The sequence below is a fragment of the Sodiomyces alcalophilus genome (genome assembly GCF_042370955.1).
Source record: "Sodiomyces alcalophilus JCM 7366 unplaced genomic scaffold ACRALscaffold_5, whole genome shotgun sequence".
Lineage (NCBI taxonomy): Eukaryota > Fungi > Ascomycota > Sordariomycetes > Glomerellales > Plectosphaerellaceae > Sodiomyces > Sodiomyces alcalophilus.
In genome coordinates, this window is record NW_027263536.1 from 1,512,653 (window position 1) to 1,584,719 (window position 72,067).

At 40.8% G+C, this 72,067-nt stretch overlaps 5 protein-coding genes across 5 annotated transcripts; 3 read left to right on the forward strand and 2 right to left on the reverse strand.

The window, feature by feature from the left end:
- Nucleotides 1–25,750: 25,750 nt before the first annotated feature.
- On the forward strand, nucleotides 25,751–26,745 carry ACRALDRAFT_2042957 (uncharacterized protein; the record flags this gene model as incomplete). The annotated part of the gene is made up of 3 exons (XM_071021300.1): nucleotides 25,751–25,780; nucleotides 25,994–26,261; nucleotides 26,414–26,745. The coding sequence occupies 3 exons, from the start codon at nucleotides 25,751–25,753 to the stop codon at nucleotides 26,743–26,745; spliced, it is 630 nt and encodes a 209-aa protein (XP_070874209.1).
- A 982-nt stretch (nucleotides 26,746–27,727) lies between these two features.
- Nucleotides 27,728–29,394, reverse strand: ACRALDRAFT_2042958 (uncharacterized protein; the record flags this gene model as incomplete). The annotated part of the gene is made up of 2 exons (XM_071021301.1): nucleotides 27,728–28,671; nucleotides 28,755–29,394. 2 exons carry the CDS (start codon nucleotides 29,392–29,394, stop codon nucleotides 27,728–27,730), a joined length of 1,584 nt encoding a protein of 527 aa, XP_070874210.1.
- Nucleotides 29,395–29,661: 267 nt separating this feature from the next.
- ACRALDRAFT_1064894 (uncharacterized protein) lies at nucleotides 29,662–32,407 on the forward strand. The gene is made up of 2 exons (XM_071017062.1): nucleotides 29,662–30,466; nucleotides 30,544–32,407. The coding sequence occupies exons 1-2, from the start codon at nucleotides 29,962–29,964 to the stop codon at nucleotides 32,349–32,351; spliced, it is 2,313 nt and encodes a 770-aa protein (XP_070874211.1). The 5' UTR covers nucleotides 29,662–29,961; the 3' UTR covers nucleotides 32,352–32,407.
- Nucleotides 32,408–33,906: 1,499 nt separating this feature from the next.
- ACRALDRAFT_211818 (uncharacterized protein) lies at nucleotides 33,907–34,470 on the reverse strand (the record flags this gene model as incomplete). The annotated part of the gene is made up of 2 exons (XM_071023788.1): nucleotides 33,907–34,126; nucleotides 34,463–34,470. 2 exons carry the CDS (start codon nucleotides 34,468–34,470, stop codon nucleotides 33,907–33,909), a joined length of 228 nt encoding a protein of 75 aa, XP_070874212.1.
- Nucleotides 34,471–43,755: 9,285 nt separating this feature from the next.
- Nucleotides 43,756–53,159, forward strand: ACRALDRAFT_211819 (uncharacterized protein; the record flags this gene model as incomplete). Its single annotated transcript, XM_071023789.1, has 4 exons — nucleotides 43,756–43,773; nucleotides 45,451–45,616; nucleotides 53,041–53,055; nucleotides 53,113–53,159. The coding sequence occupies 4 exons, from the start codon at nucleotides 43,756–43,758 to the stop codon at nucleotides 53,157–53,159; spliced, it is 246 nt and encodes an 81-aa protein (XP_070874213.1).
- Between the last annotated feature and the right edge of the window lie 18,908 nt (nucleotides 53,160–72,067).

A 72,067-nucleotide genomic window follows, 5' to 3' on the forward strand; every position in this document is an offset into this window, starting at 1 on the left:
TCGCCGTCCCTATTCACCTCCCCCTAACGCGGCCTTAGAAGCCGACGGATATCTATATAGATCTATACCCCCTAATAGCATATTCTATATCGTTGTATACCCTACTAACGTTTATAGATCTAAGGACCAGGAACTCCGCGAGGAGTTTATACGCTAGTTCCGGAATAGCCGGGACGGGTCCGGTCTAACCTTCGAGGGCTACTTTAGAGCTATTATATTATTTAGGGATAAGAACGGCGTAGTATATCACCTTACCACCGCCGGACCAGTATTTAAGTAGTAGGTTATATAGCACGAGGTTATTACTAAACGCTACCGCCGTTAATTAACTAAGCTAGGATATAACGCCCCGCAGAATAGGAAGTTAGAACGCACTATATTTACCCTAGAGTTAATTACTAAGAAGTCTATAAGCGCCGCTAGAGCTAGAGAGATCGCTTTAGAGTACCCGTAGCCATAATTCCTGCTAGATAATAATCAAACTATTACCTAGTAGCCCTAGTATAAGCAGACGTTTAAGTAGTACCTTATTATAGCATAGTATAATGCCCCGCGCGGACTAAACGGTTAATTTTTATATAGCTTAGCCCGTAGAGCTAGTAGGATTATAGTAACTAAAACGGGTTTACTAATACGCGTGGCCCGTATACTAACTAACTAGTAGAGCCCCGTCTTCCGTAATAGTAACGTTATAGCGGATATACTCGCTTATATAGATAAGGCTATTATTATTAGCCTGGCCCTCGCCGATATAGTAGATAAACTCGGTAACGGAGAAGTCGAGCCCGCTGACTTTATTATGGCTACCTAGGAGTATAGGGACTATATTAAGCAGCACGTAACCGTTATTAAAGCCTAATTATAGGGCCTAAGAGAGCGACCTATACCAGCTATTCGCTTAGTGACGGATATACTATCCTAAGGTAGCTTAGAACTATCCCCCTCGGTACTAGTCGCCACGCCTAATACTACTATACTCGGAAAACGGGCTTATAACGGTATAGGATCCGGCTAAGTCGCTAAGCGGCTGCTTTTTATTATATAAGGTAAAGATAAAATCTGGGTATAGGCCGCGAAGAGCTTCGTAAAGCGCCTTAAAGACTCTAGCGTAACACCAGCACGTATAATATTTACCGTTAACGGGTAGACGCTAGCTATCGTTACTTAGGGTCCGCACGGTATCGTCGTACCTATCCCCGTTACTAAATTCGCTATAGACTTTATTAATGCCTATATTATAGGTAACGATATATAGAACGCCGCTAACCTACTATTCCTTATCGCGATATAGCGATTAGAGAACCACGTCCAGGTCGCTAAGCTAGAAGATAACGGCTATTTAGACGAGTCGAAGCGTAATACTATAGCCGACCGATTAACTAATAACGTCTAACTCGCGATAGACGCTATTTAACACGTCGTAGCTATTAGCGACCACTATAAGGCTAACGGCTATAAAGGACTACTCTTCTTATATAACCTGGTCGGCATAGAGCTTAAAGACCGTAAGGACGGTATCTAGCTAGAGGACGTAGAGGCTATCCTAGGGATGCCCTTAGAGGAATAAGGACTGTCTAATATAGAGCCAGAGGCTCTAGCGATCGAGATCCTATAAGAGGATAACGCCGAAGGGAATCGGTTTATTTATTTTAGGATTTTTTATTTTTTATTTCTCCTTCCTCTTAGAGTGTTATCGTTTTCTTTTATCTATATTCAGCCCCGGGTTAGTAAATATATAACAGAGGGGCGGGCGGCCGGGCGTAATTGCTAGCGCTATAAACGGCGCCTAACGGAGTTAGGACTATACGCTATAAGGCGCTATTCTATACTATAGTTTTTTTATATTTATTTAGCCTTAGCTAAAAAATAAAGAATTATAACCACGTTTACCATTTATTACTAGTATAATAATCGGCTACGCCGAGTCTAAGTCGGACATCGTAGACCTTAAAAGACGGGGAAGCCCGCGGGACGCAGGGCTTTATCTCTCCCGGGGCATATACTACGCACCACTATCCGGTATTATACCGGGACCTAAAACCATATAGCTCTAGATTAGTGCTAGCACTATACAGGCACTAAACCCGTATAGCGCTGGATTAGTGCTAGCCCTATACTAGCACTAAACCAGTATAGCGCTAGATCGGTGCTAGCACCGTCCTAGCACTATACTCAGTATAGCGCCTAGCCTTAGATAGCCCGAAGTTCCCCTATAGATATATATAGCCGGAACCTCGCCCTCTCCTTTAGAGAATCTATCCTATTTATATATTATTTACTACACCCTAAGGTTACCTAACTTAAATCCTCTTATAGGTTCTATAGTACTAGCTGGCTAGAGATATATACGGTTAGTGTATATTAATACGGTCCTTCTTTAATACCTATAGGGAGGAAAACCGTAGTAAAAGACTTAGGGAACTAGTATAAGACTTAGATAAAAACCTTTATACCCTCCTCCTCTAGGATTACTGCCTTATACAGGTACCGCGGGGGCCCCGTTACTAACTTAATATATATCCGGAACTCGTGGCTTCTATTTTAGGAAGCCTATAACGTTTTTGCCCGTAGCGGCTTTAAAGCCGACTATATACTTAATTAACGGCCCGCGCGTAATTATCTCGGTTAGTTTTTATACGCCTCCTATATGCCCTAGGGCTAACCCTGCGGGCCTACTATAGGCGACTTATATATACGCTGCCTAGGGTTTAAAGCTTCTAAGCTTCCCTGTTTTATAGCCATAGGTGGAGCTAACACGGGCTACGTGCCCACGCAGAACGCTTACGTAATAGCGTAAGAGCCTGCCTCCGTATCCTGGAAGAGACGCCGCGTATTTTACTCACGCGCTTAGGGATAGCGCGATACCGTCTTTTTATTTTTCTATAGTAGGGCGACTAACTCCCCCGTGGCACCTATTAACGACTAGCAAAGCCGGGCGGAAGGTGGGTCTAATAGGCCCCCTATTTAACCCTGATTATACGTGCTAACGCAGATAAGGGCCCCCTAGAATAGGATCCGAGTAGCGTAAAAAGGAAAAGGGGTTCCTTTTTACGTTCGCCTTTAGCCGGATTCGAACCGACCCGGTTATTAACCGTGTGCCAGGTATACCACCACTACACTATAGAGGCGGTAGATCTCTTATAATCTAAGTAAGAGATCCTAAGACTTTTTAAGATAGGCAAAAGGTTTAAGAATCCTTATACCTAGGTAAAAACCCTATAATTTAGGTAAAAACCTTCTAGGTTAGAATATAAGAAAACAATATAGTGATAAACCCACTAAGCCTTTTTATAATAGGAAAAAAGGTTAAAAATCCATATAGTAGGAAAACCTAGGAAGGTTAAAAGCCCACTACCCCCCTGATTTACTAGCTTATATACCAGTTATGGTCTTATGTTATATAGTTAATAGCCCTGGTGATAATAATAATACCGTATTAAATATACGGTTATTATATTCTCATTGTAATATACACACTAACAGCGATTAAATTATCTGTTAATATCTTTATGATTTTAAGGCATTAAGCAAATCTGCTAGCCCCCTCGTAATCTTATAAGATAATAGAGGGTTAATTGGCTTTTTTATACCCGAATCTGAAATAAGATCCTCTTGAGTGTAGATATTAAGAACTCTTAGACAGTAACCGAATATATATATACGTCTTATACAGACTATATCAGGATAGGATTATGCCTTAGCCCTCTATTTAAAGCCATAAAATGGGCTTTTAAGGGGTTACTTTAATACCTAGTGTATAGATACCGCATAGACTTGATATTAGTCTATTTTGCAGTACTAGGTAAAGTAAGGCATCTATTTCCTGTTAATATAGCTTATATCGGGCTTATATACTTCTTTCTATAAATGAAGATAAAGTATTCTTTTGAGTAGTAATAGAGGTATATGCTGTTAAAGACTTAAGTTATATACTACTATAGCTTTTAGCTAGTATAGGCTTCTACTTTTCTTTCAGAATTAATAGTAGTTTAATAGCCTAACTGGTCTTTTGAAACTCCCTATAGATAGGGATAGAACCTTTAATAAGTATATAACTTACGATTTAAGTCTTTTTATAGCAGGACTTATAATGTTTTAGACAGCTTCACTTTAGGCAATATTGCATTCCCTAGAATATTAGGACTTCTATTAAGAATTTATGCCAGTGATACTGGCTTTTATTGCCAGAATAATGCCTTATTCTTTAGCCTATAATAACGGCTTTAAGCCTTATCATAGTCATGAAAACTAGGAGCCTAGACGGATTGATATCCGGGCTATAAAATGAGGCTGGTAGTGGATTCATGGCTGTACCGCCGAAAGCTCTAAGTACCATAACCAATTTATATATACTATTCGAGTCGCAACGTACGTCTTATTATAAGTACCTAGACACACTATATAAGTTTATTTATAAAATATACCTAGGTACCCTTATTATTATAAGCCCGTAGAGTTAAATAGAGTTAGGATAAAGGCGCTAAGATTGGCTAAATGGAGATATATGTATTTTAATGATAGGTGGAATTTGCTACTTAAGATATATATATAAATTGGCTGTGGTACTTGGGGATATAAGCGGTGGCGTTATTAACCCATATCCAGCCACATTCTATAGCCCGGATATTAATCCGTTTAGGCTCCTTAGTCAGGCCCGAAAACTAGTAGACTCTTTAGATACCTTAATACCTATTTTAGTATATATATACTATATAGCTATAAGCGGCTGGTTATAGGTTGGTCGTACTAAGTGAGGCCGAATAATTGTATTAGCTAGAATTAAGGAAAGGAAAGGGAAAAAGGTCTATAGAGAGCGTAGGATTTACTAGGTTTATACGAATCCGTGGTAAGGGCAGCGCGAGGTCCGAGCGTCGGTTTTACGTGCTAATTAGCGGTTCCGGTCTTATACCGGAACTATACTTTTAAGGGGTTAACCCGTAATATTACCCCCCTCCCCCTTCTCCGGGGCCGGGATAACTAAGCGCCGAACCTATTATTTCCTAAACGCGTCACGAGGGAGGCGTATATCCTCCTTTATATCGGATATATTCGTGTCGCGCGGCGTTCACGGCGAATTCGCTCCTAAGTCGCTAGTATTCCGCGTTACGCCGAGCGCTTACCCTTTATATCTAAAAACGCCCGGTTACTCCTTCTTCTTTATTTATAAACTATTATAATAAATAGCTTTATAGGCTTTTATTATATTCCGTACTTTAATATTATAGTATAAGCGTAGCTTTACCCGGTTTTTTATTCGTAGTTAATTCTTCTTTTATAAGCCTATAACCTTATTTTAATAGTAAGCTCCGTCGCTTATTCTATACCTAGGGCCGTGTTATTCTCCGCTAACTCGCGGCGTAGTCGTTTTATACTTATAGTTATTTCGTTAATCTCATAATCCGTATCTTCATTTATCTCTTTAACTATTATAAGTCCCTTAATATACCCTCGCGTTAAGCCGGCTAAATAGCAGCTAATAAAGTGCGTGTAGATATCCCCTCTCCGCTATAGCGCCCGCTATGCCCGTAAAGGTATTATTAAAGAGTAGCTAGCCGCCGGCGACATCGCGCCCCCCCCCCCGCCTCTAATAACAAAGAATATAGTTAATCGGTTAAGAGCGTGGCCGAGGAGGCCCTCGCTATTATAGCGAATACCGGTAAGCGTCCGGCTAAAAAGGAGGTTCGTGATACGGCTTAGTACTTCGCCGCGAGGGTCCTACTAACTCTTTAATAGTCCGCGACGCCTACTAAGCGTTAATATAGCCTAGCTTATTCCCCCGGTCGCCTCCGCGACGCCTTTTATTATCCTTATACTAACCGTATAGCTAATATTAATTAAAAATTTAACTAAATATACTATAATTAATCCGGGCTTAGCGTGGCCCGTAATAAGCCTAAATACTACGAATACGCTATAGGATCCTACCTATACCGCCCTATAAGCTTCCCGCGAGTTATAAGCGAGGTCGTTATAACTAACCTTTATAGCTCCCTACCACCGCTATACCTTTTATTAAGCCCCTAGCCGACACGGGTCATACTATACGCGATAACCCTAATAATAACGATATAAGTGTCTTCTTCTCTTCTTCTATATCCTCTTCTAGGTCGCTACTAACCCAGGCCTAGCTCCGCGAGGCCTATAAACTAGCTTATAACGACTATTACGCCTCTTTATCTAAGGTAGCCTCCGCCCCCGCCGCTAACCCCGCTCCTGCCTTTATTAACGACGGTAAGTGTCTCCGCCGCGAGGTAGCGGCCCTCTACCACGAGGTTCATTTATAGGGCATAGCGATAACGCGCCTCCTAGAGGGTATTCTTACCGCCCTCTAGGGAGGTAGCGGTCTTACTACCGGTAATAGTAATAATAATAGCTAAGAGGGTCTAGGCGGTAATACCGCTAATTAAAGTCCTTTATAAAGACACTATCTATCTCCTTAGAACCCGGTAAAAGGGCTAGTAAATTCCCCCCCTTTAATTAACTTACGACTATAGGTTATACTCCCCTTATATTAGGGTCTCCTTATCTTCGTGTATTCCTCGTAATATAGTCTTATAAAGGCCCGTTATTTATATCGGCTAGGCCGTATTTTACTTTAAAAACGTTTAACGCTATAATATCTTTTATAGCGTTTAACGGTTCCTAAATAGGTTCCGCGTATCCTACCTAGCATACTAATACTTTATAGCGTACGCCACGACCTCGCCGTTTATTCTATACGTATAAGATACTTTCTACTTCCTACTCTTCGTTACTATAAAGGGCGTCCCTAATCAGTTCGGGCTATAGATCGGTTACGACTTATCCAGGGAGGGGGTCGCGGCTAGCTCGCTTTAGGATATCGATATAGAAGCGGAGATATATCCCCGAAGGTATATTTAATTCGATAACGTAGGAGTTAATCACTTTTATTACTCTATACTTTTAATATAGCTAACTTAGCTTTTTCGAAGGTCTAGGTATAGAGTAGTTAGCTATAGAAAGCTAGGCAAGGTCTTTTACCTTAAAGTATTCGGCTAGGAGTCGCCGCTTATTCGCGGACTCCTTATCCTATAGCTGCTTTAAGGCTATAGCTGCTTATATAAACTCCACCGCTCTTTATAAGCGACTTAGTAGGTTATAAGCGACGGCTTCTTTTAGGTATACGGGCGTCGGGTTATAGATTTAGATAGGGTCGATATAAAACCCGTGTTCTAGGAAAAAGGGGCTTAGCTAAGTCGTAAAGCTTTTCCTACTATTAAGCGATAACTGCGCGGCGGGTAATAAGCGACCCTAGTCGTCTTAGGAATAGTATATAAAGGTATAGAGGTAGGCTTAGATATCTTAATTTAGCCTTTTAGGCCCTTTATCAGTTTAGGGGTAGTAGGCCGTGCTAAGTCGCTACTTAATCCTTACGAGTTTATAAAAGTGTTACTAGAACCTCCCGGTCTAGTTTAAGCCTCTATTATTAACGATTAAGAGGGGTATACCGTGGAACCTAAAATAGCAGGTTAGGAAGCGTTCCGTGTAGGCTTCTGCCTTTATTATTTCTATAGCTTCTAACGTTATTAATTTCGTTAACTAGTCCGTGATTACCTATAAGTAACGCGCTCTGCTTTTACCGGTAGGTGGTAGGTCCGTTATAAAGTCTATCGCGAGGTGGCTACGGATTCGCTCCGGTACGGGTAATGGTTTTAATAATCCGCGCTTTATATTCTGTTATTAGTTACCGCTATTATAAGGGTTATAGTTATAAACGAATTTCCGTATATCCTTATTTATACTAGGCTAGAAGAATTATCGGGCTATTATAGCGATTATATTCTCCTTACCCGGGTAACCGCTAATAGCGGAATTATGGATCGCCTATACTAAGCGTCCTTTTAGCGGCGAGTCTTCTCCCGAGCTTAGGACCTAGAGGCGATCCCGGAAGGTTATATAGCCCGTAGGGTTAAGAGAGTATTCCGCTATTTAAAGCCGTAGTCTAAGGGACGGGTCGAAGCTATAAGCTTTTATAATAATCGCGGCGAGGATACCTTAGTACTATAGGTTAGTCGCTATAGTTTTATCCTAAAGTCGTTAAAGGCCTTTATTTACTACGAATACACGCTTAACGGATATTATCCTCCGTATAATTGGCTTAGGGGTTATTTTAGGGATCGCGGAGTCGGGTATTAGTTAAATTACCCGCCCCTATTCCTAGTCGTCTAAGCTATCCTTTAGGGCGTCCTGCTTATAATAGGAGAGCGTATCCGCCGCGAAGTTCTTAGTACCTTACCGGTACTCTAGTATAAAGTTAAACTAGGCTAATTTACTAGCTTAGCGGCTTTATCTTTTAGTAAGGGACCGTTTAGTTATAAAATACTTAAGAGCCTTATAGTCCGATAATATCGTGAATTACTTATAGCTAGTTAGTTCTGCCTTTTAGGCGAGTATATAGCTTATAATTACTAATATCTCTTTATTATAAATAGGGTAGTTATACTTTACCGGGGTAAGCTTATACGAGTAATACGTGACTATATAGCGATATCCTAGTTTATCTACCTAGGATAGGATACCACCTAACGCGTAGCCCGAATAGTTAGTCTCTAATATAGTCTTATAGTCTGGGTTCTATAACTATAGGACGGGTTCTATCTAGAAAAGTCGTTTAAGCTCCTTAAAGGCGGCGTCTTCCTCGGCCCCCTACCTAAAGAGCCGATCCTTTTTTATTAGTGCCGAGAGGGGGGCCGTGATACCTATAAAGTCGTAGATAAATATCCGGTAATAGTTCGCGAATCCTAAGAAACTTCGTACTCCTTTTACTAAGGTAAGGGCCTCCTAGTCGCGGATAGCCTTTAACTTCTCGGGGTTATAAGATACTCCCTTATCCACTATAACGATAAAGCCTAGATATTTTATTATTATCACGCTAAACTCGTATTTAGCTAGGTCTAGGTTTAGGCCGATATTAGTAAGCCTATATAATACTAGCCGGACCTTCGTTTTATAGTCCTTATAAGATCCGCTAAAGTAGATTAGGACGTTATCGATATATACGGTAACGAAGTTATCGAGGAACTCCTATAGTGTTTAGTTAATATAATATTAGAAGGTAGCGGGTACGCCGCTTAGTCCGAAGGGGTATACTAGCTACTTAAAGAGACCGAAGCGCGTCCTAAAGGCAGTCTTACTCTTATATCCGGGAGCTATACGAATCTTATAGAAGGCGGCGACTATATTAAGCTTAGTAAACCACTTAGCACTAGCCAGGTTACGCAGGGTCTTAGTAATTAAAAGAAGGGGGTAGCGATCTTATTAGGTAATCGCGTTTAAGGCGTTATAGTCGTAATAAAAGCGTAATCCACCCCCTAGTTTCTTTACGAACAGGACCGGCATAGCCGTAGCCAAGCTACTAGCTTATATAAAGCCCTTATTTATTAGGTTAATAAGCGTCTTCCGGAGCACTAGTAGCTCTTCCCTTAATATACCGTAGAGGGGCCCCTATAGTAGGGTCGGCTCGAGTCTATTAGGACCTTACTTTAGGGTGATTTCGTGGTTAACGCCTAGTCGGTAAGGGGGTAAGTCGTTAGCCTTATCGGGCGTAAAGAGGTCGCCGAACTCTTATAGTATATTCGTAGGGATATAGTCCTAAGAGTCTACTGGTTCCTTTTTACGGAGGGCCTTATCGATATCCCGTATACTAACAGCATAGATCGAGGCGTCGAACTCGTCCCTTTCTTTTCCCTTTAATCCCCTTCTTATCCGTTATATTATAGCCGTAAACACTAACCCCGAGACTAGCCTTATTTCGTAGATAGCTTATATATTAGCTGGTTCTTCCTTGCTTACTAGTCGTAGGTTAATATCGGCGACTTTATAGTATAGCCTACGATTCTTCGCGTAATATATAATATTATTATACTTTAGCCACGGTTTTCCTAGGAACACGTCCTAGTCTAGTCCTTCTACTATATAGGCGAAGACTTATTATATATAGCCGCTAATCTTAAGCTTAAACGCGGCGATCCCGGCGCTAGTGGCCGGCTTAGACGTATCCGAGAATCCTTTTAGTAGTTATTTTCTTTTATCGATTAACGGTAACTAAAGTCTCTAGGTAAAGCGTTTATTCATAGTAGCGTAGTAGTTATAACCCGTATCTATAAGAGTATATATATATCTTTTATTTACTCGTGTTAATATTAGGGCTAAGTCGCCGCTAGCTATATATTTAAACGCCTCCTACTCCTGCTATAAGGCGGCTATCGGCTTTAACGCCCGTTTTCGCGTTAAAGCTATTCTTTTCCCGACTCTTTATTATCCGAACTATCTAAACTCATAGCGATATCGCTATCTTCGGCTTAGACCTTCGCTACGCGGGCGCCCTTAGCCTTTAAGCCTTTATCTCGGGACTTATAGTTTATACGGATATATCCCTTTTTCCTATAACCCTAGTATTCCCGGTTATCGCGAGGTCGGTCTATAGTCGTGTCGGGCCGGACCTAATTAATCCCGCTTATCGTAACGTCTTTATCGGCGTCGGTCTCTTAGTTCCGGGTTCGGTTTAGCATATAAATATTCCGGCTAGTTAGGCGTAGACCTTCTAGCTTCTAGGTAATACTCTGGACCTTAATAACCTAGCTCGTATAGTTATAGGGTAACTTCGCGGTAACTAAAGCGCTATATAGCTTTTAGCTTAGGGCTCCCTCTAGGAAGGTAATCTTTACCGAGTCTACCTACTCGCTACTACTTACTTAGGCGATTTATTTTTCGAATTTCGGTAGGAACTACGAAAAGGTTTACTCCTTATATTATCTAAGGGAATATAGCGCGAGGGCCGCGCGAGGCTATTCGTTTTAGTCCTTATATATATAGTCTAAGTAGGTAAGGAATAACTCTAGGTCGCGGGTACCTCCCGGCCCCCTAACGGTGTAGAAAGCTAATACCACTTACTAGGCACTCCCTTCTAAGTATAAGTTAATATAATACTATATTTCGGCTTAGTTATTAAATAAGTGCTTATTTAGTAGGAGCTTATCGCGTATCTATTATAACTAGGTGGCATACTCTATTCGTTTTTTACTAAACTTCGCGGGGTATAGCAGGGGCTTAGTGCGCGGCGGGTATAGTTCGCTTAGTTCCTATAGGACTATAATTTAGGGGGGAATAGAGGTCGCCGGGGTCGGAGGACCTGCTACTAACTCGGTAGGCGTGTTTATAGGGGCTCCCTCTAAGGGTGGCGCGAGGTTAAGGGTAGGTTATTATAGGGTCTGGATATTCGTGAGGCTATTTATAAGTCGTTAAAGTAGCTTTTATTATTAAGCTATCTATTCTTATAAGGGACCGAGCGTCGTATTAATAGCTTCGGTGATCCTTCTATCCGTCCACTTAGCTAGCTTAGCGGGGTTTATAGGACCACCGCCGCCTAACGGCGCGTTCGTATCTGGCTCTATACTAATATAGCGCGTAGGGTTCGCTAAATTCTAGCTATATAAGCGGCTGGTTATAGGTTAGTCGTACTAAGTAAGGCCGAATAATTATATTAGCTAGAATTAAGGAAAGGAAAGGGAAAAAGGTCTATAAAGAGCGCAGGATTTACTAGATTTATACGAATCCGCGGTAAGGGCAGCGCGAGGTCCAAGCGTCGGTTCTGCGTGCTGATTTGCGGTTCCGGTCTTATGCCGGAACTATACTTTCGAGGGGTCAACCCGTAATAATAGCTTATATTAGCTATCGGGCGTATACTTACTGTTTGGTTCTTCTTCGAATCTGAGTTTCTATAGCCTCTATCCTTTATAATTTATTCGGGCTTTTACAGGCTTTGCTTTAGATAGCTAGTTCGTATAGCTTATAGTTAAGAGTGGATACTCTATAATAAACTGCTAAAGACTTCCTTAAAGGGTATCTTCTGATTAATATAGCAAGGCCTTACTTTAAGATCGTAATCTGATCTTTAGGACTCAGAGATAAAGTCCTTATGGCTTCTCTTTTTAGAAAAAAGATAGAAGCACCACTCCTAGATTAACTAGAGGGTCTCTGGAATTTAGAAATGCCTTTTGTTTACCTTTTATATTCATAGATATATAAAGGAATTTTAACGATCCTATTAATACGGCGGGTCTTTTAATAGAAGACTAAGTCTTGGTTGGAGCCCTGATACCGCTATAGGTGGTAGCCCTTTGAATAACTTTTGGTATTATTATTATTCGTCCTCTTTGGATAGAGGGATTTTCTTTTGCAGGATCGCTTTTAAGGGAAAGTCATGGTCTATTATTCGTAAATCAGAATAATTAAATCAGACTCCTTGCGCTGCTTTGAAGACTTTCGGTTATCTATATAATAAAATATAAACCGATTATTATATATATATACGCCTTTAAGGCCGTTATTATTTCTTATAGAAACCGAACTCCGTATAGTTATATAAGGGGCTTGGCTGGAACGACCGTAAGTCCTACTATTCTGACCGTAATTAGTGGGTCTTAGTGGATCCACGCGATAACGCAAAGTACTGTATATACTAAGCGAGTACCACTATTTGCAGCCGCCCTGTCTAGTATTTGCAGCCCTCTCTATCCTATTTCGGAAGGTTACGGGAGCCCGCGTAGTAGTCTATATACGCCACGATCTTAGCTATAGATGTCGCGTACCGGTACGTATATATTAGGATAAGACTTTCTTACCTAATCTTATCTTTAATATCTATAACTATAAATTCAGTACTTATAATAACCTTCTGTATATAAACCTCTAGGCGATACGAAAATATCACGTCTACCTGGCTAGAGGTAGAAGAGAGTAATAGAAAAGGGTGGTGGAAAAGGGTGGTGGAAAAGGGTGGTGGAAAAGGGTGGTGGAAAAGGGTAGTAGAAAAGGGTGGTGGAAAAGGGTAGTGGAAAAGGGTGGTAGAAAAGGGTGGAAAAGAGTAGTGGAAAAGAGGGCGGAAATTTTTTCTTATAATTAGTCATATAATTAGTTATATAATTAGTTATATAACTAGTTATATAGCTAAAAGCCAAAAATATATACACATTAATATAACGTAATACGTTGTATAAGAAGTCACGTGATTCGTCCCGTGACTGATTACGTGACTGATTACGTGACTGATTACGTGGCCTTATAAGAAAAAAATTTCCGCCCTCTTTTCCACTACTCTTTTCTACCCTTTTCCACTACCCTTTTCCACTACCCTTTTCCACCACCCTTTTCCACCACCCTTTTCCACTACCCTTTTCCACCACCCTTTTCCACTACCCTTTTCCACCACCCTTTTCCACTACCCTTTTCCACCACCGTTTTCCACCACCCTTTTCCACTACCCTTTTCTACTACTCTTCTACCCTCTTTTTAGCCCTCGGATAGGTAAAGGATATCGGGTATTCTAAGATACTTAAAGATAATAAAAATAATCGAAAAATAGCAGTGATTTTATAGTATAGAGTATTCGAGATAAGTTATAGTGAATAGCGGGAGTCTTAACACTATGAAAATTTTGTCGTGATCCGGGGTATATTATATATACCGGTATACGATATCTGTAGCTACGATCGTGGCGTATACAGACTACTGCGCGGGCTCGCGTAACCTTCCGAAATAGGATAGAGAGGGCTATAAATACTAGACAGGGCGGCTGTAAATAGTGGTACTTATACTAAGCTGGGTCGCTACTTCCTACTTCGTATAGCTGCCTCTATTACTTCGTATAATCTATAGCGCCTAGCAAAAAGTATTTAAACACGACTATATACTATGCCCCTATACAATATATGGCTGGGTATATAGTCGTGTTTAAATACTTTTTACCCCCTACTATACTACCTACCTAGGTACCTTACCTAGTAGGCAAGGTACGTCTTCCACCTCCCTATCAACACATCCATTTCACCCCCTATACTCAGGTAACATAAGCTAATATAGCGAGGAATTCGTTGGTCTGTATATCTGGTTCCTCTACCTAGTACGTTATACCTATATACTTAGGAAAATTGTGATGGTTGATAAGATAAGGGAAGTAGCACGATAGACGGTACCTATGTACCTATAGTGATTGTATGTACCTACGCGACTTCTACATACAAATTAGGTGTGATACCTAGGGAGGTCGGGCGTCACGTCATTAGCCCACTAGTTACGGTCGTAGTAGTAGAACTTACGGTCGTTCCAGTCAAGCCCTATATAAGCCTGTTCTTAAACCATGTAAGGATCGTAGTTCTGATTTTTTAAAATTAAGGTCCGTATAATGCTATACGTTATAAACTAGTAAAATCCTTGTCTTTAAAATATCAGGCTTTTTAATTTGAAAGGCACTTTATAACCTTATAATTAAAGTACGAGAATAAGCTTAATAGCTTTTACTCTCAAGGTATTGTTGAAACTGCATACAAAGCTAGGTCTTAACCTTTATAACTATACTTACTATAGTTTATAACTTAAGCTATATGGTTTATACATAAAAGGGACTTTTATAGGTAGAACGTCTATGATAAGACGTCTTAGTAAAGAGGATACTTCGCTGTCCCTAATTGTTTTTTAAGCAATACAGTTCTTATATTCTTACTCTCTTCTATAGATATAATTAATCCTTTAGTAAAGTAGAGTACTTTTAAGTAAACTGCTAAGGCCTTAGGTTAAATAACCTGATCTTATATGCTTTAAGAACATAAAGTCCTTTAAATAGAAGTTTTTCTTTGCTTTCATATTACTGTTTTCTACCTGGTCTATTATTGGATATATAAGTTCTAGGAGGAACCGATCCTATAGTAATAGGTCTTAAGTAATAAGACCTTTATAGAAACTGATTACGCGGGATTCGTATTAGGAGGTGTATTAGTTTAAGAAGATAAATAGGGATATCGTTATATATCGCCGATTATTTAAGGTGATTTACGGGAGCCGAGTATAACTACCTTATTTATAATAAGGAGATATTAGCGATTATAAATTATATAATATATTAAAGAGTAGAGCTCTTAAGTTATAGTCGCTTTATAATCCTGTCTGACTATAAGGCCCTAGAATACTTTATAATAAAGAAAATACTTAATAAGAGATAAAGCCGATAGGCCGGCGAGCTAGCCTAGTTCGACTTTATACTAGAATACCGTAAGGGTGCTGATAACTATACTACTAACGCTTTCTCGCGAAAAGAATAAAATAAACTAAAGGACTTCTCCGATAAACGGGAATAGGTATAATATATATAGTCAATCCTAGAGACCTTAATCCCCTTAAAGATCCGCCTCCTTCGCGAATACCCACGAGTATTTAAAGCTAATAACGAATTATAATAGCTATAGGATACTATAACAGAAAAAGATAACTAGTATCGCTAAGCTATATAAGCCGTATCTAAGGGCGATTAATAGTTTCCTCCTTTATTAGGTCCCCGAGCCTAGATTACTAAATACGGGACTACCTTATAAGGACTACTAATATTCCGAGATTACCTATAAATACTAGGAGCTTAAGAAGGGAGTATATTACGAACACGAGTAATCTAATCTATACACGACTCTGTAATTAGAGGCTATCCAGGGCGAGATAATATAATTACTCTTATAGCGAGACGTTTCTTCTAGCCAGGAATAAACTAAGACGTGTATAGGTTTATACGTAACTATAATATCTATAACTAAAGCTATACGTAAAAGAACGCTTAATAAGGACTCTTAAAACCGCTCCTAATTCCTGTTACGGGTTGACCCCGTGGAGATAATCCGGTAGAGCACCGGATCTTCCGACTAATCACAGCGTGCTTCTAGAGGGTCGCCGCGATATTATATTTAGGTCGTAAGCACCTATAGAGTTTTCCCCTTTCCTTCTTTTCTCCTTAGCTTTAGATAATTTAATTATTCGGCCTTACTCTATAAATAACTTATGACTAGCCGCTTATATATCTAAAGCTTAGCGAAACCTATACGCTACGCTAATAGAGATAGACTATCTTTTTAATCTACCTCCCGGCGCTCCGTCACGCTTAGCGGGCGAGTCGCCTAAGGCTACGGAGTGGAGGAGGGAGATTATTAACCCTTTATAGACTTAGGTCGCGACCTTAACCACCCAGATCTAAGAATAATAGAATACTATTAACTAGCTACTATAGGCGATATAAAACTAATAATATATAGCCTTGCCTCGTCTTACTATACTATCAGAAAAGGCTATATAGGGCCCTTAGCCGCCCGTTACCACGCCTACGCCTAATATAACGCCCGTTTCGAACCTTAGAACTAAAGCACTTCTATTACCCTAGAAGTTTAACGGTAAACGCTCCGAGTACGCGAGCTAGTTATCTAAGATTCGCGAAAAGCTCCTACTCGATTAATATCTCTTCTAGAACCCTTATAAGAAATGGTATTTTATTAACGCCTACTTAGATAAAGCTCCCCGCCGTGTTATCGCCTCCTTTTAGGCTATAAGCGGAACCGATAGTTAATACGACCCTAAGGACTTCCTTAATTACCTTAACCGTATATATAAAGATATTAATAAATAACCTTACGCGGCTAACGCTCTAAGAACGTTACGTTAGCGTGAAGACTAAGCGTTCGGAAGCTTTATACCCGGTTTCGAATAATAGCTTGCTATCGCTAATAGAGGTTAATAGGATAATACTATAAAGATCACGTTCTTAGAGGGAGCTCTTAGTAATCGCCTCCGCGCCGCCCTTATTACCGCGAAACTACCGAATAACTACTATACCTAGGTAACCGAAATATAAAGTATCGCTTAGAGACTTAAAGCCCTCGCTATAAGGCTATAGTTCGGCTAAGCGCCACGTAATAATAATAATAATAGTTATGCTTATAATCACGATAGCGATATAGAGATAGGAGGAGTTAATCGAGTATAGACTAAGAAGAAAGAGATAAGAGAGTGCTATAACTACGGGAAGAAGGGATACCTAGCTAGAAGGTATCGCTTAAAGGAAAAAGACACCGAGGATTATAAAGAGAACCGTGTAACGAAGGTCTTAGTAGCCTCGGATAATAAGACGATCTATATAGGAGTCACGGATAACGATAAAGACTCGGAAAAAGAATAGCTCTAGTACGAAAACAGGCACTAGAGCCTACTATAAAGGAATAGAGGGATTAGAAAGAGTTTATATTATAATCGCGTAGTAGTTATTTAGCTTTTATATAAGCGTGGATTAATAAAAAGTTAATTACCGCTTTTATAGATACTAAATATAACTATTACGTAGCTATAAGTGAATATCTTATAAAGTCCCTCCGCCTCCTATTAGCCGATAAGACTAGAAGACCCCTCTCGGGGTTCTCCGATACTATAGGGTCCACGAAGAGTTCCGGTATCCCCGTATATAATCTTAAGATCGGTGGATATATATAACGACTATTCGCCTATATAATACCAGGATTAGATTATAATATATTCCTAGGGAAACCTTAGATAGAATATAACGATATTACTTATTACGTAAAGAGACGTTACCTTTACCACGGAGTGGCCCGGATAGATATCCGACTCTAAGGCGAAGAAGAACCCGATAATATTAAAGCTATCCGTGGAGCTTAAGTAGTGACCGGGTTAGTATTCGCTAGTATTATACGGCGATTATAAAGGAAATAACGGTTTAATAAAGAGGAACTCGCGCTTTATATAGTTAGTATTAAAGATATCGATAAGGCCCTCCGAGGTAAGTCCCTAGTCGACCCCCGAAAGTATATCCTAGAAGAGATACTATAATAATTCCCGGACTTATTCTCCGACTTATAAATAAACCGCCTTCCCCCTTATCGACCTAGGGTTAACCACGAAGTAAACCTTATATAAGGGCCCGACGGTAAGGAACCAGAACTACCCTAGGGCCCTCTTTATAATATATCCAGAGAGGAACTCTTAGTCCTATAAAAGACCTTTACCGACCTTATCGATAAGGGATTTATATAAGCTAGTAGCTCCGCCGCTAAAGCTTTAGTTCTATTTATAAAGAAGCTAGGAGGAGGGTTACGATTCTATTATAATTACCGTGCCCTAAATACGATCACCTAAAGAGACTGCTATCCTCTCCTACTAATTACGGAGACACTCCGAAACCTAGAGCGAGCTAAGTGGTTTATAAAGCTTAATATAGTTACTGCGTTTTATAAGATCCGAATAGCCGCTAGCTATAAAGCGAAGATAGCGTTCCGAACTCGATTCGGCTTATTTAAATAGTTAGTATACCCCTTTAGACTTAGTAGCGCCCCCGCGTCCTTTTAACGATATATTAATAAGACGCTATAGCGCTACCTTAACGACTTTATTACCGTATATATTAACGATATCCTGATTTACTTAAGCGGATCCCTACGCGACTATAAGAAGAAAGTTAACCTAGTATTATAATCGCTAAGCGATGCAGGATTAACGCTTAACCTAGTAAAGTACGAGTTTAGTATAAAGACCGTGAAGTACTTAGGGTTTATAGTCACCGCTAGCCAGGGTATTTCGTGTAACCCCGATAAACTAAAGGCGATCCGAGAATAGGAAGCCCTAACCTTAGTAAAAGGAGTCCGAAGCTTCCTAGGCTTTATAAACTATTACCGTATATTTATAAAGAACTTCGCCTATATTATAGCCGCCCTAATAAGACTAATAAAAAAGGATCGAGTATTCTCCTAGGGTCCTAACGAATAAGCGGCTTTCGAAGAGGTTAAGAAGAGGTTCTAGGAGGAACCGATCTTATAATAATAGGTCTTAAGTAATAAGACCTTTATAGAAACCGACTACTCGGGATTCGTACTAGGAGGAGTATTAGTTTAAGAAGATAAATAGGGACGTTATTATATAGTCCCCTACTACTTAAGGCGATTTATAGGAGCCGAATATAACTACCCTATCTATAATAAGGAGATATTAGCGATTATAAGTTATATAACGTATTAAAAAGCGGAGCTCCTAAGTTATAGTCGCTTTACGATCCTATCCGACTATAAGGCCCTAGAATACTTTATAATAAAGAAGATACTTAATAAGAGATAAAGTCGATAGGCCGGCGAGCTCGCCTAGTTCGACTTTATGCTAGAATACCGTAAAGGTGCTAATAACTATATTGCCGATACTCTCTCGCGAAGAGAATAAGACGAACCGAAGGACTTCTCCGATAAACGGGAATAGGCGCGGTATATATAGTTAATCCTAGAGACCTTAATCCCCTTAAAGATCCGCCTCCTTCGCGAATACCTACGAGTATTCGAAGCTAATAACGAATTATAACGGCTATAGGACGCTATAGCAGAAAAAAATAACTAGTATCGCTAAGCTATATAAGCCGTATCTAAAAGTAATTAATAGTTCTCCCCCTTATTAGGTCTTTAAGCCTAGATTACCGAATACGGGATTACCTCCTAAGTATAGGCGTACCTCCGAGCCTTTATCTGCTACGCCTAAGACGATTAGGATAGGTTACTGCCTACCACCTAACTAGCGTTAAATAACTAAAAGAGCTTTACTACTAAGATAAGCCCGTTCTTCCTTAAACACGGATACTATATCGACCCGATCTAGATCTATAAGGAACTAAGTAGCGACGCCCGGGAGTTTATAGCCTATAACCTGCTTCGCCGCCTCTAAGAAGCTATGGAGTTCGCCTAAGCCTTAATAGCGGCTATATAGCTATAACAGGAAGAGTGAGTAAATAAGCGTTATATCCCCGCCGAATACCTTCGTAAAAGCGACCTTATATAGCTCTTACTCGCTAACTACTCTACCCTAAGACCGTCGCGTAAGTTAAGCTAGCTATACTAAAAGTATAGGGTTACTAAGGTTATTAACCCGTATATTATAGAATTAAACGTGCCTTTAAACGTATACCCGAGGTTTTATATAAACCTCTTATAACGTGTAAACAAAGATCCGCTTCCTAGCTAAGTTTTATATAACCCCTAACCCGGACTAATTCGTAACGGTCTCGAAAAAGACGAATAAACGGTAAAGGAAATCTTATACGCTAAGAATCGGAAGGTAGGTAGAGGCGTAAAAAGAGAGGCGTTAGTAAAGTAGGAAGGATACGCCTAGATATCTTAGGAACTAACAGAGTCCCTATAAGAATTAACCGCCCTAGACCGCTATAAAGAGAAGTATAGGCCGATTAAAGTTAATAACGGACTATGCGAATAGTATAAGAAGAAGAAGAGTTATAAGAAAAGCGGTAAGGATTAAATAAAGGTTAGAATAACGGCTAAGCCGTCCACGTTAATTAAGTTAGGGCGGATAAGCCCCGCCCTAGCTACCGGGTTTAGGTATCGAGATTAACGTTATTATAAGCATCCTTATAACCGTTAACGCTTTTAGCGATAACAGGAGATAACGTAAACGCCGCGACCTTAGCCTACCTATCCGTCTTCTTCCCCTTAAAGGACTTAACGTCCTTTACCTTAAAATAAATAACCCCTATAATATTCTTAACCACCTATAGGAACCGGTTAAGCCGGCGTAGGCCTTTTACCCCCGTAAAGGTAATCGTTACGCTAGGAATAGGTATAATGATAGTAAGAGGCGCCGTGATAAGTATAGGTCCACCTACTATAATATAGGAGACCCCGCGGGGGGGGGAGGCGGTAGCTTATACTAATAAGCGAGGCTTACCGGTACCCGAGTTAACGGGTATTAAGATAGGCTTATCCTCCTATAAAGTACTAAAGGTCTTTTTCGAAACCCCGGACGCCTTCTAGAAGGCCGAATAAGCCGCTATAAGCGCCTTTATCGCCTTAGGGCTATAAAAGGGGTTATCGTTAACCACCTTCGCCGCCTCTAAGAGTGCTATTAACGGACTAGTTATCCTAGGTAGAGGAGGAACGCACCTATAACCGCCCTTTAAGTAATTATAGCACTTAGGATCGGGTATCGTCGCTCCGGGTCCCGATTAGTCGCGGTAGCACCGCCTATCCTAGCCGTTAGTAATAGCCTTTATATAAGTATAGCAGAAGGCCGAATAGGTCCCTTTAGGAGGATATTTTATTCTACGAGCGCGCTTCGCGGGGCTTTTAACCACCATAGAAGCTTTGCCCGCGGAACGCTTACCCTTAGCCCTAGCGGCTTAGGCTAGCTAGGCGCGGCGGTCTATAGCCGAGGCAGGAGTAGTAATCTCCTTACTAGCCGGGGCGGGAGTAGGTGCCTCCTCGCCGGTATTATTAGTGTTATTATTATTAGCCCCTTATATTATATATATAAGTTAGTAAATATCGCGCGAGGCTTATAGGAAGAATAGGAAACGTACCTTAGGGGCCGGAGATAATCCTAAAAACTTAAATATCTTCTAGAGAGAGAGATAAGGGGTTAAAACGATAAAACGGCGTACGAAAGGGTGATAGGCGATAAAAAACGTACTGCTAATAGTAAAGGATATAGTTAAAGAAGAGAAGAAAAAACAGAATAATAGAGGTAATGGTAAAGTTAGTATTATTAATAAGCGAGTTATACGGTCAGGGAAGGTATATATATCGGTTCCTTATATAAAAGGAATAATCCTATAACCCGTCTACGAATAATAATAATACCTATATATATCACGTTAATTAATCGTATAACTATAAAGGCCTACCTCGAGCGCTCTTTAATAAATAGAGACGTTATTTAAGATTAAAAAGCTACTAGGGGCCGTTATTTAATTAATAAAGAGGCGTCGTTTAATCGAATAATAACGCTTTACCGAAGGCTAACGGCTTACTAAGGGGGGAGGGGGGTAATATTACGGGTTAACCCCGTGGAGATAATCCGGTAAAGCACCGGATCTTCCGACTACTCATAGCGTGCTTCTAAAGGGTCGCCGCGATATCATATTTAGGTCGTAAGCACCTATAGAGTTTTCCCCTTTCCTTCTTTTCTCCTTAGCTTTAGATAATTTAATTATTCGGCCTTACTCTATAAACAACTTATAACCAGCCGCTCACAATTCCTAAACCAATAAGGAGTAACCTATAAATAGACTTTATAATAGATCTGCCCCCCGCTAAAAAGAAGAAGTATAGGTACCTATAGGTTATAGCCGATCGACTTATAAAGGCTATTACCCTTAAAGCGATAGACTTTATAAAAGCGAAAGCGTGCGCTAAACGGTTCTTATATTATTACTTTTAGGTCTATAGTATACCTTATTAAATCGTAAGAGATAAAGGTTCTAATTAGATAAGTCGCTTTTAGCTATACTTTTATAAATTAGCTAGAATTGAATACCGATTAAGCACGGCTTACCACCCCTAGACTAATAAAGCTACCGAATAAGCGAATTAAGAGGTATAGGCGTACCTCTAAGCCTTTATTTACTATACCTAGGATGATTAGGATAAGTTACTACCCGCCGCCTAACTAGTATTAAATAACCGGGAGAGCTCCACTACTAAGCTAAATCCGTTTTTCCTTAAACACGGATACTATATCGACCCGATCTAGATTTATAAGGAATTAAGTAGTAATGCTTAGGAGTTTATAGCCTATAACCTGCTCCGCAGCCTCTAAAAAGCTATAAAGTTCGCCTAAGCCTTAATAATAGCTATATAGCTATAATATTAAGAGTTAGCGAATAAGCGTTATATCTCTGCTAAATAGCTCCGTAAAGGCAACCTTATATAGCTCTTACTCCCGAACTATTCTACCCTATAACCGTCGCGTAAGTTAAGCTAGCTATACTAGAAGTATAAGGTTACTAAGGTTATTAACCTGTATATTATAGAACTAGATATACCTTCGAATATATACCCGAGGTTCTATATAGACATCCTATAATATATAAGCAAAGACCCGCTTCCTAGTTAAATCCTATATAGCCCCTAACCTGGACCGATTCGTGATAGTCTAGAGGAAGACGAATAAATAATAAAGGAAATCCTATACGCTAGGAATAAGAAGGTAGGTAGAGGCGTAGTAAGGGAGGTGTTAGTAAAGTAGGAAGCATATGCCTAGATACCTTAGGAACTCACGGAGTCCTTATAAGAATCAACCGCCCTAGACTGCTACAAAAAGAAGTATAGCGATTAAAGTTAATAACGGACTACGTGAACGTTACGAAAAGAAGAAGGGTTATAGGAAAGGCGGTAAGGATTAAATAAAGGTTAGAATAATAGTAAAACCGTCTATATTAATTAAATCGGGGCGGATAAGCACTGCCCCTAGCTGCCGGGTTTAGGCGTTAAGATTAATATCATTACGTTTATCCTTATAACCGTTAACCCTTTCGGCAATAATAGAAGACGATATAGACGGCGCGACCTTAGCCTGCCTATTCTTCTTCTTTCCCTTAAAGGACTTAACGTCCTTTACCTTAACTATAACCCCCACGATAATCTTAACTACCTATAAGAACCGGTTAAGCCGGCGTAGGCCTTTTACCCTTATAAAAATAATTGTTATACTAGGAATAGGCGTAATAATAATAGAAGGCGCTATAATAGGTATAGGTCTACCTGCTATAATGTAGGAGTCCCCGCGGGGGGGGGGGGGGGGGAGGCGGTGACTTATACCGATAAGCGAGGCTTACCGGCTCCTAAGTCGATAAGCGTTAAGATAGGCTTATCCCCTTATAAAGTGCTAGAAGCCTTTTTTAAGACCCCGGACGCCTTCTAGAAAGCCGAATAAGCCGCTATAAGCGCCTTTATCGCCTTAGAGCTATAAAAGGGGTTATTATTAACTACCTTCGCCGCCTCTGAGAGTGCTATTAATAGACTAGCTATCCTAGGCGGAGGAGGAAGGCACCGATAACCGCCCTTTAAGTAGTTATAGTATTTAGGGTCGGCTAATATCAGAGACATTCCATCCGAGGGAATCAGATAGGACTTAGAGGCGGTAAGGAATATATTAGGAACCTGGAATAGACCCTAAGGTTAACCCTAGGGGATATCTAGGACCGAGTTATGTTTTAGGACTATTAAGCTGGCCTAAGACCTGTTATCTTAGGTCTTAGGTTATTATATACCGATCCTAGGGAGGATAGTCACTAGTCCTTAAGTAGGGTGTTCCCCGTTAAGTCCTGAGTTAAAAGGGCTTAACGAATAATCTTATAATTATTCCCCCCTAAGGTTAGCTTCGTGACCTGTTCTTGTTGTCGTCTTAACGACTCTCTTCACTCCTTATATAAACCTATAATAGCTAACCTTACTCCGGGTCCCGATTAGTCGCGATAGCGCCGCCTATCCTAGCTAGAGGTAACTGCTTTTATATAAGTAAAATAAAAGTCCTCGCGGGTTCCTTTAGGAGGATATTTTATTCTATAAACGCGCTTTACGGGGCTCTTAACTACTATAAAAGCATCGCCCGCGGAACGGTTACCCTTAGCCTTAGCGACTTAGGCTAGCTAGGCGCGGCGGTCTATAGCTAAGGCAGGAGTAATAATCTTTTTACTAGCCGGGGCGGAAGTAAGTGCCTCCTTACCGGTATTATTATTATTATTATTATTATTAGCCCCCTATATTATATATATAAGTTAGTAAACGTCGCGCGAGGCTTATAAAAAGAATAAGAAGACGTACCTTAGGGGCCGGAGATAATCCTAGAAACTTAAATATCTTCTAGAGAGAGAGATAATAGGTTAGAACGATAAAACGGCGTGCGAAAGGGTGGTGGGCGATAGAAAACGTACTGCTAATAATAAAGGATATTATTAAAGAAAAGAAGAATAACAGAACCACGGAGGTAACGGTAAAGTTAGTATTATTAATAAACGAGTTATACGGTTAGGGAAGGTACGTATATCGGTTACTTATATAAAAGGAACGATCCTATAACCTGCCTATAAATAATAATAATATCCTTATATAACACGTTAATTAACCTTATCACTATAAAGAAAGCCCGCCTTAAGTGCCCTTTAATAATTAAAAGCGTTATTTAGGATAGAAGAGCTACTTAAGGTCGTCATTTAATGAATAAAGAGGCGTTATTTAATCAAATAATAACGCTTTACTAACACACCGAAAATCAACGGCTTATTAAGGGGAGGAGGGGGGTAATATTACGGGTTAACCCCGTGGAGATAATCCGGTAAAGCACCGGATCTTCCGATTAATTATATCGCGTATTTAGTGGGTCGCCGCGATATTATATTTAGGTCGTAAGCGCCTATAGAGATTTCTCCTTTTCTTCCTTTTCTCCTTAGCTTTAGATGATTTAATTATTCGGCCTTACTCTGTGAATAACTTATAACGAGCCGCTTATAATAGGCATAAGATAGCCGTGGGCGTAGGCGTGGGCGTGGGCAGCGTGGACATGGACGTATATAGACGTGGAAGAGGAAGAGGCGTTACTATTACTGCTGCTATTAGCTTCGATCGAACTAATAAGCTTGTCTATTAATACAACGCAATTAATCTAAGCGATTAAATTTATTAAGTTATTAAGCGATGTTAAAGACCGTAGCTATAAAGTACTGTATTGGTATTCCGAAGGATTTATCTATATTATATATATAAACTATAGTCGGAATAACCAAGTGGTATAGTCGGAATAACGGGTCTCTATATAAAACGCCTAATTACGTACTTTGAGTTATACGCTGTTTACAACACTCTACGCTGCAGAAGTACCTTCAGGGTATAGCGGCTTACCCAAACTTGGAATCCGCAGCCCAGTTCCCCATTCGGCCACGTCCCTTCAGCCTTCTAAACGACTTCTCACCTCACCTGGCGGCGACACACCGTGAATGTCCGTCCATTGAATACCGCCTACCACCCCCCACGCCTTGAATAACATCCTCCCCGAGTTTCCTCAACATTAGACGACGACAAGAACCCACATACGCGCACGTTTGCCAACACTCGGACTCACTGGTACCTGGCGCTCATCAATCAACATGGCGAATAACAGAAACTACGACTTCCTCGTATGTCTTGTTTAGTCTTCCAGACGTGCCTAGCCTACATGACCCTGCTATGCGTCCCTGGAACTTGACCCGTTCCGTGCCGTTCACTTTCCCTTTCCCTTTCCCTTTCCCTACCCTCATCCACTCATTCGCAATCATGCCACTTTATCTGTCGCCAGCCCTGTGTCTGATGCGCTCTGCTAACATCACCCGTCTCCTTTCAACTGTCTGCAGATTAAGCTCCTGCTGATAGGGGACTCGGGCGTTGGTAAATCCTGCTGCCTGCTGCGTTTCAGCGAAGACTCCTTTACGCCTTCTTTCATCACGACTATCGGTATCGACTTCAAGATTCGGACAATCGAGCTCGATGGCAAGCGGGTAAAACTCCAAATTTGGGATACAGCTGGCCAGGAACGCTTCCGCACTATCACCACGGCCTACTACCGCGGTGCTATGGGAATCCTGCTTGTTTACGACGTCACTGATGAAAAGTCTTTCAATAGTACGCATGCGCCTCCTCCCATTCCCCCCACTGGCTTGCCAGGAAGTACTACCATAAAGCCCCATCCATCACACCTCCCGGCATAGACAGCGGTCGGTGTAGGTCTTCGCTTCGTGCTAACATGTGGCTTTGCTTTCACCCTTCTCCATCAGATATTCGCACCTGGTTCGCCAACGTCGAGCAGCACGCCACGGAGGGTGTCAACAAGATCCTCATCGGAAACAAATGCGACTGGGAAGAGAAACGTGTCGTGTCGACTGAGCAAGGACAGCAACTTGCCGATGAACTCGGTATCCCCTTCCTGGAAGTGTCCGCCAAGAGTAACATCAACATCGATCAAGCCTTCTACTCCCTCGCCGCCGACATCAAGAAGCGCCTTATCGATAATCAGAAGGGTGATCAGGCTGGTGCCGGTACGGGAAGCTCAGGAATCGCGGTGAACCAACAAAGCGGCTCCGGCGGGCTCGGCGGGAAATGTTGTTAATGTGTTGAGGGGGGGCGCTACAACCCTTCGAGGGGCCCATAATGCGAGAACAAGGAAGACACTGGGCGAATCCAACGAACGACAGGGCTCTTGTGTTTACATTGACAGTAGTGTCCTGTGCATCGCTGGGGCATATGGGGTCCCGCGGTCGATTCGAGAGGACCGAGGCAGAGAGGTCTAGTGCCTTTTGGGGGAAAACCCCAGAAGTTCGCACGTATTTATCGTTACTGGAAAGAAGAGCAAGGGAAATCGGAGAACACGAAAGGAGGCGGCTTGCGTTGGCTCGATGGTGATGTGCTTCTGCGCAAGAGGGGCCAGTGCGTCTGTAAGTGACACATCGTCACTGATGATTTCGTCATCGTTGTGCAGCAGCAGAACAGGGCAGCAATCATGCGGAGGCCTCGTTGGATTGGGAGTTATTACTGTTGAGTTATAACACGGGGTTGCGCGAAGGAGGCGGCATTAGGTCCAGCCACACTGCCTGGTCGATTTCTGGCGTGCCACCTTGACGGGAATCCTGGGTCCTTCATCACTTGTTGTCGCCGTCATTTGTTATCATCATCCCCTAGAGAGTACATATCTGGTCTGGAGTTCGGTTTATCATGTGGGGTCTAATATAGTTTTCTACTTCTCTTCACACTGCACATGCGCCGCTCTGCTTGGCAATTCTTGTTGATGGCTGCCTCCTCCTTTCCCACCGTCCCTAATTCCAAGGCCAGTTCCGCACGAGGAGTCCGTATATATACACGTCCGCGCCCCGGGAAATTCCATTGCATCCCGACATGCATCCAGAAAGAACTCGGTTCCCGCTATAGCAGGAGTGCTTTTGGCGTGGCTGGCATGAAAGGCAAAGCGTATTCCTCTAGGCAAGTGACCAGCCGGGCTGCCACGTATACACCTCGGAATGCGCAATTTGGATGCATCTGTAGAAACCAGCCCTCCACCAAGGGTTAAGACTAAAGGAAGAGAGCCGTGTCTGGGATTAAAACGGCATTATGGCATTGAAGGTTATGCTTTGTGTTTGCTGACCTGATGACGACTCTGGGCTGTTGGAAGAGGAGAGAGGAAATTCCCTCCGATGCCAGGACCTGACGAATCGGCGTGCCTCAAGCGCATCTCTGAAAGACAGCACAAACCGCGCCGATTTGGCTAGACGTTCAGTTTTCCGACTCGCATTGGAGCCGCTACCGCCATCGGTATCGGTTCCCTTGGTCTGTTCGTCACTTCCGCAACCTCCGTGATTACTCTGAGCGGTCGCGTCCGATGCATCACTGGTAGGTCCCAGCTGCTCCTCTACTAGCCCAGTTGCCAGCTGTGCCTCCTTGGCCTTGCCATTGGATTTATTATTGAGCACTTTTTTGGGTTTCCGCTTGCTGTCTGGCCTCGATTCGGAAAGTTTCCGGGCGAAATAAGGCTTCAGATCCGTAAGATCCCAGGCGAGGTTTCGTACTTGGCCATCCTGATGAACCAAGTCCCGAAGAGTGGACGTGTCTACGGCACCCCCTTCTAGCGACACTATAACATATTGATGGTGGGATGGGGACGTCGATGCGGCACCATTGGCTGCTGATCCGCCGGCACTGCCGGAGCTCCACACAGACGCTGCAGCCAGTATATGTTCAACGGTGTAGGGTTGCACACGAGCTTCGGTGCTCCCCGGGAGGGCGTAAAGTTTTAGGCTGAGAGGCGCAGGGGATGGCGGCGCGAGAGTAAAGGTTTGCCCTACTGAATTGGGATCAGAATTGAAGAGTGTCTCAAACGGCGCATAGAACATGGGTGAGGAGAGGTCCTGGCTGGTGGCATGGCGCAGAGGGCCGAAAAGAGCATCGGCTTGTGACTTGTAGGCTCGGGCGGCAGCGCGAGAGGTAAAGAAGATAAAATAACTGTCGAGCGGCTCCAGAGTGTTGACGTCGAACAATTGAACCACTAACAGAGGGAGAGGGCCGAGTTAGCTCAAAGCAACATTTGAATCCCATAAGTTGGTGCCATCTAGGACGGAATAAACGCACCCTTCCTAATCGAGCCATTCCAACCATGGACATGCTCGCCTTGGCGACCGACCCGGTAGAAGTCGGACTCAGCAAGGGATTTCGAGGCATTCCAGAGGACGAGCATGGCCGGCATGTAGTCCCGTGGAGGTAAGGAGTTATAATCCAAGCCGGCCTGTGCGCGCTGCCCCTCCAGCCAGGAGATCAGGTCTTCCTTGTCGAGCACCTCACGGGCGGGGCTTTCTCTAAAGGCCTGGTTCTCTCGCTTTTCCCTGGCAGAAACCGTGGCGTTCTCTTTGGGCGGCGAGTCCAAATCAGCATCTGGGAAGAGCTCGTTGAAGATGGACCTCTTGATGGGCTTTGGTTCGTCGGCTAGAGGCGTAGCTTCGCGTTGTGGCCAGTTGCCGATGCGGCTATTGTGGGTCTTGGTGTTTGATGAGCCGTCTCCATCGCGACGGGAGCTATGTAGATGACAAGCCACGAAGAATGGCCGCTGGCAGAGGCTGGTATTGCTGTTTCCAGGCCTGGCGCCACCATATGATGCCCACCATGGTGTTTGAAAGCGACGGGTTAGGGGGAGGACGAGTCGAGGAGATCGCCGGTACATTCGTGCAATCCTAGAGAGGGAATTGCCCAATTCATCACATTCAGCCCATGGCATGAGGCACGATACTCTTCCGCTGGGGAGCGATGGCTGGAAAAGGCAGATGTGGTTGAGACGAAGGGTTCAGAAACCGAACGATAGAATAGACAATAAGATGTAGGGAGAATTAGGAAATTTGCACGAAGTTGAAGCAGACTTGGCAAGTCGCATTTTTGAGAATTGATTAGTAAGGAACCGTTGAAAGTCAGCTTATATATTCGTAGTCCCAAACTCCTCTCCTCCCACCACAGGATGGATATGACCATCCTCACAAAAAAACACCACGGTGAGAAGTGCATTTACGAGCAACAGATTCCTCGTGGTTAGATACGTCATCCCCTAATCTTACCTAACAGTCTGGCGGTAACAATCTTGTTGTTTACTGCCCTCTACATACATATCATGTACACCAGTGAGCGACAAGTACTTTGTCAAGACCTTCATCACCAACTCATATCTCGACTCGATTGTGACTGACTCGACTCGACGTGATTCAAAAAATCCGACTCCGGCGTCGTCTCGAAACTCCGACTGACCCTTCTGATTACCAACGAAAAGAAAGGGAAAAAAGTTCTGGAAACAAAAATGAGCAACTCCAGACTCAAACCCAAGGAGATCACGGCCAAGGTCCGACCAGTATCTGAATGCGATCGCAGTCAAGACAAGGCAACCCTTCAAGGGTTTTCAAGGATATGGGTCAACAAGGACGCCCTCATCCTCCTCACTGGGGGTGTCGAGAGCGGTAAACGCTGCTGGGTTGAGCGCACTGTCCCAGCTACTCCCAAAGACGCAGCGTCCAAAGATGCGGCCGCAGAGGCCGCATTGGATACATTACGCGTCTCAAACCACCCTGTCCGTCGACAAGCACTTCTTTCCTCGCTGCCAGGCTCTAAGATGCCACAGAACATCGTCTTTATGACAGAAGCCTACCGGAAGGCTTGCGGCTTTCACCTCGGGGATATTGTGACTATCAAGCTCGACCAAGATACTGCGGTGCCGCCTGCCCAACTCGTGGAGGCCGAGCCCCTCGATGAAATGGGAGGTGATCAAGAGGCTGCTGCCTGGGAGGGCGCCGCTTGGTTTCAGCTTAGTAAGTCTCTCACCAAACCGCATAGAAGCCGGAACCCTGGCCCTGAGAATCTAGCTTACACTACATCACTTTGTTAGAACGCGCTGGACACGTCCTCCCGGGTCTCCAAATTGACTGCACTGTTGCCGGGTTCAAAAAGACCCTTCGCATCCAGGCTGTCGACTCAGAGACGGACAACGTCGCCTCGTTTGGTGAGAACTCGACTATTCGAATTCGTAATGCTTCCTCTCTCGCCGACGGCGTCCCCGCAGCGCCCAGGAAACTCGTGGTCACAGGTATTCCCGGGCTTGCGGCTGAGGAGAAGAAACTCAATCGATTCTTCAGGGGGTTCAACACGACTTTCCTTCATAAGGGACAGCAACGGTCTTGCGGCATTGTGATTCACGGCGGACGCGGCGCCGGCAAGAGCTACGTCTTGGATCGGATTGCGGCGACTGGCTGGGGTAAGGTGTTCAGGATCGAGGAGAACGACAAGTCTTCCACTGTCGAGGACGTCTTCAAGCAGGCTAGCGCCCAAAGGCCCAGCATCATCCTCATCGATGGACTCCATACCCTGATAGGCAAGGACCGTCCCAACGCGGGTACCATCACGACCAAACTCGGCCAACAGCTCGACCAGCTGGCCGAGGAGGCCTGGAAGACCAATACCTTACCTAAGGTTCTCGTGGTTGTCAGCTGCCTCGATTATGTGACAGACGTGCCCCTCGAGCTGCAGAAGCTAACACGGTTGGAACGAAACTTTCCGCTCTCCATTCCGAATGCCCAGGGACGGCGGGAGATCTTGGAGACGTTAAGCGGGCCCTTGCCTCCGGAAGACAAGGACAGCATGCTGACCATGCTGGCTCAACAAACTCACGCGTTCAATCCTTCGGACCTATGCCGCCTTATGGGACACGCGGTGGAAACGTTGGCGGAACGTCTAGATCCGCTTCAGGAGGACCCAGCGCTGGAGGAAGTGCCCTTTGTCAGAAGAGGCGATCTCGAGCAGGCTCTTCGTTTGACGCGTCCCACGGCCATGCATGACGTGAACCTCAAGCCGCCGACCGTCCATTGGCAAGACGTCGGCGGGCAAGAGGGTCTTAAGAAAGCACTGCGGAGGATGATCGCGCTCACGACCACGACGGACCCCGAGGTTCGCAAGCTCATCCTCGACCCTCCCAAGGGTCTCCTCCTCTATGGACCTCCCGGTTGTTCCAAGACGCTTTCGGCCCAGGCCATGGCGACCGAATCGGGCTTTAACTTCTTCGCCGTCAAGGGCGCCGAGCTGCTCAACATGTACGTAGGCGAGTCGGAGCGCGCCGTGCGACAGCTGTTTGAGCGCGCGCGGGCCGCCAGCCCGAGCATCATCTTCTTCGACGAGATCGACTCGATCGGCGGCGCGAGAGGGGGGGGAAGCGGAGCTGGCCTCAACCGCTCTCAGGGCTCGGTCAACATGCTGACGACGCTGCTCACGGAAATGGACGGCTTTGAGGCGCTGACGGGGGTTCTGATCCTCGCGGCGACGAACCGCCCGGAGGCCATGGACCCGGCACTCCTGAGACCAGGCCGCTTCGACCGGGTGGTCTACGTCGGGCTGCCGGACCTGGCGGGCCGAGAGGCCATCTTCAAGATGAACCTCGGCCGGCTGCGCACAGCCGGCGACGTCGACCTGAGCGAGCTGGCACGACTTTCGGAGGGCTTCTCGGGTGCTGAAATCAAGCAGATCTGTTCGATGGCCTCCAACCGCGCCATCGATGCGTGGCTGGACGGTGAGAGGTCCGGAGAAGATAGTGTGATTCGCATGGCGGATGTCGTGGAGGCCGTCGAGACTCTGCCACGGGGCGTCACAAACGCCATGTTGGATGATTACGACCGATGGGCCAGGCGTTTCTCGAAGCAGATATAGAGCAAATTATAGAAAGAATAATACCATGTCGTTGCGTATCGGGAAGCACCCGCTCTTCGTTCAGGATTCGTCCGCATTCGCCCCCATTCATCGCCTGTTGCCCTCTCTTGCAAGGTGGGAATCTTTCCTGCAGCTGAAGTTCTTTTGAACAAGAGCTGAATCGTAAGGGTAGCGAGGCCATAACGGCAATAGATTCCTACCCTGCTGGCTGGTCGAGGAGCTGTTTATATAGAGTACCACTATTTGCAGCCGCCCTGTCTGGTATTTGCAGCCCTCTTTATCCGATTTCGGAAGGTTACGCGAGCCCGCGCAGTAGTCTGTATACGCCACTAGCTTGGCTGCAGATATCGCGTACCGGTATATAGTATATACCAGGATAAGACTTTCTTACCTAATCTTATCTCTAATGTCTATAACTATAAATTCACTACTTATAATAACCTTCTGTATATGAATCTCTAGGCGATACGAATATATAACGTCTACTTAGATGTAGAAGAGAGTGGTAGAAAAGAGTGGTGGAAAAGAGTAGTGGAAAAGAGTATTAGAAAAGAGTAGTAGCAAAAAGAGAGGAAAGTTTTCCTAGGAAGGCTATATAATCAGTCACGCACTTAGTTATATAATTAGTTATATAATAGATTACGTATATACCTTAATATACTATTATATAGTGTATAAGTAGTTATATAATTAATTATATAACTAATTATATAACTAATTATATAACTAATTATATAATTAATTACGTAATTATATAGCCTTCCTAGAAAGATTTTCCGCTCTCTTTTCTACTACTCTTTTCCACTACTCTTCTACCCTCTTTTCTGCCCTCGGATAGGTAAAAAATATTAGGTATCCTAAGATACTTAAAGATAATAAAAATAATCGAAAAATAGCAGTGATTTTATAGTATAGAGTATTAGAGAAAAGTTATAGTAATTAGCGGGAGTCTTAATATTATAAAAAGTTTATTATAATACAGGTACCTATATACCGGTACACGATATCTATAGCCGAGATAGTGGCATATACAGACTACTACATTTATATAGGGGCATATTCGACTTACGCTGCGAATACTATACAAATCTATACCTTCCTACCTACGTATATATTCGTAAGTATATACTATCTATACTATATATAGGTAGAATATAGCTATGCTCTAGTTAATCCCGGCTCTCCTATATACCGAACTTACCTAGGTAGCACTTAAAACCCGTGGGGGTTAACCGATAGCGCTATTTTATTAAAGAATTAGCGGGATATCCGGATGAACGGAGACGTCTACCTATACTATAATATAAAGTACTAATATACGAAGTACACCTAACCGGGTAGAGGAGGGTGCTGGACAGTGTATTTCTTAGGCTAGCTATAGAATAATAAGCCTAGTTAAGTCGTATTTAATAATATATTAAGGCTCGAGTTATTCCGACTATGCTATTTAGTTATTCCGACTATAGTTTAGACATAAACCCTTTATAACCACGGTCGCAAAGCACTTCGACGTCTTTTTACTAATCTAATCGCCTGGACTTAATTAAGGGATAGCTTATTTATTCGATCCAGCCAGTAGCAGTAGTAGCAGTAACTCCTCTTTTTCGTCTTCCTCTTCGTCTTCCTCTTCGTCTTCCTCTTCGTCTTCCTCTTCGTCTTCCTCTTCGTCTTCCTCTTCGTCTTCCTCTTCGTCATCCTCTTCGTCTTCCTCTTCGTCTTCCTCTTCGTCTTCCCCTTCGTCTTCCGCATCCACACCCACGCCCACGCGACCGCGGCTATCTTGTTCTCACATTATATAACGAGGTAACGGAACGCGTTGCCTTTATCTATAGGTTAATAACGTAGATTAATAATATAGATTAACGATATATATTAATAACGTAGATTAACGATGTAGATCGACGATATAGATTAACGATATAGGATAATAAGTACTACTATTTATAGCCGCCCTGTCTGGTATCTATAGCCTTCTCTATCCTATTTAGGAAGGTTACGCGAGCCCCTGTAGTAGTCTGTATACGCCACTATCTTAGCTATATATATCGCGTACTGGTACGTACCCTAGATCACGATAAAGTTTTTAAAGTCTTAAGACTGCCGCTAATCACAATGACATTTCTCTGATACTCTATACTATAAAATCACTACTGTTTTTCGATTATTGTTATTATCTTTAAGTATCTTAGAATACCCGATATCCTTTACCTATCCGAGGGCTAAAAAGAGGGTAGAAGAGTAATAGAAAAGAGTGTGGAAAAGAGTAGTGGAAAAGGGTGGTGGAAAAGAGTGGTAGAAAAAAGGGCGGAAAACCTTTTCTTATAAGGCTATATAATTAGTCACGTAATTAGTTACGTGATCCGTTACGTAACTACTTATATGCTATATTATATTATATTAAGGTATATATATTATTAGCTATTAGTTACGTGACTAGTCACGTAATTAATTATATAACTAATTATATAGCCTTATAAGAAAAGGTTTCCGCCCTTGTTTCTATTACTCTTTTCTACTACGCTTTTCTATTACTCTTTTCTATTACTCTTTTCTATTACTATTTTCTATTACTCTTTTCTATTACTCTTTTCTATTACTCTTTTCTATTACTCTTTTCTATTACTCTTTTTTACCTTTAAGTAGACGTTATCTATTCATATCGCCTAGAGGTTTATATATAAAAGGTTGTTATAAGTAGTGAACTTATAGTTATAGATATTAGAGATAAGATTAGGTAAGAAATTCTTATCCTGATATATACACTATGTACTACTACGCGATATCTATAGCTAAGCTAGTAGCGCATACAGACTACTGCGCGGGGTCGCGTAACCTTCCGAAATAGGATAAAGAGGGCTGCAAATACCAGAGAGGGCGGCTGCAAATAGTGGTACTGTCAGGACACTAATATCGTACAAAGTGTGACTTGTGTTTATTATAGACTATAAAAGAGTACTAGTCCACGATGTTAAATATATAGGTAAAAGAGGGGAAAAAGCACTATGATATATCTAATAGAAGTACCGCCGTATTCGGAGCAGTGTGTAATATGGCTCTGCGAATATACCTAATAGGCTTATCGGGGTCTTTGGGCATAAATGCCTGACACACCCCTCTAGAGCCGCAGGATTAATCCTGACGGTTCTGATCGAATTAAAGCTTAAAAACAACGTAAAAATCTAGGGTTTTTAAGCCTAGATATCAATCCAAAGGTTAACGGCTTATTAAACAACTCGTGCCTTATAATCCTAAAACAACGTGACAATTATCATATAATTATAGTTAATCTAACGATCGTCAATCGCGATCGTAATCCAATCCAAACCACTGTTAAGGCGATAGTAATCGATCCGATTAAACTAAGCCCTTAGGGCTCTTTTCTATCCCAAGTATCTTAACGAATATAGCGTGCTTTTACGGCGGTAACGCCTTTATTATCCTATCGCTAACTATCTTATTAGTAGCGATCTAATTAATCTTAATCGCGCCTCGTTAAACGATCTGCCGGATCTATAGGGCCTGTATATCGAGATGCTTTAACTTCGAGGTAACCTACGGCCAAGGGCTCTCTAGCAGCTAACGGGTCTAATTATTATCGTAATAAATAGTGATAGGGTTAACCTTAAAGGTTAACGTTAGATCCTTTATTAAACGTAGCGTCGCGATATACTACCGGGCGGCGGCACTTAGAGCTATAAGCTCTGCTTCGGTGCTAGATATAATAACGCTCGTTTACTTATTCGCCTTCTAGTCGATAGGACCTCTAAAAAGCATAGTTATATATCCTTAGGAGCTATACCGAGTCTTACGATCGTCTTTAAAGGCGGCGTCGCTTATATAAAAGAGGGCGTATTTAGCTAGGGTTTCTTCGGAATCCCGTGGCCTAAAGGATAAGCAGAGGGACTTTATTAAGTTAAGGTACTTAAGGCACCTATTAGCGGCCTTATAATACTAACCGGATAGATTAGTAGCGAATTCGGCTAGTCTAGAAGCAGCCTTTACGATATCCGGCCTTATTTAATAGGCTACGTAATCAATCGATCCGACCTTCTATAGATATAGGTGGATAGAGTCCTCTAATGCCTATAAGCTATTCGGTTCTAGCCTATCCGGAGAGGCGAGTAGCGTGGTGACCCGTCTACTAGTAACGATATTCAGCGCCTTTATCTTTTCGTTAATATAGTTATTAAGCGATAACCACAACCTTCGACGTTAACGATCCCTTATAACCCTAATACTAAGGAACCACTTAATAGGACCTAAATCCCGGATCTAAAAGCGCTCCTGCAGCTACTTAATCAGATCTTCGGCGGCGTTAACGTGCTCTTTTCGATATAGTAGAACTATATCGTTAACGTAGAAGAATATAAGCAGCTTATCGCTTCGGAAAACGTAATCGTCCTCCTTTAACTATATAAGACTATACTTACTTAAAATAAAAGAGAGCTCCTGGTGCTATAGCTTTGGCGATTGGCGTAGCCTATATAGGGCCCGGTATAGCCGGTTAATCCCACGGTTTAAGGGGCGTGGGAGGCTTAAAAACGGTTTATCCGGCCTTATTAGTAACGTTAGCGGTAAAAGCGGCCTATAGGATATTCCATTCTAGCGGGTCTTTAATATAGACCTCTTTATTGAGGCGGGCGTTAGTAAACGCATTAACGGCATTAAGTTAGCGGGTCTCTAGATCAAAGTAAGCAGTAATAGCCATAAGTGTTTTAAAGGTCGTTCCGGCTAGTATAGAGGCGTAGGCGTTAAGGTGATTTTAAGGCTATTAATCGCCACGAACGCAAAGGGGTGCCTTAAATTTGGTGACGTAGCCAGATAGATTAACCTTATATTTAAATACCCATATCAGATCCAGAGGGCGGCTCGGAACGGTAGTATACTATTTTACAGCTTTAAACGTGCCTATCTTAATAAGAGCCTGCACCTCTTTAGAGGCGGCCATAACCCACTACGTCCTGTATAGAGACCTTATTATCTAGCTCTAATTAGACGGCTCTTCGGGTATATCGCGGCGTAGCAGCGGCTTCTTCGGTATATCAAAGCGGTTAAGATAGAGGAAGGCAGAGTCGGCGTATCGTTACGGTGGCCGGCGGTTACGTTACGGCTAAGAGGAGGCTGCCAGTATAGTAGCCGGCGCTAAAGGCTCTAAAGATAGGGTACCTGTCGTGGACGAGGATAGACAGGTATCCGGCGCTAGATAGTTCGAAAATAAAGGGCTAGCCGGCGTTAAAGAGGTAGCCGGTGGAGGTAGCTATTAAGTAGCTGCCGTAGGAGTAGTAGAAGGGCCCGGGGCTACCGTTATGGTAGCCGTGGCAGTAACCGTTATCTTATCCTCTAGAACTAACTAATCAGGGGATAATAAACCTATAGCCGTGGTAGTGCCGGCGGCGCCGGCGGTAGGCGTAATAGTATCGTTAGAGTTATCGGAATTGGAGGAATCTTTATCCGAGTTATCGTCGTTATTAGAGTTATCAGAATTATCGTTAGAGGCAGCGGCGGTTACTACTAACGTTATAGGGGCTAGAGGCGGTAACTGGTTTATAGCTACAGCTAGAATAGCTCCTATAGGCGTTAATTAACGTGAAGCTGGAGGCGTTATTATAAGAGGGGAAAAGGAAGAAGAGGGCGTTATTTTAGAGGTTATAGAGGAGGTTATTATAGGAGAGGTTTTAGAGGCAATTATAGTAGTAATTATACCCAGCGTTATAGCCGAGCCCTAAGCTCGGGCGGTAGTGGCTGCTATAATAGAAGGAGTAACCCGGGTAGCCACTATAGCTGCCGTTTTAGGCGGCTACGATCGCTATAGTAACTTATCCACCCCCCTAGAATTAGGCGAGGGAGTCGAATTTTCTATTACTTTAATAGCTACTACTTTAACCTCTTCTCCTTTAACCTATTTAATTACTTTAACTATAGCTCTTTTAATTACTTTAAGCTGCTCCGGCCTCCTAATATCCTAGAATAACTCTATTATCGTATTCTACTATAACACTATAAATTAATTATAAATCGGTATCACGCTAACGGTCTCCAGGGCATCCTTATCGGCATCGTTAATATTAGGGAGGTTGAGCTCTTTAAAAAGCTCTATTAGAATAGGTAGATCCATATCGCGATCCTTATATAGGATCTTTTCGTTAAAGCTAACGTCTCTTATATGCAGGACCCTTCCGAGCTTTAGCACTCAGATCAGATATATATTAGTGCTCTTATAACCGATTAGATAACCGATATAAGCCCTCTCCGCGAGCTTCTTATTCTTCCGGCGGCCATGCTAATAGTCAGCAGTTAATAGCTAGGCACGGTAACCGTACCTCTTTAGGCAACCGATTAAAGGGGTGCTAGTAATATATTCGATACCTATCTTATTAACCTACTTATCTATATAACCCTTCGGCGACTTCTACCCGAGGTCACGGCGTGGAATTAGGTTATATAGGTATAGTACGGCGGCGACGATCTCCGGCTATATATCCTACTAGAAGCCGGAGGCGATAGCGAGGGCCCGGGCTATAGCGTATATAATAGCCCCGTGGCGTTCGGCTCTAGCGTTCTAGGCGGCCATATTCGGTAATAACCTCTTAATCAGGATCCCTCTAGTATACGCCCAGTTATTAAGGTTATTCTACAGGGCTCGTTTATTATCTAGCCGGATCACTATAATAGGATAGTGGTGCTGCCCTACTATACGCAGCTCGAAGGAAGTCACCGATAAAAAAGCTGACTTAAGGTCCTTTAGGAAGTCCCCTATAATAAAGTGTGAATAGGGGCAGTGGTATAGTATTAGCTTTATAAGCCCGTTAAAGGACTCGTCGTTAGAGAAGAGGTTAATATCTATACGCTGCTATAGGCGTGTGGGCCGGTGGTTAGGCGTTCGTCGTGATACTAGTCTTCGGGCCTTGCTACCGGAGTAGCTCTTATACTCTATTATAAGGGGAAAATCGTCCCCTCTAGAGACGGTGCCGCCTATGCAGGCGGTCGTAATATATTTAAGGGCTTCGGCGCTTACGTGGCCTAGCCGCTCGTGCTATAAATAAGCGTCGGCGACGCTTATAATCGGGGCTCTCGAGCTATTAAAGAAGCTCTGCTAATAAACCGTTAGTTAGAGGGTAAACTAACCTCCCACATTCTTTAAAGACAGGGTAACGGTCCTACCTTTTTCCTTAATTTCTAACGCCTATCTACCAGTAATAAGCGATCCTATTAGAAGTAGGCGGAGGGCTAATATAAGGGTTATAGAATATCCCTTAATATACGCTATATCTTTTAAAATCGGCGTATACGGCTAACGATCCCGATCTTTAACTTATAGCCTTATAGTTCCGAAGCCGGTAACCGGATCCGACTCTCCTCTACCGGTCTCGAATATCACGAGCTTTTCCGCGGGCCGGTAGTCTTCTAGAAGGTGACGCTTGTTGGTAATATGCCTTATAGTGCCGGAATTAACTAATAGCTCGTTTTTAAAGGGTCCGTCTACGGCTCCGGTTAATAAAAAGCTGTATGTACCATACGATCCAGTTCTATCTTCCGAATCCGAGTCCGAAGCGGCGCCCCCGGTGGCCATAAAGTTAGATAAGACCTTAGAAGGGTCTTTTAAGGGTGGCTTCTATTAACCCTTATTTCCCTTACTTTCGGCGTCCTTTTTAAGGTTACTCTAGAACCTCTTTCGGCGATTATTATTCTAGCTAGCGATCATCCGGTTATAGCGTTTTTCCGTCTCCTTAGATAACTTAAAGGTCTTCCCTCTTCGGGCCGGGTTAATATTCGGGCAGGTCTAAATTAGCTTATAGTAGGTGCGGGTCTTCCGGGCTATATAGTAATCGTAAATAAATTTTCTTTTAGTACCCTGACCTTATTAACGCTCCTTTTAGCGATCCGATTAATGATCCTGTTACTAACCTTCTTTATCATTTCCCAGGAACGTGGCTATATAGAACGATAACGATCCCGGCTTCCGATCTAAACGTAGAGGGTGCCTGTAATATAACTAGGTAGTATATTTATTAACGATGCTCTTAATATCTAGTAAATGGTCCTTATTTTCTTCCATTAATATTATAGAAAACTGGGCTTCCGACTACTCCGGGGAAATCGATCCGATCGTGTTGAAAAATCCATTAAGCTAGTCTATCTTCGAATCGATCGCGCAAACCTGATACGTCTTTGCCTTTTTATATAACTTACGGAAGTCGTTAAGCCAGCGTTAGTAAGGTATCTTCCTAATAGATTATATATAATCGTCCTAACGGCACTTAATAAGTGACCTCTAGGCGGCGTTAGTAGGCTTAAGGCGTGCCTTTAGGATTTATAGGATTTCCTTTAGATCGTCTTTACCGGTAAAGGACTCCGCGAGGCTCCGGTCCACGGTGGTAGTGATATAATCTAGCACCACCTTAATCGCGGCTTTTTCCTGCTTATATTCGTTATAGGCGAAGAGCCATAGCTTATATCTTTGATCCTTATTTTCGTCGTCTTTGCTTATGGTAGGAGGGCTAACCTTTTAGAGGCGTTTTGGACGTTTAGTATCGTTAAGATCCGGATCCACGAGCTTTATAACCTTGTTAGAGAGAGCGACTTTTATTACACGCAGATACTATTAGTGCTAGTCCTTAGAGGATGTTAGTATAACCGAAGTTATCGTGACGGCGTGGAAGGGTAGTTAATTAGATAGAGTAGGAGAGGGAGGCAGTTAAAGGGTTAGTGATAATAGGCAGGCAGACGAGCTAGTGGACGACTCTATCCGTAATAGAGCAGGGACTTAAAAAGAGGCTTTATCGTAACGATTAAGAGCTTTAAAAAGAGGGCTTTAAAAGAGAGAGGCATAGAGCCTAGAACTATTGGATCGACCGGAATAAAGGCGTTTTACTAGAGCGCCGGGCTTATAACTGTTAGGACACTAATATCGTACGAAGTGTGACTTCTATTTATTATAGACTATAAAGAGTACTAATCTACGATATTAAATATATAGGTAAAATAGGGAAAAAGCACTATAATATATCCAATAGAAGTACCGCCGTATTCGGACCAGTGTGTGACGTGGCTATGCGAATATACCCAACAGGCTTATCGGGGTCTTTGGGCACAAATACCTGACAGGTACTCTAGAATAATAACGTAGTGTAACGATATAGATTAATAATATAGATTAACTATATAGATTAAAGATATAGATTAGTACGAAGATTAGAGTCTATGTCTAAACTATAGTCGGAATAACTAAGTAGTATAGTTAGAATAACTTAAACCTATATTAATTCTATTATAACTAGGATCCAGAGTGTCTAGGCCACTTACTGTTTTAGGCCTCTACTATATTATAGTGTTGCTTCTATCCCTGTATTTAATATAGGGACTGCTATATAGTGACTACTATACTTAGTATTTCCGCCTAGATAGTATATATAACCGGATAGTCTATGCTATACTACTATTAAAGTTATATAGCTTATAGTAACTGTCTTAATATAGTAGCGGATTTTATATCGGGGGTATATATCCAGGCATTCCTATATATATATAGTCACTTTGTATCTATATTATACCCATCCTTTTTGCCTTAGAATTTTAATATTATAATATTCCGCTAAAATATATTATTATTATCAGGGGTTTTCGTGTAAAGAGTAAAGAGACGTTATAAGATAATTAAAAACAGGATAAACTAATAGGTTAAATTAAGATTTAAGTGTCCGCTGAACTTCTAAGTTAAGAATTCAGCTTTACCTATCCTTTTTATAGATAACCAGGGCCTATCTCCTAAGAACCCTAGAGAATCCCCTTCAAACTACTCTCAAGACTACGATCTATCTGCTAGTGGTCCTCCCTATTATACTATACTACTATACTAAGTCGGTCCGGATAGTACTAGTCCCGGAGCCGACTCGGCTATCTATTTCTAAATATAGTAACCTTATTAAATCTCTTTTATAACTATCACTACTCCCTGCTTAAGCTATTCTTGACTCTAATAAATTGTATCTATTATATCACGCCCCCTTTTCTAGAGCTTATACCCCTAAGAGCGATATAGTTAACCGGGTATTCTTGTAAAGACTCTCTCCCGGCCTAACCCCTATCCTCCAGACACGACCTTAGAAGAGGCGACTTAGCCCGGGACGGTATCTGGCTATAAATAGCTTAACTTAGCCTATACTAGGTTTCTAGCTTATAAGCCACTATTTATATCCAGGCTATGCTGCTATCCTACTATAAGGCTTTTTATAAATAACTCGTTAAAGCCAGAGCTAAATATAAATATCAAGATTAATCTTCCTAAACCCTAAACTATCGTGATAAAGCGTAAATAAAGCTTCATAGGACCGTTAACGTTCTACCTTTAAACCGTTATCAATGGGCTTATAAATAATCCGTGAATAATCGTATGGCCTAGCTATATATAAAGCCTATAGACTTAAAGGAGTATACACGACGCTTTATTATGCCTAAAACAATAAACCACAGGCATACTTCTAATATAGCAGGTAAACTTAGATTATAGAGTAGGCAGGAGTAACCACGTAGGCTTTACCTAAGGTGTAATGACTATTATAGAATATATTCTAGCTAGCGATTCTAACTTATTATTATTTTTCTCTTTCTTCTTTTTACCTATTTAAGTAATTATTCGGATAGTCTGATCCTAAGCTCTATCTATAAGTCGTCTCCTTAACACTGTATTATAGTATCGTATAAGGTATTATCTTAGTGGTTCGTCTCGAGTTTCCCGGGGGTCTATCCGCCGTGTTATAGGGGATCTCCGGTAGCTCTTAGTTCTAGTAATCTAATATCTAAAGTAGCTTATTATAAACACTTAATATACAAATAATAATAACTCCTATCGACAATATATTTGACTCCCTCGTAGAATAACAATATAAGTCGATATATACCAGGCTTCCTAGTTTCTTACTAATTCCCGCCTTCTATAGTATTATGGTCTCTTAGAGGAAATAGTTATATATTACTAATAAACTAACTAAGCGAGTTAACTTAGCTACTATAAGTAATGCCTTACCTAACAGTTCGCCTAAGAAATCCGTTACACCTAAGAAATCCGTTATGCCTAAGAAGGGCACTAAAAAGGCCGGTAGTAGCCTTAACACTATTAATAATAAGTCCACAGCTATCTAAGACGGAGTTATTAAAAAGACCACTAAGAAAGGTAATAAGAATAATAGGTTAGCTATACCCGGTACAGAGTCGCTTACGACTCCTATTAAAGCGAGGGGCTCCGCTCTCCTTAATAAAAAAGCCCTTAATAGGGTTAGCTATAAGGCTAAAGAAGTATTTAGTAAGCTATTATTAGTATTCGGCCTAGGCAATAGTTCGGCTAGTGGTCCGTCCACCGCTAACTAAGTAATTCCGGCCGGGCGTCTAGTAGACTATAATAGCAATAATGGTATTGATAAAAATAGTATCATTAACTATAATAGAGATATAACTATATCAGATAGCGCCTATAGTATCCTCTATAGTAATAGCTATAATAACGACGATAATAACTTTATCCCTAATAGAGGTAAGAGCTCCTAGGGTGATAATATCTTCGGTAATAAAAACATTACCGATATCAGTCCAGGGACTAATAAGGGTAATAGCAGTACTATACCTCCTAATAATAATAACTCCTTTATCCGATACCCGGTAATAAAGGTTATCGAGGGGCGCGACCTCCGAGAGAATCCCTATTAACAGTGTTATTATAGGTTTCGTAATATTATTCTAGATAGCGAGGGCCCTACTATCTTTTGTTTATGCCGCGACTTAAGCGAGTCGACTATATCTACTAAATACTTCTACTACCAGGCGCTAAATAATAATAGGGAATACAAGGATATAAATTATACCCCTCCTCTATTATAAACTGCCCCGGTCACTAATAAGACTATAGATAAACTAAAAGGCAACTAAGGCAGCCCGGACCTTTTAGAAGTTTTTACTCGATACTATCGAAATTAGTAGCCTAAGGGATAATAAGCTTTAATATACCCGGTACCCAAAATAGAGTTACCTGCGCCGGGCTTTGACCGGTAACTAACTATATAATGCTAATAGTTTTAATGAAGATAAGTACGATTACCGGCTATAAGATAAGCTAGCGGACTATCGGATATAATATAAGCAGTTTACTATAGAAGGGCTACGGAGGGTTAATAAATTCCTAGAGGGCTTTTATAACTTTCTTAAGACTAGTAATATTAAGAATAATAGTCTGCGTCGATATTTTCATAGTAGTCGGGTCACTAATAGCTAGAGGGATTAATAAGGTATAGAGAGGGTTAAAGCGGGGGGCGCCCTGGATATATCGATTCGGCTTAAGTTATATTTTTCTTTAGCGTTATCATAAGCGGCTGGTCACGAGTTGTTTATAAAGTGAGGCCGAATAATTGAATTTTCTAAAGCTAAGGAGAAAAGGAGGAAAAGGAGAAATCTTTATAGGTGCTCGGAACTTAAATATAATATCGCGGCGACCTATTCGGGACGCGATATAATTAGTCGGAGAATCCGGTGCTTTACCAGATTATATCCACGGGGTTAACCCGTAATATTACCCCCATCCCCTCTTAGTAAGTTATCGGTCTTTAGTATAGGTCGGTAAAGGGTCGTTATTTATTCTTATTAATTAAATAACGACCTTTAGATAATCTCTTTTCCCTTTTAATAATGCTTTATAGCTCTACTCGTTCGTTAAAGAGTATTTAAGGCGAGCCTCTTTATAGTTATACGATTAATTCAGGTTTTAAATAAGGATAATACTATTACTCGTAACCGGGTCGCACGGTCGTTCCTTCTATATACGGTTTCTATAGTATACCTTCCCTAACTATATAACTTGTTTATACCGATAATATTATTTTCGCCGTCGCCTTCAAAGTTCTGATTTTCTTCCCTTCTTTAATAATATCCGTTACTATTAGTAGTATATATCCTATCGCCCTAGATCCCTTTTCACGCCGTTTTATTGCTCTAACCTTTTATCCCCTTTAATAGAAGATATTTTAGTTCCTAGGATTATCCCGGTCCCTAAGGTATATCTTCCTATCCTTTTATAAGCTTAATAAGACTTTTACTAACTTATATATGATTATAGGGGGCTAATAATAATAATAATAATAATAATAATAATAATAATAATAATAATAATAATAATAATAATAATAATAATAATAATAATAATAATAATAATAATAATAATAATAATAATAATAATAATAATAATAATAATAATAATAATAATAATAATAATAATAATACTAGTAGAGAGGTACCTATCCCCGCCCTAGCTAATAAGGGGATTACTACCCTTACCTCGGCTATAGACCACCGCGCCTAGCTAGCCTAAGCAGCTAAGGCTAAGGGTAAGTGTTCCGCGGGCGATATTTCTATAGTAGTTAAAAGTCCCGTAACGCGCGCTTATAGGATAGAATATCATTCTAGACGAGTATCACGGATATAATTTATTAAAGTCAGGGATAGTCTAAGTAGAAGGAGATAATATATCTTATTAGTTATGGAGGAAATTAGATAGGGTTACTATAGTCGGAAACAGATAGCCAAGTTCGCCCCGGGACTAGTATAATCCGGACCGACTTAGTATAGTATAATAGGGAGGGCCACCGGTGGATAGATCGTGGTCTTAGGAGTGGTTTCGAGGGGATTCTCTTAGGTCATCGGGAAATAGACTCTGGTTATCTATAAAAAGAATAGGTAAAGCTAAGCTCCTGCCTTAGAGGTTTAGCGAATAATTTAACTCTTAATTTAACCTATTATTTATCTTATTCCTAATTATCTTATAATACCTCTTTATTTTTTATATAAACTTTTAATGAATTGGGCTACGAGTAGCAGGCTGTACGCGCGGAAGAGAGGAAAATAAAGCAAAAGCTAGTTAATTCGTAGAACTATAGGATTACTGCTTGTTGCGCGAGCGCGTAAAGAGCTGATTTCTGGGATTTCTTCCTGGCTCCGGGGCTGGCAAAAGACCCTGGAAGATTGGGTAGCGACTGTCACGTTAACAGTCTACGCGATAGTTATCACGCCACGTTCTTAGCTTAAGTAATAACCAAGATATCGTACTTATAATACCAAGTATATTTATATAATATATATTATAAGCTAAGTATCTATACACGTATAATACGTATAGTATTATAGTATAGGGTAAGCTGGTCATAAAGTAACGTCTAGTTATATAGCTATAACTATATACTGTTTATTTTGACTTAGATATTATACTTTTAATTATTATAATTATTTTTATTATATATATAATATTAATACCCCCCTATAAGCTAACTCTTCTATAATAAGTGTAGCTTAGTTAGATTATAGTTATAGTATATTATAGTGCAGTCATCCTAGTCTATCTAAGACTAGAGTATATAGAGGAAAATTACAAAAAGACCTCTTCTTTTTAATTCAAGGGAAAATTCAAAAACCCTTTAGTATCTAGGAAAACCCGAAGGTATTATTATTATAATTATTATTCTCTTACTCCGCTATCCTAACTATTCTAGGAGCCCTGTTTAGGCTATACGGTCCTTCTTAGCTGGTTATAGGGGGGAAAAACTCGTTCGGGTAGAAAAACCCCATACTCTCCTTATTAGGGTCGGTGCCGCTTCGAGGCCTTAACCGCCCCGGTAGTGACTCGATACGTATCTGGATCACACCTTTAGTGTAGTGGCTAATAGGAAGGTAGTAAGCTAGTGGGTTTCGGGTTAGCCTAGGGGGCGGCACCCTATATAGGGGGCCGAAAGAGGTCCGCGGCGGTTCCATATTCTAGGAATCCTCCCTGTATCGGGGTAGCCGGCTTCATTTATGCCTTCCTTTTAGGCCGGGGGATTTTAGCAGGGCCTCCTGGCTTTATTATATATACCTACCGAATTCGGTAGCCTTTTATACCTATAGTTAGGTTAATTAAAAATTTTAAGAGCCTCTGCCCTTCTTCTTATTTTCCCCCTTATTACCCTTTTTTTACGATTTTATAGATTTTCCTTTAAGCCGCCCGCCCCTTTATTCCCGCCTTTATTCCTTGCTTTATACTATATTTGCTAAGGATACGCGTGTAGCGCTTATAAATCTAGATAGGGTTTTTTTTATCTCGGATTATTTATAAGTGGTATCGCGAATACGAAATTGGTAGCTTTAGGGCGGGCTAATAGGATAGGTTATAGTTAATTAAATAATAATCAGAAAATAACTAATAGTCTCAATCTGTTAATATAAGTAAAGAGGGTGCCGCGGGGGGCGCGTATCGGGTCTAGGTTCGGTGCTAACTGCCTTTAGATACCCCCTAAAAAGAAATAGCCTAAAAATAAATAAGTCGGGTTATTATAAAGCTAGCGCTTGATATGTTTTACTATAAGTATTCCTAGGGGTGCCCTTAGGGTGCTAAAGTGGTAGCGTTAAGCGGTTATTTCTAACTCTACGTAGTTATCTTAGATATACTAAATGCCTTAGGGACGAAAAGCCCGAGGATATAAAGGGTTACATTAATATTACCAGAAAGGGGGCTATATACTACTAATATACTAATAGTTATTAGACCTATAAGGATATAAGTCGGTTTTATAATAGTATCTTAATAGTGCTAGGGTAGGAGTAGCGGGGTTTTAATAACTAAAGTAGGTTCCGGCTATAGCCTTAAAATAATAATAACGGGTCCTTAAATGCTATTAAGAGTTTATAAAGGCTATTAATAAAGGTAATCACGGGGTGCTTATAAGTTATAACCCTAAGGGCACCGAAGCTAGGCCACGCTAACTTAGGGTAGGCCCGAGGTCGACTTATAATAGCGGTAGTATCTTTTAAGCGTGCTATTGGATATTTTTACTCTGCTAGCCGCCGCCGCGCTTATATTACTCTAGCGAGACTAGAATACCGATGAAATCGGCTAAAGGGGATAATTATTATTTTACTAGAGGTAGCTATAAATGCCTTTATAGTCCCTTAGCGGTATAGCGGCGCTAATATAATATAATAGGGTTATAAGTATAATACTAATAATAATAATATTTCTAATAGCGATAAGGGTACGAAGGGTAATAGGACTAAAGGTAAGGAGGAGAGTTAAGGCTATAGTAGCTATACCCTATCGGTACCGCCGGGGCCCTGGCTTATAGGGCCCTATAGTAAAAGAGTCTAGGTTAGGTGCTATCTTTATTCTATAGTTTTTATACTAGGCTAGTCCCGCTACAGGGCTTTTAGTATATAGTTCCTTATAATTTCTAGGGTGAGGCGGAAGTTATTTAGGCGGCTAAGGCGTACAAACTATTTCGCGATTACTTTAGCTTTGTCTAAGTAACTTAGGGTATCGAAAAGGTCTCCCTTAGTTAAGATCGGCCTCCTTATAGCGCTATAAAGGTCCCTTCGCGACTCCGGAGTAGTATTTTAGTATTATAGAATAATATATTTAGCTATCTCCGCCCCCCTATCCTTATAGGGGCATAGAGTAATAACGAACCCTAGGACCCTCGCTCTAAAAAGGAAGACTTTAAGGCCTAGCTTCTCGGAGCGGATCTAGGTAAGGACCGAGCTTTATAGTTATAGGAGGCCTTTATATCTTTATAAGTCTTTTTTTTATGGGGTCCGGTCCGGTACTACCACGGCGTAAGTCGGGTTCCTTATAGTCCCGGTCTCCCTTTACCTCTTTTTCTACTCTTAGCGGAGGGCAGTATCTAGATTTTAATTATTTGTTTAGTTTTAGGCGGTAAAGGATTAAGCGGGCTAGGCGAGTACTTACTAAGTAAGGTAACGACGCCTTAATACTATTAATACTTTTATTATAGCCTAGGTGCTAGCTAGGATAAGTCCTTTAGCTCTGGTATCCTAGTAATCTAGAGCTCTCTTAGCGATAAGGCGAGTAAGATATAGATTAAAGGGAGGGATATATATCTTTTTTTCTAGGACCCGTATCGGTATAGCCTTAGAAGCTACCATAATTATCCTAAGGTATTTATTCTAGGCCGAGCTAAGGGCTATAAAGAGGCTATAGCGGGACCTATTAATAATTCTATAAAAGGTAAAGGTATAATAGAAGATTACTAGGCGAATTATAGCGATATAAAGGCGCCGGGTATTAGCGAAGCTATAGCTCTAGGCTACCCCGGCGAGTCTGGTTAGGGTATAGTTCTATATTACTAGTTTATTCTAGATTTTTTTCTTATACTATAAGAAATTTAGCTTCCGGTCTAGCTATACCCTAAGGAACCTAGTCTTTATCAAGGGTAATACCGGTATAATACTAAGGTGGATAGGCGTTAAGGAGGGGGAGTAGGATTTCGTGAAGGGGATAAATATATATTTTAAGGGCTCGAAGTAAAGGCCGCTTACCTAAGACTAAGCCTTATATATTCGCGAAGCGGAGGCGAGTTAGTGCTATATCTAGGCCTTTATATAGCTAAAAGTAATAATATTCGTGTTATTAATAAAGCCGATAATAATAGTTCTCGCGGTATATTCGAGTTCTTTATATAGGGTAAAGATATATAAAATAAAGAGAATTAATAAAACCGGGGATCCTTATAGGATACCGGCGCGGAGGGGCTATAGGGTTACCGTCTAGCTATTAAAGAGGAGGTAGACTATTTAGTCTTAGAGGAAACTACTAGTTAGCTAGACGGCCTAGTCTAGGAATTCTTTACGTTTAAGGGACTTAAGGAGTCTAGTATAGGAGATAGTGTTAAAGGCCCCGTATATATCTAGCTAGAGTATTATAAGGGCGCCGCCTAGGGCCTAGGCGGCCCTAATAGCCTTTATCGCGCGCTATATAGCTATCTCTATACTACGCCCTAGTCTATTTCCTATTTAGCCCCCCGGGAGGAGTCGGTATTTTTCCGTTATAGCCGCGAGGCGGTCCGCTATAATTCCTTTAAGTAGTTCCCTAATTGTGTTAAGGAGGTATATTAGCTTTTAGCCTTTAATTATCTTATAGTTACTTTATAGACGGCCCTTTTTCTAGATAATTATAATAATAGCAATACGGTAATATCGCGGGAAACAGCCTAGGGATAGGTAGGCTAAGAGACTTATAGCTAGGATTCAGTATAGGGCCGGCCTATAGGCCTTCAGGAGGCCTATTAGGAAGCCGTTTAGGCTAGGGGCAGCCTATAGTTCAGTATAGCGGAGGTGGCCTTAGATATCCGCGGCGGTAACGTTTTAGTTTATATCCTATTTAGAGGGGTATTCTTACCCTAAGGGTTTAGGATACGAATCTCCCGGGGGGGGTGGGGGGGGGGGGAGAGAGAACTTAGCGTATAGGATATCTACTTTCTCATTATAGAAGGTCGCTAGGTCGCCTTAATCCTAGTATAGCGGCGGTATAGTAGGGGGCCTAGGTAGTTAGTATCCTTTAATTCGGGCCTATTTTTAAAGCCTTTAAAGGAGTCTATTATCTATTTAAGTCGAGTAAAGGAAGTAGCGCTAATACTGCCTTTTTACTATTATAATAGCTTTATCGCGGCGGAGCTTAGCTTATTTATATTCCTCCTACTTATCCTGCGATTTCCTTATTATATAATACCTATATAACTTATAGGTTTCCTAAGTTAGGGGTATTAACTTATCGTTCTATTATAGGCAGGGTAGGCGGCTAGGGATACCGGTTTAGTACTACGGGGCTACTTAGTTAGTAACGTTAATAAGGTCCTTAGTTAGTTAGTTAAAGGCTTTATTAATATTAGAGGGTATTATTAGGGGGCCTGGCTATTTTAAGAGTCTAGGGGCTATTTAATAGGCGGTAAAAGGCACCAATTCCTTTTAAACCTAGTATAGGCTATTAGGGGGCCGAGGTAAGGCCGTGTTAGTAGGGCGGTCTATATTAAGGCGGATAGTTATAGTTTAGGAGAGGTAGTTAAATCTAATAACCTTATTATCTATACTCTTATAGCCATAGCGGAGCCCCTAGGACGCCTAGATAAGGTTAATAGTATTTAGCTATCTACCTAGCCTATATTTAGTGGTTATTCCGGGGGGGTAATAAGGTTAAGGTTTTAGCGGGAGATTAGGTCTAGGAGGGTATTAGACCTAGGGTAGAATCTAGGGTAATTAGCTTAGAGGGGGTAATAAAGATTAAACTCTCCGAGGAGGATATAACGGCCCGGCGGGGGGGGGGGGGTTCTAATAAGGTCTATAGTTAAAGGGGTATATTATGGAATAAAGGCGGACTAATAGTTCTCGGAGTAAATTAACTAAATCGTGACGGCCTAGTCCCTTACTCTAAAGGTGATTATATAGGAGTCCCGGTAAGCCTGCTATATCTATATACTATGGGGGTGTTATTTATAAATATAGAGTAAGGCTTTTCCGCCTCCCGAGATTAGGATATACTAGGCCTTATTTAGGGCTTTTAGTCCCTTTATAAAGGGGTTTAGCCCTAGTTTTTAGATTATTATTATATTATACTCGGTATAGGCCTATAATAAAAGCTCTGCTCGGGCCTATTTAGCTCCTATATTCTATATTAAAACACGGAGTTTTATTAGTTAGAGGGGGAGGGGTTTAGTATCGGTCCGGCTTATATAGCCCCTTAGGTATCTTATATTAGAGTCGGGTTAGTCCCGCGGGGAATTAGGAAAGGTTCTAGGGGTCTAGAAGCCGGGGAGTGCTTACGAGGTTATCTTAGTAGATAGCTAGGGCCGCGGCGAGTAGGGGCGACGTATAATAGGGTAAGGGAGGGTAAGGCTTAGGCTTAGCGTGGTCGGGATCACGGGTATACCACTTTAGTATATCTTATAATATTGAATTCTTTTACTCCGTACTTATATACTTCCCGGGCTCTTATAGCTTTTTATATCCTAATTTTATTTATTTATTTATTATTCTTACTCCGCTATCCTTTTTCTACCTAGGTAGTCTAGGAGCTGGAATTCTGACTATATAGTCCTTGTCCGATGCCTTTAGGGGGGAAAACCATAGTATAAGACTTAGGGAACTAGTATAAGACTTGGATAAAAACCCCGATACTCCCCTCTTTTAAGGATAAGTGCCTTATATAGGTGCTATAGCGGCCCCGGTACTAACTTATCTACTAATACGAACCTCGCGGCTTTTAGACTAAGAAGCCTATAATATTTTGCCCGTAGCGACTTTAAAGCCGACTATATACTCGATTAACGGTGCGCGCATAATTATCTCTGTTTGTTTTATGCGCCCCGTGTACCCTAGGGCTAGCCCCTACGGGCCCACTATAGGCGGCTTATATATAGGGTAAGGATAATCCGACTAGGGCAATCGGATATTCTGACTGGGGTCCTATGTTGATAGCCGGTGATACCCACCCGCTCGCACCGCCTATACCTAGATACTTCCACATAATTCAATTAATCGTCGCGACGATACGCTCGATTAATCGTAGTGACGATACCGACGATACGCTCGATTCATCGTAGTAACGATACCGACTATATACTTAATTAATCGTAGCGACGGTACCGACGATACACTTAATTAATCGTAGCGACGATACCGACGATACACTTAATTAATCATAGCGACGATACCGACGATACACTCAATTAATCATAGCGACGATACCGACAATACACTTAATTAATCGTAGCACCGATACGCTCGATTAATTATAACGACGATACGCTCGATTAATCGTAGCGACGATACGCTTAATTAATTGTATATGTCTGTATGTATCTAGGTACTAAAGGAAGTATTGGTTGTCGCACAGGCTTGCCCAAAGCAGGTCCGGAACGAGTTATTCCGGGCCCGTAAATAGGAGTGGACCTGCCACAGGAACAAGGGCAGGATTTTGGCACTACGATCAGAGATTTCCATAGAGTCAATTAGATTAACAGATCGATCGCCTATTTTTTACGTAATTAAGTTATATGCTGTTTATAATAATTAAGAGTCTTATTTGCTTAATAACCTATTAAAGCTATTTATACCGAGCTGCCTATAGCTATAACTATAACCATAACCTCTAATACGACTATCTATACGAGCCACGAAGATTAGGAGCTATAGCGACGCCTCTATAAAGTCAGGGCCCGTAGTAACGGAGTCTAGGACTTCCCACGCCCTAACGATCCCATCCCTCGCCCGTAGCGAGCTAGTCGCCCCGAATCTACCTCCTACGCCTCTATCGCTAATATAAACGGGCACCCTCTTAATATCTCCGAGCTAACGCCTATAGGTAAGGCCGCCTATACCGAAGACTACCGCCGGTATAAAGAAGATCGTAAAGACTATAATACCTGCTAGAAGGTACTAACGCTATACTTAAGTGGGTTAAAGAGTCGATTATAGCGAAGAGACGTAAAGCCCTACCTAATAAAGGGTATAACGCCGGAAGAGATCTTTATAGTAGTATAAGCCGACGCCGCGCCTTATATCGCGACCTACATAAAGACCTCCTAAAAGAACTATAACCTTTATAAGAATAAGCCGCCTACTAACCTAAGGAAGGTAGCCGCCTAGCTGGATAATTAGCAGGACCTGCTTTAGAACTATTATAATATCGAGATATATAATAACCCCCGGGAGATCTAGATTAACGATTTCTTTAACACTATATAACCTGCCCTAGGTAACTGGGTGGATATAAAGGAAGCAGTGCTAGACCTTAAAATAGTGACGGCGATAACCCTTATCGCCGAAGGGAAGAAGGCGGCGGAATAACTTAACGCGCTGCCTACTTAAAGTCATAGAACTATAGCCTTCCCGGCCTTAAACCTAGGTGAAGGTAACGATAATAACGGGCTATAACGGGCCGGGAGGGCTAACCGTAATAGAGCCTAGCGAGGCTATAGTGCTTACCCTAAAGGAAAATGTTAACCAACCGTATAAGCTTAAAGCGTAGATAATCCCTTTTTAATAAGGACGAGTGCCCCGCGTACTACCGGCGCGGTCACGATCTATAAGGCTGCTGGATACTATTGCTAGAGTTAGCGCCGGAGGGCTTTGAAGCTAACGACTCTGTTGGGAGGCTTGTGGAGAAGTCCCTTAGGATAGACCGGGACCTATAAGACGCCGTGGAGAAGATTAGGTCCCGAAATAAGAAGAAGAGGACCGTTACCGATAATAATAACGAAGTCACTAATAATAATAATAAAGCCTTAGAGGAGGCGTGACTATATACGGATCCGGAGTTATGCCGGCTAGAAGCCCTGGCGGCTGCCCTTTTGGCCGCCGTATATCCCCTACGGTAGTCCGCTATACTAGACTTAGGTACTATATTCTACGTTTTTAATAATAGAAGCAGATTTACGGATTATAGACTGGCCTGTCCTGGTAACGTTATAATCGCCGGCACTATAATAATGCTGATTTAAGGATATAGAGACGTTATTATAATAATAGAAGGAATGGCCGGCCCGATTAAGTTCCAGCTAAAAGACGTAGCCTACTACGAAGACTTTATATATAACCTAGTCTATAATAAGAAGATACGTTAGAACGGTTACTAGTAGGATTAGGAGGCGCTAAACGATTATATAAGGCGCCGTGATCGATAAATCCTCTGTAAGCTAAGTGTCTACTACGATCAAACCGTTATAAAGCTTTTTCAGGTTATTAATACCCTAGCTGCTACTCTTCTAGGTTAATAGTATTCTATCTTATTAGTGTATTTACGGACTAGTAAGCAGCCTCTTCGAAAACCGATTAAGAGAAAAGCCAGCTAAGCCGACGGTAACCTATAGCACCTTCGGCTAGGGCACGCTAGCCCTAATATAATAAGGCAACTAGAAGAGTAGTTATAGAGCATTAAGCTAAAGGGACCCGGAACGGTAGACAATAACGCCTGTGTTTAATCTAAGATACCATATTGAATTAGCCGGCGGACCCGAATAGCTTTAAGCTACGCCGGTAAGAGGTAGGCGATCGACTTCACGGACTTCTAGCTAACCGCCGAGGGCTATATACGGATTATATTCTTTATAGATCGATATAGCGGCTTTGTTGCCTATTACGTTATAACGTCGAAGAAGGCCTCTGAGATCTATATAGTTATTATATAATTTACCCGATAGGTTTAGCGCTAGTTTAATCGTTAGGTACAGGTCTTTAAGTATAATGACGAACTAATATAATCGTATAAAATATAGGGCTTAGCTAAGGGATTTAGTATCTAACTAGAGTTCTTTTTAGCAGAGACCCCCATATAGAAAACGGCGGTGCTAAAAGATCTAGGGCTGTTATTATACTTAAAGCACAAGCTATAAGAATCTACTCCCGATTACCTGATTTGTTATAGGATAAGGTCGTCCTATCTGCCGTTTACGTATATAATAGAACACCTAAGTAGCGCCTCGGCTAGAATACCCTATTCGAAGTCCTTTATTAACATAAGCCGCAGCTAGCCCACCTTCGGGCCTACGGTTATAAGGCTTTTCCTATAACTAGAGCGGCCCTAACGTGATCTAGAAAGCTTTAAAATCGGCTAGCGCCGCGGGCCAATATCGGCTACCTTATAGGATACGATTTAACTAATATTTACCATATCTAGGTCCCTGGCCTTAAGAGAAATCGTATTGTTCGTATATATAATATAGTTTTTAACGAATCAGAATATTTTACTAGGAGCCTCGAAGCCCTAGAAGACGATTTACGTTAATTAACGGAAGAAGAGCTAGTGGATATTATAACTAGATCTGCCTGCTAGATATATATATAATTAAGTAAGGCGAGCCGTAAGATAAAGCTAATTTATTACTCGAGATATATATAATAGTATACTTCGAGCCTATTCTCTGGTCGGGTAGCGAGGTTAACGAACCTCTCCTAAGGGCTAGGCCTACCGGCCTTAAGGCTCGGGGGGTGGAACCGTTTATAGAGCCCGAGAGGCCGGAATAATAGGAGGAGCCTATAGAGCCTAAGAGGCCGGAGCTAGAAAAAGACTTTTCTATGGCCGCGATTAATTATTAACGCCTAGATAGTTACCTTCTAACTCTACTAGAAACCCCTCCTTAGGTAGGGCTTATGGCGGCTGCTTTCACGGGCTATATGCCTATAGAGTAGGGGGGAGCTAAATTTCGAAGCTATAGTAGTAATCGTATCTGGATCTCCGCGTTTAACGCAGGAAGATATACCCTATTAGTCCGTAATTTAAATAGTAAGCCGCTAATAAAGTTAAAAATTTAAAAGGCACTTAAGAGACCCTGTAAGATATACCGTAAGTAACTGCCGGCCCCTCCGCAATATTAATAAGACCTTAAAGGCCACCTATACGAGATCCTTTTCGGATAAGCCTAAAGGGATTACCTAAAGAGGTATAAAAAGATAGGCTCGTGGATTATAGTGCCGAAAGATAGGGCGAAGGGGTATTAGGTGCTCGGATATATATAGGTGATAACCTATAAGTTTAATAAGCACGGCTTTCTATAGAAGTATAAGGCTAGATTAATGGTCCGCGGAGATTAATAGTATTAAGACTCGTTAGAAGATATATATACGGCCACTCTCGCTGGTCGCTCCTTTAGATCGTTAATAGCGATCGCTGCCCGCTTTAACCTATCCTTAATATAATACGCCGTCGTTAACGCTTTTATACACCCGCCCCTGCTATATAATATATATATACGGTTCCTGGCCGGGACCGCGGTGGCGGGTTAATTATTATTGCCCAAGAAGGCGTTATACGGGCTACGGGAGTCTCTATTACTATAGTAAAAATATATTATAGAGGTGCTAGAATGGGATGGGTTTAAGATAGTGCCGTAGGAGCCCTGCTACTTTATACGCCGCGGGCTAATCCTGTTTTTCTATATGGACGATATTATAATCGGCTTTAAGGAAGACTTTAAAGAAGAGATAGAATAAGCTATCGCGAGCCTCTAAGAGCACTATGCCCTATAAGGCGGGCAGCCACTATACTAGTTCCTTAGTATTAAGGTTACTCGGGACCGTGCCTTAAGGAAGATATAGCTATTATAACGAGATTATATCGTGAAGGTAGGATATTATCATAGGTATAATTTATTAAAGTCAGGGATAGCCTGAATAGGAGGAAATAATATGTCTTGATGGTTATAGAGGGGATTAGATAGGGCATAGCGTTCGGAGATAGATAGTTAAGTCGGCTCCGGGACTAGTACTATCCAGGCTAACCTGGTATAGTGTGATAGGGAGGACCACTAGCGGATAGATCGTGGTCCTAGGAATACTTTCGAGGGGATTCTATAAGGTTCCCGGGGAAGAGACTCTGGTTATCTATAAAAGGGATAGGTAAAGCTAAACTCCTGACTTAGAGGTTTAGCGAATAATTTAACTCTTAATTTAACCTATTAGTTTACGTTACTTTTTTAATTATCTTATAATATCTTTTTACTCTTTATATAAAAACCCCTAATATATTATTCGCTTAACCGTTTTAACGGGTATAATAACCATTAAGAGTTATAAGTATAATTTACCTCTGCTAGTTACCTAATAAATAACTATGCCTCCTTATACGCGCTTTAGTATTACCCCCCCTAAGGACGGAGATCACGAATCGGTTTATAAGTATACGCTATCTCCTAGTCCTAAAAGCGATACCACCGGGCCTTTACCTAGTAAATAGGAGACTACTATCCCGTAGGGCCCTTTAGAGCTATAGCTAGAACCGTCTTTAGCACCTTAGCGTAAGCCTCCTATAGTCCCTTAGCGCTAGATACCCGTGGTTTGATCGTCTAATACTATAAAACTATAACCTAATCTTTAATCGAGTATATATTATAATCTTAAGTAATTAAAGAATTATCCTACGGATTAATTGCTTCCTAAGAAGCTAGACTTCCTTCTAAGCTATTATAAGGAATATAAGGAGCGAGAGCGTAAGTTAAAGCGCCTAGAAGCTATCCGTTATAACGAAGACCCGGATATTACCCTACCCCCTTACTTAGTAGATCACTACTATCCCCGAGGTGGTCGCGGTAACCTATTTAAGGTAAGCCTTCCTACCCTAAAATAGGACGGTAAGTCGTATAATTAGTTTAGAACCTTTATAAAAAAGATTAAGCAACGCTTTTACCTCGATCTAGCTAGTTTTATAACGGAGGCGAAAAAGGTCTACTTTACTGCTAGTTACTTGAAAAGGAATATAAAGTCCCGTTAATAAGCTTACTAAAAAAAGACCTATAGTTCTTTAATAAAGGCGATATAGGCTAAGCTAAAGGCCTTCCCAACCGAGTAATTAGTCGATAATAAGACCCGCGAGTTATTAGGGACGGAATAGATCTTTTCGGAACGGACCTCTTAGTAACCCGGTTAGACCTATAATTAATTTCTTAATAAGTTAGATTCCTTATTTAATAAGGTATTTATCCCCCTTCCTAATAAGTAGCGTATATAGTTTATTATATCTAAACTAAATAGACCTTTACGCGATTAAATTGTTACTGGAATTTTGCTTAAGACCTTCTAGGGGCTAAATGTTACGGCTTGCTAAGCCGAGGTTATATTATTACGTAAAGGTGAACCGTCCGATTAGGATCACGGCTATTACTCGTATACCCCCTATAATTAGGGATATAAAAGGAAGCGCGGAACTAATAGTAAACCCTTATTATTCTAAGCTAGCGGTTCTTATAAAAACTCGCCTACGCCCCCTACCGCTATAACCGCGGCTATTACTATTACTCCTACCTAATAACGGGATAGCCCTAGCGGAACCTCGGAATTCTTAGGCCCTCGGAAATATTATAAATATAAAGAGGAGGGCTATATTCGACCTTTTTACCCTAGTTTACGAAATAGGCGGGCCGGCTAAAGTTCTACCTCGGCTACTAACCCTAATTAAGAGGTCGTGGCTCCTAGTTAACCTATTTTAGGTTAGGTATAGGCCCTATACTAAGCCCTATAAGGTTAGGCCTAGGATAACGCGCCGTTAGAGTTAGACCCTCCCCTTAGTCTAGTAAGGATAAAGCTTAATATACGACTAAACGGTGGATAGGATTATCGAGTTATAATTCTAGATAGCGCTACCGACTTCGATATTATTAATAAATACATAGTGCCCCCTAGTAAAGTAATTACCGGACCTCCTAGGGAAGGTAGGTAGGTAAATAAGGAATATATAACCTAGATACTCGGATCGATCTTATTTATAGTTCGGATTATAGATAGTTAGAATCGTATACGGATATAGTATATAGAGTTATATATTATATATATAGGTAAAGATAAGTCGAAGGTTATCCTCGGGATCCGCTAGTTAACTAAGTATAACTTAATAGTTAGCTAGGTAGAGAAGAGTTAAATGTTTTGGATTTAGAAGGAGGAGTTAAAGTTTATAGGTTTATAGAAGGAGTTAAAGAGGGCTACGAATAGAGCTAAGGTGACTATTAGGCTTATTAGGGCCTAGGTGGCGCGGGTTAGTTATGTCTAAGCTTACGTCTCGGAGGATATAACCACGCCTACCCCTTTACCTAAACCACTACCTAAACCTCCGGATAACCCTTTAGGCCCTTTGCCTACGGGTTAGGAAGAGTTAATAGTAGCTATACCGGAGTAGTATTATAAGTTCTCAGATATATTTTATATAAAGGAGGCTAGTAAACTACCTAGTTATTATTAATAGGACTATAGGATTAAGTTAGAGGAAGGGAAGACGCCCCCGTTTAGGCCGATTTATCCGTTAATAGAGGAGGAGTTAGTAGCTTTACGGGAGTACCTCTAGGGTGCCCTCGCTAAAGGTTAGATTTATTATTCTATTAGCCCTACGGGTACTCCTAGTCTTTTTATACCGAAGAAGGGTAGGAAGTTAAGACTATATATAGACTATCGGGGGTTAAATAAGGTTACTCGTAAAGACCGCACGCCGCTCCCGTTAATATATAAGATTATAGACCGGCTTTTATTATTAAAGGTTTTTACTAAGCTAGACCTTAAGGACGCCTATTATTAACTTCGTATATGACCCGGCGATAAGTAAAAGATAGCTTTTAGGACTCGCTATAGTTATTTTAAGTATATAGTTCTACCCTTTAGGCTTACTAATACCCTAGCTAGTTTTTAATAGTATATTAACTAGGCCTTAAATAGGTTAGTCGATACGATTTATATAGTTTATCTAGACGATATCTTAATTTATAGTAAGGACCTCGAGGTTTATCGAGTATACGTTAAGGAGGTTTTAGGGAGGTTAAGGGAGTGGTGGTTATACGCGAATCCTAAGAAGTATATATTCGAGACTTAAAAGGTGGAGTTCCTAGGGTTTATTATTAGAGTGGATAGGGTTCGTATAGATTAGTCTAGGGTTAAAGCTATCTGTGATTTATAAGAGCCGAACTCGGTAAAGACTATCTAAATCTTCCTAAGTTTTACTAGGTTTTACCGGCGTTTTATTAAGAACTATTTAAAGATTATAGCGCCGCTCTCGGATTTAACGAAGAAAAGTAGAGTAAAGGGGGTATTCGTGTTATCTATAAGGGAGAAGAAGGCTTTTAATAAGTTACGCTAAAGGTTTTAGGAGGCTCCGGTTCTATAGTATTTCGATCCTAAGTTACCTATTCGATTAAAGCCGGATAAATCGGGGTTTATATTAGGGGCGGTGATTAGTTAGTGTATGGATCGGGTATAGTATCCTATCGCGTTTTTTTTAAGGAAGCTTAGGGGTACGGAGTTAAACTATTCGACTCCGGACACGGAGTTAATAGCTATCGTTAAGGTATTCCGGTATTAAAGGTATTACCTAGCCTATAGCTAAACCCTAGTAGAAGTTTTAACGGACCACCTTAATTATTATTACCTAATAGATAAGCTAAGGATTAAGCTATAGTATACGCGATAGCTAGAGGAGCTATCGGTATTCGACTTTAAGATTAAGTACTAGCCGGGAACTTAGAATCCGGCTTATAGTCTATCGCGGAAGCTATAGTATACTTCTAGGTAAGCGGACCTAGACGCGGAGTATTAGAAGCCTATTAAGAGGTTTACCCGTAAGTTTGTCTTAAGGGTCGTTAAGAAAGCGGGCGGAGTACCTAAGGTTTCCGAGGACTTATTACTAAGTTTAAAGGAAAAGGTAGCTAATGCCTAAAGGAATAATCCCTTTTATATTTCTTTATCTAGGAAGGACCGGTTATCCGACCCGTGGTTAAAGGATAAAGAGGGCCTAATCCTTTTTAGAGGTCGCCTCTTTATCCCGAATATATAGGGGTTAAGGAAGAAGATCCTATAGGCCTTCCACGATAAACCCACTACTAGATATTATGGTTCCGGTAAAACGATTAAAAGGATTTCGGACTTATTCTATTAGGAGTATATATCCCGGGACGTAAAGAAGTTTATGCCTATATATAGGGTTTATTAAAGGACTAAGGGGAGATAGTATAAGCCTTATAGCCTATTAGCTAGTCTTTTAGCTCCGTCTTATCCGTTTTAGGAGATCTTAATCGACTTTATTACGGGTCTCCCTCCTATTAATTAGGGCGGAAAGAAAAAGGATACGATCCTTATAGTGGTTTACTATTATATAAAGTATTCCCTTTATATCCCTTATAGTAGTATACTAACCACCGAAGGTTTAGCCGATATTCTATAGTTAAGAGTCTTTAGTATCTATGGGTTAGTAGATAGTATTATTTCGGACCGGGGTTCTTTATTCACGAGTAAGTTTTAGAGGACCCTATATAGTCTTTTAGGTATCTACTATAGGATATCCACTACGTTCTATCCTTAGACTAACGGATAGACTAAGCGTTAGAATTAGAGTATTAAGTATTATCTTCGTTGCTATTACTCGCGGGAGTAGACCGACTAGGTGGATAAGCTATCCCTTATATAGTTTACCTATAACACCGTGTAGTACTTAGTAATTAGGTAGACGCCCTTTACAGCGTTAATAGGCTATAACCCTTATAATCCTAATAATATCCGGTTATATAAGTCGTTAGACGTTAAGGCGGTGTCCGCTAAATAACGGGTAAAGTACCTAATCGCTAATTATTAAATAATAGAAACTTTTATTCGGAAGGCTTAAGAGTCTTATAAGAGGTTTTATAATACCGGGCGGACTTAATAGCGGTTTAAGGTAGGAGACTATATCTTAATCTCCTTAAAAAACATTAAGTAAAAGCGGCTTAGTAAGAAACTCTTAGATAAGTACCTTAGGCTATACCGTATCACCTTAGTTATCGGTTACTATAGTCTCGCCTATAAGCTAGATCTCCTATAGTCGATAAAGATTTATAATATTTTCCCGATCTCTTTATTAGAGCCCTAGCGGTCTCGTGATAGTTAGACTCCCGAGCCTATAAAGGTGGATATAAAGCCGTAGGAGTCGGAGGAGTATAGGGTGGAGGAGATTTTAGCTTATCGGTTTAATAGGAAGAGGAGGCAGTATTTAGGTAAGTGGGCGGATTATAAGTATAAGGATAATACCTAGGAGCCGAGGCGCTATATCCTAGAGGGACTTCTTTAGGAATATTATAATTAGTAAAAGGAGAGGGCTCGAAAAGTGCAGAAACTATTATAACCCTATAGGGGCCTTTATTAGTATTATTAATTTATCTTATCATGACCCCGGAGGGTCTTATCGTTATCTTTATTAATTTATTATATTATATCCTAAATACTAAAAATAAAAGAAAATAGTAGTGGTCGTATTATATATATATAGTGCCCCTCTAGGTTAGATTATCGGATCTATTTCTTGCTATATACCTATAAACCTTCGAAATATCTATCGTTATTATTATTATCGCTATTATCCTATACACTATCGCCGACCTTTAATAGGTCCCGGATTTAACGAAGAGCTTTTATCTATTTACGTGCCTTTTATACTTAGATATTATACTAGCGGATCTAGGCTTTTATAACTATATTAGCCCGACGATACTTATACCGAGCTGTATTAAAGTCTTAGTTATTATAATGCTAATTATTAGCGAGGGCACGGCGTAGCTTCCCCTGGAGCTTATACGCGGCACGCTATTATAAAGATATCAGTATAAGGACACGAGGGAGATAACGGGGAGATAACTTATAAGTTTCTTATTAGTAAAGCCACCGTATTTTATAGTATCTATAAGCGTATCTTATATATCGATAGTAGCATGGGTAGCGCGGAGGTTTATCTACGACTAAGTTAGTATACCGGGGCGGTCTATATCGGACAGGGAGTATAACTATACCTCCTTATATTTTTTATTATTCTGTTCGTGTTAGTAATAGTGATACTTAGAAGACTACTGGCCGGGGTTATAACACGAATAAAAGATAATAGGACCTTAGCTATCTAAGATAATATTGAGGAATCCTAAGCAGTACCGTTAATAGGGGGGATTATAGAGGTCGCCCCCTATAATCACCTCCTAAACCGGGTAAAGGCCCGAGGGAGTGCTATTATTAGAAGGCGTAGCGTCGCTATCGCCCCTGTTAGCCCCCGGACCTTTATCGGTAACGTTATTATCACCGAAGATATTATTACCTAGGAAGCTCTTACCTTTACTAGGGATAAAGTTATTATCCTCCCTCTTATCGCTACTAATAAGGAGGATACTATCGGCGCTACCCGATATAGTTATATCCCTTTTATAGTCGACGATATTATTATCGATATCGTCGTTATCGCTATTATAGTCCACTAGAGCTAGAGTCAGAGCCCTTTAGTTACCGGCGGACTAGCTATTAGGTGAACTATCTCCGACCTAATTACTAAGAAGAAACGGGTAAGGACCTTACTAACCTAGGGGTTAGGAATAGTGTATATCTCCTTATTAGGGAGGGCTAGGCCCCTTATTTTAGTAGGAGTCGTAAGCGACCCCGTACTAGGTATAGCTAACCCCTTTATTTTAACGGGTATCTAAGACACCACGCCGGGTATAGCGGACCCTTTATTATTTAGGCGCGCTTTAGTAGGAGTTATAAGTAACTCTATACTAGGCGCGGCCGGCCCCTTTACTTTAGTAGGCGCCTTAAACGCCGTACTAAGTATAGGTAACCCGTTATTAGTGCCACCTTTCTTAGTAGTCTTCTTAATAACACCGTCCTTAACGATAAGGGACTTATTAGTGGCGGTATTAAGGCCACCGCCGGCCTTCATATAGTTCTTTATAGGTATAGCGGTCTTCTTAACCGGAGAATTACTAGCCGATTTAAGCTAATAAGCTAACTTATTAGCCGTATATAGTTAACGCTTTTAAGGAGCTATACTAGAACGTAGGGGTTAGCTAAGCTTAGGGAGCTATATATAATAATTACTTATATTATTATACTACACGGAATTAAGGTATATTATTAATAAAGATTATTATTATTCGTGTAAGAGATAATTAGGATAAGCTACTCTAGATATTAGATTAATAAAACTAGCCAATGGCTAGGGACCTCGCGTAACGCGATAAGAAGACCTCTAGAGAACTCGAGATAAACCACTACGATAATGCCTTATAGCTAAGATACGGTAATAAGGATTAACTTATAGATAGAGCTTTGGAATAAGGCTATTATAATAGTTACTTAAATAGGTAAAGAAAAGAAGAGGAAAATAATAATAAGCTAGGAGGACTAGCTAAGATATATTCTATAATAGTTACTGGACCTTAAGTAAAGCCTGCGTGGTTACTCCTACCTACTCTACGATCTGGGTATACCTGCTATATTAGGAGCGTACTTATAGTTTATTATTTAGATAATAATAAAGTATCGCGTGCACTCCTTTAAGTCCATAGGCTTTATATTTAGCTAAGCGATACGATTATTTATAGATTATTTATAAGGCCTTTAACGATAGCTTAAAGGCGGAGCGTTAAAGGATCTACGAAGCTTTATTTAGGCTTTATTATAATAGTTTAAAGGTTTAGGGGAGATTAATCTTTATATTTATATTTAGCTCTGGCTTTAGTAAGTTATTTATAAAAGGCCCTATAATAGGATAGCTATAACCTAGATACGAATAGTGGCTTACGAGCTAGAAGCCTAGTATAGGCTAACTTACGCTATTCGTAGTCGGGTACTATCCCCGGCCGAGTCGTCTTTTCCGGAACTATATCCGGAGGATATAGGTTAGACGGGAGAGGGTCTTTATAAGGGCACCCGGTTAACTATATCGCTCCTAGGGATATAAGCACTAGAAGAGGGGGCGTGATATCACGGGTATAATTTATCGAAGTCAGGGATAGCCTAAATAAAAGGAAATAATATATCTTAATAGTCACGGAGGGGATTAGATAGGGTATAGCGTTCAGAGATAGATAGTCGAGTCGGCTCTAGGACTAGTACTATCCAGGCCGACCTGGTATAGTATAATAGGGAGGACTACTAGTGGATAGATCGTGGTCCTAGGAATGCTTTTAAGGGGATTCTATAAGGTTCCCGGGGAAGAGACTCTGGTTGTCTATAAAAGGGATAGGTGAAGCGAAACTCCTGACTTAGAGGTTTAGCGAATGATTTAACTCTTAATTCAACCTATTAGTTTATATTGCCCTTTGAATTATCCTATAACGTCTCTTTACGCTTTACACGAAAACCCCTAATAGATATCTATTATTAAGGGTATCTAACTATAAGCCCGTAAGCCCTATAAAGCCGGCAGAGCTACTACCGTATACAGGAAAGTCTACTACCGTTAAGAGCTACTAACGTAAAATAAGATTAGTTCTATACGCCGTAGTAATAACACGTCCCGATATCGTATTTATAGTATCTTAACTCTATAGATTTAATATAAGCCTAAGCTATTAGTATTATAAAGTAGCCGACTATTTAATCCGATATCTACTAGCCACGTAAACCTACGCCCTGGAATTAAGTAAAGGCGACTCTCTCGAGGTATTCACCGACGCGTCCTTTACGGATAACTTAATTAATTGAAAGAGTAGTTAGGTGTTTATAATACGCCTATTTATAAGTATAGTAGCCTGGCGAGCTAATAAGTAAGTAACCGTTATAACGTTAATAATAGAGGCGGAGCTGCTCTTGCTTGTATAAGGTACGAAGGAAGGGATATTCACAAAGAGGTTATTAAAGGTAATGGGCATAATATTCGATAATCCACGACTAAAGATACGATACGATAATAGCTAAATAATACGCCTATTAACGGCGGAGATCGCTTAATTAAATATACATTTACAGTATATAGATATATATAATAGCTAGTTATAAGGCCCGTAATAGTATAGAGGGATTAAAGTTAGCTACGTTATAAGTGCTAATATAATCGCTAATAGGTTAACGAAGGTATTATCTAGAGAAAACTTTATAAACTTTAGGAAATAGGGGGGAGTGATGGATATACAGGGACGTCTCTATATAAATAAGCTAGAGGAGATCTTACTAGAGTATTTAGAGGAGCTAGAAGAGAAGTTTGATAGAAGCTACGTGGACGTTATAGAAGGGGATATATCGATAGAAGAAGCCTGTTAATAGGCTTAACTAAATAACTGCCGATTAGTTATTTAGTTAGGGGTGTGTGTTGTATAGGCTAGCCTAAAGCAGGTCTAGAATAAGTTATTTAGGGCCCGAAAATAGGAGTGGACCTGCCGCAGGAATAAGGGCAGGATTTTAGCACTACGATTAGAGATTTCCATAGAGTTAATTAGATTAACAGATCGATCGCCTATTTTTTACGTAATTGAGTTATACGCTGTTTGTAACATTGGTGGCTGGCGTCAGACGTTGTCACTACCGCCCTGATCGGAATATCCGATTGCCCTAGTCGGATTATCCTCACCCTAAATATACCCACGGAGTTAGTAGCAGGTCCTCCTACCCCGGTAACTCCTATTCCCCCCTAAATCGAAGTCCTATAAGAATCGCGTTCTCTGTATACTAAGCCTTTACTATACCCCGTAAAGTTTAGTAGAAGATTAGCGGAGTACGCTATTTAGTTATAATAGATACGTGATAAGCTCCTTTTAGACGAATACGTATTTAATAACCGAGCTAAAATATAGTATTATATTAATTTATGTCTAGAAAGGAGTGTTTAATAAATAATATCGGCCTATTACGCCGCTAAAAGACAGGGAGGTACCCGCGACCCTAAAGCGTTCCTCGCTTACCTAGACCGTATATATAAGGGCTAGAACGAATAGTCCCGCGCGGCCTACGCGCTATATTCCCTTATATAACGGGAGGAATAAACCTTCGCGTAGTTACTATTAAAATTCGAAAAGTAGATTATATAAGTAGGCGGTGGCGAGTAGGCTAACTCGGTGAAGATTATATTCCTCGAGGGAGCCCTAAGCTAAAAGCTATACCGCGCCTTAATTATTATAAAGTTACCCTATAATTAGCTACGTTAGGTTACTAAGGCCCAGGGTATTACCTAGAGGCTAGAAGGACTACGCCTAACTAACCGGAATATTTATATACCGAGTCGAACCCGGAACTAAAAGAATAATACTAATAAAGATATTATAATAAGCGGGATTAATTAAGTCTAACCCGATATAACTATAAACCGACTTTATAATAACCGAGAATACTAGGAATACGGGAAAAAGGAATATATCTATATATATTATAAGTCCTAGGCTAAGAGCTCGAAGGCTAAGGGCGCCAGTATCGCGAAGGTACGGGCCGAGGATAGCGATATCGCTATAAGCTTAGATAACTTAGGCGATAAAGAGTCGGAAAGAGAATAACTTTAGCACGAAAACGAGTATTAAAGCCGATGGCCGCCCTATAGCAGGAGTAGGAGGCGTTTAAAAACCTAGTTAGTGGCGATTTAGCCTTAATATCGATATAAATAAATAAAAGATATATATATACTTTTATAGATACGGGTTATAACCATTACGCTATTATAAATAAACCTTTTACCTAAAGACTTTAGTTACTATTAGTCGATAAGAAGAAATAACTACTAAAAGGATTTTTAGATATATCTAAGCCGGCTATTAGCGCCGGGATCGCCGCGTTTAGGCTTAAGATTAGCGACTATATATAATAAGTATTCGCCTATATAATACAGGAATTAAACTAGGATATATTCCTAGGGAAGCCGTGGCTAGAATATAATAATGCTATATATTATATAAAAAAAATTAGGTTATACCACGGGGTCGCTAATATTAATTTATAACTAGTAGGCGAAGACGAACCGAGTAATATATAAGCTATCCGCGAGGTAAGGTTAGTCTCGGGATTCGTGTTTACGGCTATAATATAACGGATAAGGAGAGGATTAAAGGGAAAAGAAAGGAACGAGTTTAACGCCTTTATCCGCGCTATTAGTATATAGGATATCGATAAGGCTCTCCGTAAAAAGGAGCTAGTGGACCCTTAAGACTATATCCCTATAAATATATTATAAGAGTTCAGCGACCTTTTTATACCCGATAAGGCTAACGACTTACCCCCTTACTAATTAGGTATCGACCACGAAATTACTTTACAATAAGGTCCCGATAAACTGAAGCCGACCTTACCGTGGGGGCCCCTTTGCGGTATATTAAGAGAAGAGTTATTAATACTCCGGAAGACGCTTAATAACCTAATAGATAAGAGATTTATATAGGCTATTAGCTTAGCGGCTATGACGCGGTCTTATTTATAAAGAATCTAGGAGGCGGGCTATGCTTTTACTATGATTATAAAGCCCTAAACGCGATTACTTAGCGAGATCGCTACCCCCTCCCTTTAATTACTAAGACCCTATATAACTTAGCTAGCGCTAAGTGGTTTATAAAGCTCGATATAATCGCTGTCTCTTATAGGATTCGTATAGCTCCCGGACACGAAAATAAGATAGCCTTTGGGACACGCTTCGGTCTTTTTAAGTGACTAGTATACCCCTTTAGACTAAACTACGTACCCGCTACCTTTTAATACTATATTAAGTAAATGCTATAAGAGTTCCTTAATAACTTTATTATAGTATATATTAATAATATCCTAATCTACTCGAGTAGATTTTATAAAAACTATAAAGCGAAGATCTAGCTAGTATTATATAAACTTATAGATACTGGCCTAAACGTAGACCCGGCTAAGTACGAGTTTAGCGTAATAATAGTAAAGTATCTAGGATTTATTATTATAATAAATAAAAGGGTATCTTACAACCCTAAGACATTAAAGGCTATCCGCGACTAAGTGGCTCCTATCTGTATAAAGGCAGTATAAGGCTTTTTAGGGTTCGCGAATTATTACCGAATATTTATTTACGACTTTATATGTATTATAGTCTCCCTCTTAGCACTAATAAAAAAGGACCAGCTCTTTAGGTGGGGGGCCAAAGAAAACACCGCCTTTAAGGAGCTAAAACAACTTTTCTAGATAGAACCCGTCCTATAATTATAAAACCCGGCATATAAGACTATATTCGAGACTAACTACTTAGGTTACGTGTTACGTGGTATCCTATCCTAGGTAAATAAGCAGGGACATCGATATATAATCGTGTACTACTTATAAAAGCTTACCCTAGTAGAGTATGAGTATTTTATTTGTAATATGAAGATATTAGCTATTATTAGTTACGTACTCGCTTAGAAGGCAGAACTAACTAGCTACGAATAATTTATGGTATTATCGGACTATAAGGTGCTTAAGTACTTAATAACTAAATAGTCCCTTACTAAAGAGTAAAGCTGTTAGGCTAGCGAACTAGCCTAGTTTAACTTTATATCAGAGTACCGGTAAGGTACTAAGAGCTTCGTGGCGGATACGCTCTCCTATTATAAATAGAACGCCCTAAAGGATAACTCGGATAATCGGGAATAAGGATAAGTAATTTAACTAATACCCGACTCCGTAATCCCTATAACGGTCCCTAAGCCGGCTATATAGAGGATATCTATTAAGCGCATATTTAAAGTAAATAAAGACCTGTAATAACTCTAGCATAAGACTATAGCGACTAACCCCTAATACTAAAAGGTCCTCGCCGCGATTAGCGCGAGAGCCTATAGCTTCGACCTATCTCTCGGACTATAGTTATAGATTGTAGAGTACTCCCTTAACCCCGTAAGATACATAACCTTCTAGAACCGTCTCTAAGTTCTAAGCTCCGGAGAAGACTCGCCGCTAAGAGGACGCTTAGGATAGGTGATCTATAATTCTACTATTAGCGACTACCCGGGTAAGGAGAATATAATCGCTATAATAGCCCGGTAATTCTTATAGCCGGGTATAAATAAGGATATCCGGAAGTTTATCCGTAACTATAGCCCTTATAATAGGAGTAACTAATAGCGGAACGTTAAGCGTGGACTATTAAAACCACTACCTATACTAAAGCGGGTCTATAGCTATCTCGCGATAAACTTTATAATAAACCTACTACCTACCGGCGAGGGTAAGGGGTACTTTCTTTTAATAGATTAGGCTACGAGTAGTAGGCTGTACGCGCGGAAGGGAGGAAAATCAAGTAAATAGCTGTTGAATTCGTAGATCCGTAGGATTACTGCTTATTTCACGAACGTGTGATTATATGTAAAGAACTGACTTCTGGGATTTCTTCCTGGATCCGGGGCTGGCAAAAGACCCTGAAAGATTGGGTGGCGACTGTTACGTCAACAGCCTACGCGACGGTTATCACGCCACGTTATTAGCTTAAGTAATAACCAAGATATCGTATTTACGATACCTAGTGTATTTATATAATATATATTATAAGCCAAGTATATATACACGTATAATACGTATAGTATTATAATATAGGTTAAGCTAGTTATGAAGTAGACGTCTAGTTATATAGCTATAACCATATACTGTTTATTTTGACTTAGATATTATACTTATTATTATTATGATTATTACTTATTATGAGTATAATATCAACACCCCCCCGTAAGCTGACTCTTATATAATAAGTATAGCTTAGTCAGGTTATAGTTATGGTTATATTATAGCGCAGTAATCCTAGTCTATCTAAGACTAGAATACATAGAGGAAAAATTTAAAAAAACCTCTTCTTTTTAATTCAAGGGAAAATTCAAAAACCCTTGTTATTGTTATAGTATATTATTCAAAGGAAAATTCAGAAAAACCTTTGATATCTAGGAAAACCCGGAAGGAAAAAACCTAGTTATATCCCCTTGTAAAGAACTAAGAATACTAAGTATTAAAACCTAGTATTTTAATTCTTTAATATTATTATAAGGCGGCAAATCATACTCAGGCAACGTATCGTCCTTGTGACCTAGGTTCATATAACCGCAAAGAGTATTATGAGTCTCTTTTACTAAACCTTTAGTCATTATATCAGCTATATTAAATTTCGTATTTATATATACGATTTTTATTTTATTATTATGAAGTTGTTGCTAATAGTGTGACAGTGCCTGTCGATATGCTTTACCCGTTTATAAAATCAGGGTTTTCGGCGAGCTTGTTTGTATTCTCACTATCTATTAAGATAGTAGGAATCTCGAGAGTTTTATTATTATTATTATTATTATTATTATTATTATTATTATTATTATTCTTATTATTATTATTATTATTATTATTATTATTATTATTCTTATTATTATTATTATTATTATTATTATTATTATTATTATTATTATTATTATTATTATTATTATTATTATTATTATTATTATTATTATTATTATTATTATTATTATTATTATTATTATTATTATTATTATTATTATTATTATTATTATTATTATTATTATTATTATTATTATTATTATTATTATTATTATTATTATTATTATTATTATTATTATTATTATTATTATTATTATTGCCTCTTATATTAGAATCTAAACCTAGATTCTATAGTATATCTTTTTATAGATTATAAAGATAGATTCCTTCTTTAGAAGCTTTAGTAAGAGCTATATATTCGGCCTCTGTTGTAATAA

Bases quoted from the DNA above. Each gene is read 5' to 3' on its own strand.
- ACRALDRAFT_1064894 (XM_071017062.1), top strand. From the start codon at position 29,962: ATGAGCAACTCCAGACTCAAACCCAAGGAGATCACGGCCAAGGTCCGA. The intron at 30,467-30,543 runs GTAAGTCTCTCA...TCACTTTGTTAG, and splicing joins CGCCGCTTGGTTTCAGCTTA to AACGCGCTGGACACGTCCTC.